Source organism: Martes martes, assembly GCF_963455335.1.
Source record: "Martes martes genome assembly, chromosome: 2".
NCBI lineage: Eukaryota > Metazoa > Chordata > Mammalia > Carnivora > Mustelidae > Martes > Martes martes.
In genome coordinates this window covers 136,322,654-136,383,601 of record NC_137889.1, presented here as the reverse complement: position 1 = coordinate 136,383,601, position 60,948 = coordinate 136,322,654, and the positions used below count along the sequence as shown (strand labels likewise).

General features: G+C 37.8%; 1 protein-coding gene across 1 annotated transcript; it reads left to right on the top strand.

Moving 5' to 3' along the window:
• Positions 1–5,188: 5,188 nt before the first annotated feature.
• MGAT4D (MGAT4 family member D) lies at positions 5,189–51,881 on the top strand (the record flags this gene model as incomplete). The annotated part of the gene is made up of 11 exons (XM_080796343.1): positions 5,189–5,282; positions 21,120–21,278; positions 23,566–23,703; positions 26,833–26,966; positions 29,919–29,965; positions 36,410–36,523; positions 38,208–38,283; positions 39,593–39,707; positions 42,705–42,835; positions 47,858–47,965; positions 51,876–51,881. 11 exons carry the CDS (start codon positions 5,189–5,191, stop codon positions 51,879–51,881), a joined length of 1,122 nt encoding a protein of 373 aa, XP_080652469.1.
• Between the last annotated feature and the right edge of the window lie 9,067 nt (positions 51,882–60,948).

Below are 60,948 nucleotides of genomic sequence, written 5' to 3'. Positions count from 1 at the left end.
CTCCCTGAAAACTAGACTGAAGCAGATTCACATGTTTGGCCTGTAAACTCCACCAGGAGTTTCTGGAGAAAACTGTGATCCAGGACCCCTGAGTCCCTGCCCCAGTGGTAGAAGAGTGGTACTGTCATCTGGGTTGTGACGTATGAGCTGTGCTGGTTTTTCTGCTGCTTTTCTAGGTACCTGATGTGGTCATCTAGGTGATCTCCTCGTTTTTGTTAAGACCAGAACTATGCCTTGTCGAGGCTTCCGGAAGCCTACTTGATGCTTTTGTATGAATGAATACGAGATGCATTCTTGGCTCTAAACAGTCCTGCGCCAGAGTGCAGCTGGAGCACGCGCAGTTCTCTGCCCTCACCTAGGCAGGCCTCTTTGGTAGGACTACAGTCTTTCAATTCAGGGGACAATTCTAGACACTTGAAGCCTTTTTCCCCATAATCAGGCTTGTCTTGGTACATTCAGGGATATGAGACAAATTTAACATCTAGAATATAACGACCAGGGGACATCATGGAAACCACCCCTCCGGCCCCCACTGGTGGCAGAGAATGTAGTGTCTTTATTTCATAGGTATTTTGGAATGATTTGAGCAAAGAGAATAAGCTAGGTAATCTATACTTTTTTCCAAATCCAACCTATGATTCTATGAAGGGCTGCTGTGCAGTGATTCCCAAAGAGTCATCCCTTGGACCGTCAGTATCATCGGGGACTTGTTAGAAACTCCCCTTTTGGGGTCCCAGCCTTACCCCACTGAATCAAAACTGAAGGTGGGCCCAGAACTCTGTCTAACAAGGTTTCCAGGTGATTCCTTTTTTTTTTTTAAAGAGTTTATTTATTTGTCAGAGAGAGGGAGAGGGAGCACCCACACACACAAGCAAGGGGAACAGCAGGCAGGAGAGGGAGAGGGAAAAGCAGGCTCCCCACTGAGCAGTGAGCCCTAAGCGGGACTCGATGGCAAGACCCTGGGATCCTGACCTGAGCCAAAAGCAGACGCTGCTTAACTGACTGAGCTGCCCAGGCATCCCTCCAGGTGATTGTTGTTTAAGAAGAATGGCTGTCATAGATGATCCTTCAAAGTTCCTTTCAGTGCTGTCATTTTCCTGAATTGTGCTGAACAGATGGCACTCGGGTGGGTACAGATGACTTATTTCTAAATAACGTGAAACAGACAACAGAGCCAGGACAACCGGCATTTTGTCAAGTTATTATCTTTCAGATTCTTTCCACCTTCAGGATTCTACATATATACAGAACTAGAAAAATCCGTCCCCACTAAGTTTATTTTTCTTTGCTCCTAACAGTCATGAGACCACCATTCAGACTGAAGTTAACTCAAGAAGCCCTGATGGCTTTAAGGCTGGTCATACCCCCAGAGAATACGCTTCCCAATCCCATTGTTATTCCCATAAATATTCCTATACATATTGAGCATTATTTGCCCTGGCAATTCTCCACTTCCCATGGTCTGAATGTGCCACTAATTTTAAAAAACAAATCGCAAAAGGTCCTTGAAAATGCTACTGCATTCTTTATCCACTGGATTTTCTAGAGTGATGTTTATTGTTGGCGTGAACGGTAAGGAGCTAGCAACTGTGGGTAGTTTGTTGAGAAGATCGCTCAGTTGTACTACAAGTTTGTGTTTCAGTCACTACTTTTGATCTGTAAGACACCCTGGAATCCACAGGGGGGAGTAGGATATGGAAATATGTGAGGCACAATATGGAGTAGGATAAGGAAATATGTAAGGCACAATCTTTGTCTTGCAGGGACTCAAAGCGTGGTAAAAGAAATAAAATATATGCATAACAAGTAAATATGGTGCACGTCGAGTGTCCTGAGAGAGGACCTAAGTGCTACAAGTTTTCAGAGGATAGAGATTTCTGTACACACGGATGATCAATGAAGTCTTCAGGTAATGTCGTTTCAGCTGAGTCTTGAACACTTTTGGAAGGTAGGGACGTGAGCGTGTGCAGTGCATCCATGTTTGAGCATGAAGAAGGCAGAGCCCAGAACCAGCAGGTGACCATTCGTATCTCCAGTAACTAGTTCAGTGACTGGCACAGAGGAGATGTTGAGTGACTATCATGTGTTCTGACTCATAGACAAACCATTGACTGATTATCATGGTTTTTTTTTTTAACTTTATTATTTTTTTAATTTCTTTTCAGCGTAACAGAATTCATTGTTTTTGCACCACACCCAGTGCTCCATGCAATACGTGCCCTCCCTAATACCCACCGCCTGGTTCCCCCAACCTCCCACCCCCTGCCCCTTCAAAACCCTCAGGTTGTTTTTCACAGTCCATAGTCTCTCATGGTTCACCTCCCCTTCCAATTTCCCTCAACTCCCTTCTCCTCACCATCTCCCCATGTCCTCCATGTTATTTGTTATGCTCCGCAAATAAGTGAAAACATATGATAATTGACACTCTCTGCTTGACTTATTTCACTCAGCATAATCTCTTCCAGTTATCATGAGGTTTTTCTTTTAAAAAAGATTTTATTTTATTTATTTGACAGACAGAGATCACAAGTAGGCAGAGAGGCAGGCAGAGAAGGGGGGGAAGCAGGCACCCTGCTGAGCAGAGATTCTGATGTGGGGCTCGATCCCAGGACTCTGAGATCATGACCTGAGCTGAAGGCAGAAGCTTAACCCACTGAGCCACCCAGGCGCCCCATATCATGGGGTTTTTTAAAGATTTTATTTATTTATTTATTTGAGCTAGAGAGAGCAGGAGGGAAAGGGCAGAGGGAGAATCAGACTTCCCGCTGAGGGGACGCAGGACTCTATCCCAGGACCCCAGTATCATGACCTGAGCCAAAGGCAGATGCTTAACTGACTGAGTCACCCAGGAACCCCTGATTATCAAGATCTTGGTTTTTCCTTTCTTTGGAAAAAAGACAAAAGAAAAAAAATAATTATACAAAATGGAAAAATTAGAAGACACATGCTGATTTCAAAAACATTAAGATGTGAGAGCAAAGTGCTTTTCTGAATCTTGAAAACATGGTATTTGGTGAGTTTGAGTGGAGTAGACCTTTTGAGTACTACATTAGAGGCAAGTACATAGCTGGAATAAGGAGGATAGCTGGAAAGGTAGATGGAATCAGACTGTGTAAGGGTCTGGACTCCACGCCAACACTTTTCACTTTTAACAGAGTTGCTGGAGGATTTTTGAGCAGGCGGTCTGCTCAAAATAATAATAGAGAAAAAATAATTAATGGTAGTCAAATGCCATAAACTATGGGACAGTTCTCCCCTGCTTTGTGGGGGAAAAAATAATTAGAATTAGTGAGAAAATTAATACTGTTTCTGACGAGCAACAGCAGAGAACCAAAATGTATTGAGTGTTACATAATGACAAGGAATATGCGAATTGGCTTTGAACGTTATTTAACTCAGCAACCTAGAACAGGTATTATTCATGTCATCTTTTTGTTGAGGACCCCTACTTTAAAAAGGATTAAAAACTTTCCCAGTATACTGCCAGTGGGTTCTGATATTTTTCAACACAAAGCTAAAAGTGTGAAACTGGAGACCAAGTAAAAGGACTGTGAGATATTGAATTTGGAGATTCCTGTGCTGAAGAGCTTCTTCCCCAGGGTTAGTCTTTCTCCCCCAGCTCCACGCCCCCCTACCCCCCCAGGCAGGTCCGAAGGTCTAGTACACTACACAGAACTTCCTGGCCCTGTGGCTTCCAGAGGAGCTTAGCCAATGGGATGAGGGAGAATAGAGTTGAAGATTGGCTCCCAATCCTGGGATCCGGCTGGGTGACTGCTCAACGGAAGGTCACAACTCCTGCCATCAGCACAGGAGAAAATACAGCTTATAAAGGCATCCTCAGGTTGGCATGTGTTCAAATCTTTTTTCTCTTTCAAGGAGCCAGAAACTAGCTCAGCCAGTGGTGTAGTGCTGGTTTGAAGAACACTTTTTACCAGACCTGGCCAGTAAGAAGATTGATCAGCGGGGAGAACCTAAATAGCAAAACACAGTTCAAGGACCCCAAAGAGAGTCTCAACCTACTGATTTTCTTTTCTTTTCTTTTCTTTCTTTCTTTCTTTCTTTCTTTCTTTCTTTCTTTCTTTTTTTTTTTTTTAAGATTTTATTTGACAGAGAGATATCGCAAGTAGGCAGAAAGGCAGGCAGAGAAAGGGGGAAGCAGGCTCCCTGCTGAGCAGAGAGCCAGATGCACAGGACTCTGAGATCATGACCTGAGCCAAAGGCAGAGGATTAACCCACTGAGCCACCCAGGCACCCCCTGATTTTCTCCTAGTATTTCCCAGGCTTGGTTTTTAAGGGGCTGAGAAACGGATACCTTGAACTTGGCATAGCTTAGCAAGTCTTTTTTGCACTACTCATCTTATATATAATTTCTTTCCTTCACAAACGTTGATTCCCCGCTCCTTTCCTGGGGGAGGATGTACCAAAGTATAAAAGATAAAGGGATTAAGCTGAATGTTTGATATTGGTCATTTCCCACACAAAAATCTAAGCCCCCTAAGTTATTTGGGCATTTAATGGTTTTCATTTAAAGCTAAAGATACATATTTTATTTTATTTAGGACCGTCTTATCATATTTTATTTATAAACTTATATTATTTATAAAATAATCATATTTTATTTTATTATTTGACATAAACTTCTCTATGTACACGATTTGTGGAGGAACCACGTCCAGCTGTGTGTCCTGTAACAAACTGCTCCATTTCACAATAGCTCCTATTTTTTCAAGATAAAATGAAGAGAACAATAGCATATTAGAACTATTGTTTTCTTGCCTTTAAAAAATTGGGATGTCGGATTTACCGAGATAGTATGTACAAACTGCTTAGCCTAGGGTCTGGCACGGAAGTCACAGCTACAGGAAAATAAAGCAAGCTCCTGGGCATCCACCAACCACAGGTTATGCAGTGGAGAGCTTTCCCAAAGTTCATGGCATTGAAGTCCAGCGGTCCTAGCAAGAGGTTTGAGATGCTAAGTGCTGAACCACGGAAGGGGGCTCTAAAAAGGCGGCCCGTGCCAGGACCCCCAGGGATAGGGGCGGGATGCGGGCAGGGGGCAGGGGGCGCGGGGCGCGCGGGCGCGCGTCCAGAGGCGCAGGCGCGGTGCGCGCGGCTCCTCCGTCGCGGGGGCGCTGCTCGTCGCCTCCCACTCGCCGGGCTGCGAGCCGCTGGCAGTCAGGCCAGCTCCATGAGGACCAAGCACGTGAACGTGCTGATCGCGCTGGCCGCCGTCATGCTCTTCAGCTTCTCCTGCTTCTGCATCTCCAGGATGACTCAAACCAGTAAGCTGCGGGTGGCCTCTCCACCCCCGTTCTCGCCCGCAAACTCTGGCTTCGGGCCTGCGGGGTTGCCAGGGCGCTCGGGGCGGGGGGTTGGAGAATGGGGGGCGAGGTGAGGGCCTGGCGCTGCCGCCCGCTCTCGTAGGAGGTGTTTGGCAGATGCAGCCCCTGCGCCAACTGTCCGATCGGCGGTTAGACTGTAACGCGCGCCCTTAGTTCACCCCGGTGGCCGCGACCCCCGCTGGTCGCGCGCGTTAACGGATCGGTCCCCCCGGGGCTGGGGGGGCTCCCGGCGCTGTCCCGCCTCCGCGCGTCCTTTCCCCCACGAAGGTCGGAGGGTTCGGTTTGCGCCCAGCTTCCCGCCGTCCGCGTCTTGTTCTTCCCCATCCTTTCCAGAAACGTGCCTGTCTGAATTAAGGGCTCTTCTTGCAAAGCCAACACCTTCCCAACTTCGGGTTTCGAGTTCTGTTACTGAGCCACATTTCCAGGCTCCCGAGAGTATTTTTTGCGAGGCCAGAAAGGGGTGCGATGATGGAGACCCATTTAGAGCACGGGTGTGGCTCCTGAACTTTCTCAGATGAGCCATGCGGCTTGTGTTACTACTTCGCAACACAACTTCGCAACACACCGACGTTTTAATTCATCTTGTTTTAGGGCTCCCAGTGTAGCATACAAACGTAGAGATTGCCCAGGGAAATTTGAACTTTGGATAAACAGTGAGTAACCGTTTAGTGTAAAAATTGCACAGGCTGTATTTGTACCAAAAGACTTACTGTTGATCTGAGTTTCAAATTTAACTAGATTTCCTGCATTTTGTCTTTTCAGCTCTACTTGTCCAAGGTCCAGTGTAACATTTTAGCGTCCATGTAGTTGGATTTTGAATTTAAGCTAATTTTAAGTTAATATATTTTAAGCCACACTTCCAAGATTGTCCTTAGGTTGTTTTAGGTTAAATTTTCATTTTTATTAAACACATTTATGACCGAGGGTTCACACAAAGTGCCCTTGGTTCTAGTGTCAAGGATCGAGTTTGGAAGTGGCTTTAGTCCTCTAATTAATATGAAATTTTGTCATGTATACACAATATCAACATTCTACGAAGTGGCTTTAGTCCTCTAATTAATACGAAATTTTGTCATGTATACACAATATCAACATTCTACTCCATTTGTTTCAAAGGATTAGAAATATATAATAATTTACCTGATTTATACTACTGTTCTTTAATCATTTTATACACTTTCCTCTTTCTGATTTTCTGTAAGATCATTATCCAAATGTGTTTTTATGTATTTTAGGACAACAAACTATTACTATTTTTATAACAAAAAATAAATCGTTACTCATAATTAGAAAGTAAAATGTAAACTCCCCCCCCCTTTTTTGGTGCAGAACGGTGGTTTACTAAAGCTCGGGAACAGGACCCATGGGTAGAAAGAGCTGCTGCTGTAAACTCCCTTTTAAAGTAATTTTGGAAGGCAGTTTGGATTGGTTATGTCAGAAGGCGTTTTAATAAAACTAATATTATTAGATTATTTATTATAAACTGTGGACTTCATGCTATGACCAGAAAGGAGAAGTTTGGTCCCTTGAAGCATTTATATTCCCATGATTCATATGTTCTAATTCAGAATATGAGATATTGTTCTTGAAAATGCACCACTCTTGGAATAACTGATAAAACAGTGTTTTGTGTTTATGTTTCTGTGTAAGCCAGCTCTAAAATAGTTAAAAAATCAATCCTGAGATGTTCTTATGTCAACAAAAGACTTCATTTAGTTTTGGAAGCAACGATTTTTATAAGACACCAAAGATAGTCCCAATGGTTTTTAAAATTTGATCCATAGCTGTAATTCTTACCAACGAAAACTTGGTTATATTTATTAGAAAGATGGCCAGAGGGTGCCTGGGTGGCTCAGTTGATTAAGTGCCCAGCTGTTAATCTCAGCTCAGATTTTGATCTCAGCCTAGTGAGTTCAAGCCCCACTCTGGGCTCCATGCTGGGCAAGGAGCCTACTTATTAAAAACAAAAAACAAAACCAAAACCTTGGCCACAACCTAGTGGGCATCTTTCCCCTTTTAAATTTGTGTGTGCATGTAACCTTTTGCTGTTTCTATAAGCTCATAGCACTAACAGTTCATTAATTGGCTCTATTCATATGTAAGCTCCATGCAGAGAATTTTTTTCTTTCTGTTTTTGCCTGCTTGGTTCACTGCTGTGTCCTAGCATCTGGAAAAATGCCTGATTTAATAGGTATGTTAAATATTTGTTGCATGGTTGGATGAATGAGTGAATTAATGATTTCGATAAATACTTCTTCATGTTGTTTTAGGAACTAGGCAACAAAAAATTTTTAAAGCCTTACTTTCAGGGAGCTTACATTCTGATTAAGGGAAATAAACAACAAACAGGAATGATATTACTCTATGATGTCAGGTGTTGACAGGGGAGAGAAAGTGCTATTTTAGATAGGGTGGTTAAGGAAAGTCATATTAATGCCTATTCCTGAATGAAGTAAGGAGACTATTGTATGGCTATCTGGGGGAAGAGTTTTCTAGGCAATGAGAAAAGCAGGTGCAAAAGCCCTGTGGTGCAGTCAGCTTGATATGTTTGAGAAACAGCTAGGAGGCTAATGTGAACAAGGAAGAGTTGTAGAGGGATAAGATCATGGAGACCATAGTAAGAACTATGACTTTTATTCTGAAGAAGATAGGAAGCCATTTACATGAAAAGATGGTCAACATTACTAATCATCAAGGAAACATAAATCAAAACCACAGTGAGATACTGCCTCACACCTGTTAGGTTGGCTATTTTTAAAAAGATAAGAAATAATAAGTGTTGGTGAAGGTGTGGAGAAAAAGAGAAATTTTATGCTTTGTTGGTGGGAATGTAAATTGGTGCAGCCACTGGAAAACAGCATAGAGGTTCCTCAAAAAATTAAAGATGGAACTACTCATATGACTCAGTGATTCCACTTCTGGGTATTTATATGAAGGAAGTGAAAACACTAACTTGAAAAAGCATCTGTACTCCCATGTTTATTGCAGCATTATTTATAATAGCCAAACTGTGGAAGCAACCTATGTGTCCCTCAATGGATGAATGGATAAAGAAGTTATATATATTCTATTATAATGAAATATTATTCTTTTAGCCCCAGGCGTAGCTCTAAGTCAGCAGCGTCCAGGGTGCATGTGTGGGCCATTCAAGACAATAATGGAAATGTCTGGTGGAATTTAAAGTATATCTAGAACAACAATGCATGACAACTATTACAAGATAAGATAAGAGAGGGGTAAATGGAGTTAATTGGTATTAAACTTGTAGCACTGTTGAAAAATGAGAATGTGAGAATTTGTATTAGACTGTAATAAGTCAAGGATTCACATTGAAATCTCTGGTCTAACTATTAAAATGATACTAAAATAATGTATAACAATATCACTCACTATAGTTAATACTCCAAAAAGGAAATTACAGTTTTTTCTGATTGGATATAAAAACAAAACCAAACGTGATGATATTTACAAGAGATACATTTAAATTTTAAAGATAGAGAAACGTTGGAAGAGGGATGGAAAAGTGTATACCAACAACCTAATCCAAAAGAAAGTTGGTGTAGCTATATTAATATCAGCAAAATAGATTCTAAGGCCAAGTGCAACATAAATGTTAGCTTCATTAGCAATCAAAGAAATGCAAATTAAAACATTTCTTTTATAACATTTCATACCATTCAGATTTTTAAATTTAGGAGATAAGACATTTGGTGAGGATGTGGAAGTGCAGAAATTTGCACACACTCCCTAGGGAGTGGGATTATGCATACATTTAGTAACTTTAGTTGTGTGACTTGCACTTCCTGTGTCCTAGCAGTTCTGCCAGTCAGGACTGAAATTGGTGTGCAGTGTCACCCAATGGTTTATGGCCAACTCTTCTTGTCACTGATCAGTACCCACATCATACAGGTTGTTCAATATTTAAGATAACATCCCTACCACCAGATATATACAAGGGAAACTCTTGAATATATTGACCTGGTATATTCTTGGTAGCATTTTTTTATAATTTTATAATCAACAGTAGAAGAGCTAAATGTGTTACTGTATATTCAAAACAGTGGAACATTTAACAGTAGTGGAAATAATTGGACTAGAGCTTCACTTATCAGTATGGATGGATTGCAAAAACATACATTAAGAAAAAGAAGCAAGTACAAAAGAATACATATAAGTATTACTTATTAATATCTAAAAACAAATATCAATCAGTTTGCACAAGTGGTAAAACTTGAAAGAAAAGCAATGGAAGGTTAATACAAAATTCAGAATTCTGCTTATCTGGGAGTAAGGAGGAAAGGGAACATAATCTTGGAAGGAAACAGATGGAATATTTAAGGCTAAGGTAGTAGTGGATTCATGGATGTTAATTTTTATTATTGTCTTTCAAACTATTTTATATATGTTTTGCAAAGTCTAAAATATTTCATCATAAGACCTAACGCATAGAGGGATCACTCAAAGGGAATTCAAAGGGCGTTGTTCATAATGTGATTTGACTATTGCAAAACATACGTGGAGTGGAATAACCCAAAATATATTCTATCTTTTTACCTTCATCTCCTACCAGCTGCCTCAGATAGTCTTTCTTTGGAGCCACACTGGGTACAAATAAGTGAATAATAGATTTGAAGTGGTCTTCCCATTCTTCAACTTCATGCCACTCATTTCCTTCCTTTTGACCCCCCCAGTGAATTACTTGCTTTCCCCTCCATATGCTGTACCATTTCATACTTACGCACTTTCGTTGTCATTTTCTTAGTTTGGAATGCCCTTCCCTGCCCTCTGCTGTAGGGCAACATTCTGTACATTCTTCAAGTTCTCAAATATTCCCTCTTCTCTGAAACCTTTTCCCTCGTCCCTCCCCCACTGCTCAGTCTTCCTTACTAGGTAAGCATTTCTGCCTCTCTCTGCCTGTAGCACTTGAGGATAACTCCATTTTCACAATTATATTAATTGGTTGTTTAAATACATGCTCCTTCCTCCATCTCTTGTCAGGTAATTTAGAGCAGGAACTTGACTGTCCATGTTTAGCTGTCATATAGTTCAGTGAATAACACATGGTGAGTATTAAATGGCAGAAAGAATGCATACCCTGTGATGCTTCTCATTGCTGGAGGGGTTCAGTGAATGAAATAGTGTGGAAGAGTCAGGTCATGGCCCTATGGATGAGACCTTGTATGTTAAGGCACGTAGTTTGGACTTAATTCAGTAAGCATTCAGGAAACCATTTAAAGTCTTTGAGCAGCGTTTCCAGAAGATTAATTGTAGATTGGAGGTGAGAGACTAATTAAGAGACAATTATAATAGTGCAGCTAGAGGCAGTAATGACCTGAACTATGGTAAAGTCAATGATGAGAAAGATAAAACAATTAAAGAGATCTGTAACAGTGCTTCTCAAATTTTAACATGTATACCAATCTCCTGTGAATCTTACAAAAGCCCAGATTGTTACTCAGTGGATCTGGGGAGCGCACTTGTGTGAGCGAGTGGGGAAGAGCAGAGGGAGAGGGAGAGAAAGACTCTCAAGCAGGCTCCATGCTCGGCTTGGAGCCCAATGCAGGGCTTGATTTCACAACCTGAGCCAAAATCAAGAGTCCACACTTAACTGACTGAGCCACACAGGTGCCCCAAGAGATACTGCATTTCTAATAAGTTCACAGTTGGTGCCAAGAGCCTGCTGTCCAATATGGTGGCCTCTATCTAGGTGACTGCCAAGCACTTAAAATATGGTCAATGCAACTGAGACAATGAATTTTAACTTTAAATTTTGTTTTAACTAATTTAAATTTAAATTTAAATATAAAGATGGAAGCAGTGCAAAATATTTCTCCAGTAAGAAAATTTTATTCTTTGGTAAGAATGCATGTCACTGTTATTATTAAAATTTTGCATGTGAATTAAGATGTACTGTAAGTATAAAATATACACCAGATTTAGCATACATAGTACAAAAAAGAATGTAAGCTATTCCATTAGTTATTTTTTATGTTGATTACATGTTGAAAAATATTTCAGATGTATTGAATTAAATATTAAATATTAAATATATTCACAATTACTTGATCTTTTTTACTTTTTTAAAATGTGGTTACTAGAAAATTAAAAATTACAAACGTGTTTTAGATTTTATTTCTACTGGATAGCAGTGCCTTGGACTCTTGCTATGAGAAACAAAGGTCAGTAGTAATTAGGATCTTACCTGACCTCTTGCCTATGGGCGGAATTCATATTGGCCCATTGCACACAAGGACTGGTGTTTGTTTTCACAATTCCACCACACTTGGCTCAAAACATTAAATTATTGTTTATTTCAAGCCTTTGCAAATAGTTTTATAACATTTCACCCTCACAAAATACCTGATTAACTATGAAAGTAATGTAAATATTTTAAATAGAATATTGTTGAATAGCATAATCAAGTAAAAATGGGTAAGAAGCAGATCTAAGACTAGGGAATACATGCTTTAACTTTTTTGCATGGTTGTTTCTGCAAATACAGCTTCCTCTAGAGAAAACTCTTTCTTTTCGTGTTTACCAAATTGCTCCCTGAGGGACTGACTTAACACTGTGGGAGCTTAGCCATATTGCATCACCCATGATGTATCAACATCATGATTCAGTTTGCTGAGAGAACCTGAGGAACCTCAATAACATAGGGTTATACTGGTTAAACTATGTCTACTTCTAAAGTTTGTCGACACCTTCAAACAGTATCCACTTTATGAATATTCAAGATTTATCTGGGATAGTGGCAGTTATTTGATTAAAGCACAGTTCAGTTTAAAACTCACTTGGGGTGTCTGGGTGACTCAGTGGGTTAAGCGTCTGATTCTTGGTTTCCATTCAGGTCATGATCTCAGGGTTGTGAGATTGAGCCCTGCGTAGGGCTCTGTGCTGGGTGTGGAGCCTGCTTGGGATTCTCTCTCTCTCCCTCTTCCCCTGCCCCCACCCCACTCTCACTCTCAAAAAAAGAGTTGTCCCCCTACCCTGTCTCTAAGCCCTGTGGTCCTGCTTTCTCCTGAACCCACTCCAACTGGGCTTTCACTTCCCTGACCCCCAGAACTTCTGTCATCAAGGCCCCTGGGGGCTGCACACTGCTGTCTCACGGCCTGCACCCTGTCCTCGTCCTCCTTGCCCTGTCCGACAGCACCTGACAGTTGATGCCTTTTATCTCCTTCGCACGTTTTTCTCACGTGGTTTCCAAGGACTTGACACACACCCCGGTGTCCTCCTGCCTTACCAGCTAATCCGTCTTAGCTTCATTACTGACTTCTTCAACTTATAACTTGGGGGGCCCCGGGATTTAGTCCTTGGGCCTCAACTCTTCTGTGCTCACCCTCATTCTCTTAGTGATCTCCAGCATCTTACCGCAGGTCTCTCTAAATGTCTCTGTCCAGGCCAGGCCAGTTCTCCCCTGAGGCCCACGCATGGAGCTGCCTACTGAGATGTGTGATAAACATCTCAAATCTAACATGTCTCAAACCCGACTCCTAATATTCACACCAGAACTTGCTCCCTTCCTCTTCTCCATCTTAGTAAACGGTACTTCTTTCTTCTAGTTGCTCAGAATATCATTGCCTCCTTTTTTTTTTTTTCATATCCCACATTTGATGTCCGCAAATCCTTTCTTCTTTATCTTCAAAATATATCCAGAATTAAACCATTCCTTAGCCACTATCCCACCCACAATCTTTTCTAAGCCACAGACATCTCTTTCCTGACCCCCTTTCTTCAGTCTTAGTTTCCCCAACTCTGTTTTTCACATAGGAGATAGAAGGATCCTGTTCTGGTAAGTCAGATTCTGTGATACTGCGCTTACAGACTTACATTGGTTTCCCATTTTGCTTAAAGTAAAAGCTACAGTACTTATACAAAGGTGGCCTTGTAATTTCATCACCTTCTGTTCTCCCTGTCATTCATTTTGCTTCAGCCACACTTGTCTCCATGCTGTTTCTGGAGATAATGGACACCCTCCTGCCTCAGGACTTTTGCACATGCTCTTCTCTCTGTACCAGAGTTACCTGCAGTTCTTCATTTGCTTTGTTCTTGTCTGTGCTCACATGTTATCTCCTTAGAAAAGCTCTCTTGGATCACCCTGTTCACAATTAAAACCTCCCCCAACCATCAACACTCTATCTTTTTCCCCCACTTTGTAATTTTTGGGTACTTACCATCTTCAAATATATTTCCCTTATTAGTGAGTATGTAATTCACTTATTTCTTCTTTTCTTCCAGTCAGTAGGATGTAAGTTCCAAGGGGATCAGGAGTTCTGACTGTTTTGTGCATTGTCGTATCCCCCGGACATGTAGCAATATTTAGTTTAATAAGTCTTTGTTGAATGAGGGAATGAATTGTGTGGCCAGGCAACTGTTCTGGCTGGTGAGATGTAGAAGTCCCTGAGAAGAGCATCCCTTCCCAAAGAAAAACTCAGGCTCTGTTTGGAATTGTTAATGAATTCTGAATACTCTGTCACAGTGTTTCAGGAAGTAACAGAAAATTGCTTTTATTCTTGACCAAATGGTGATCTCTCTGCTATAGCCAGGTCTTTCCATCTGTAGAGAACCTGCAAAATTCTTAGTATTGCTCTGTGGGACAGCGATGACCAACACAAATTGCCAACCAGTACACATACAGGTTCTGGAAACCAAACTGTCACTGCTCCAGCTGGACCGATTCTGGGGCCCAGATTAGGAGGCCTTCAAGAGGCTGCTGAGAAAAAATGAGTTCAGAGCAGCAAGTCCTCCATCTTTTCTTACCGAGTGATTTATGTACAGATTAAATTGTGGCTTGGATCCAGCAGTGCCTTTTCACTCTTGTCATTCACTCTTGTCTGGCATTTTCCTGGAGGGGAATGAGGGAGGAAACCATAGATCTGGAGCCACCACCCACTCACTAGTGAAGACCAGAGATGTAGGGCCTTGAGTTCTGCTGGCTGTATCATAACAGGCTATAGGAACTTATACAGGGATGGGGCACAATGCTCACTGTGGAAGACTGCCAGCAGACTTCATAATGATAGGATTCTCTATAATGGTTAGCCAGCCAGTTGGGTCTTTCCCTAAACCTCCACTGCCCTGTTTCAGCAAGCCCAACTATGCATAAAGCCCGAATCTACTTGTTTGTGCGTGTACCCCATGGATGGGAGCCCCTATTGGCAGGATATTCCATATCATACGAAATTGTTGCATTTGAGAGATTCAGTGACACAGAGCTGGAGATGGAGAGGTGTTGTGACAGATCCTAGAGGTGGAGCAGGCCGCTGGGTGAGGACTGGAGAAGCGGGGTCCCCTCCAACCCAAGGGGGAGAGACAGAGCATCTTGTTAGAGAGCAGTGAAACAGTAGGTTTACTTTTTTTGGGGGTGTTGTATTTTGGGGTGGATGATCTATTGAGGTTTGGAAGAGAAATATCAGGATATTACAGTTTATTAGTTGCTTCTTATCTTCGTAAGGTAGCTCAGGCAAGACACACGTGTGTTCCAAGCTGGTCTGTCTGAGAGCTGAATGGAACCAGCAAGATGGATGTACAGTGCTGTTAAGAGGGGCCAAGTCTGCCCATGGCCAGGGATTCAAGACCTCTGGGAACCAGACACTTAGGCACCCTACTGGATTTCAAACTCTGAACCCTCTGCCCCAGGCAGTGTGAGCCACGGCAGGGAGGAAGGACACAGCAGGAGATGAGACTGGGACAGTTTTTATCACTACATTTTCTTGCTTCATTTTATAAGTGAATCTCACTCTTGCTCTCAAATCTGTAACACCAGCCCTAATCTCTCCCTTGAACTTCAAAGTCGCATAGCCAACTGTTTGCCACATACGTAGATGTCTCATAAGCATCATCACTGCTCATTTTCCTGTTTTCCCAACTCAGACTGCAGAAATCTGTACTCATGTTGGAAACCTAGCAGGGATTCTAATCTCCTCTCTCTAAGTCAGTTCAAAGTCTTTTCAATAAAAGCTCTTGGTATTTTTCATATTATCCCCGATTTCCTAATCCTTTCTGCCCTGGTTTATTCTTTTATCTTCTTTTGCATGAAATTACTATCACTTTAGGTTCCTGACAGGTGATTTCTCTGGGTTTAGTTTTGCCTTTCTGAAACAGTCTTCTGTATGGGCACCAGAATGATCTTCCTGAAACACATGTTGTACCTAATAGTCTTCAGCTACGTTTCTTGATTGAAATACCTGTTCCCATGATAGCCAGTAGTGCTGTTCCAAGATACATAAAGTCACCTGAAAAAACAGTTGGGAGGAGGGAGAACATGACTTCGTAATCTTTATATTAAAACAATTACCTCTTTTTTTGTGCCAGTACCATGCAGTCTTGGTGATCACAGCTTTGTAGTAAAGCTTGAAATCAGGCAATGTGATGTCCCCAGCTTTGTTTTTCTTTTTCAACATTTCCTTAGCAGTTAGGGGGCTCTTCTGGTTCCATACAAATTTTAGGATTGTTTGTTCCAGCTCTTTGAAAAAAGCCGGTGGAATTTTGATCTGGATGGCATTGAAAGTATACATTGCTCTGGGCAGTATAGACATTTTAACAATGTTTGTTCTTCCGATCCATGAGCATGGAATGGTTTTCTATCTTTCTGTGTCTTCTTCAGTTTCTTTCATGAGTGTTCCGTAGTTCCTCGGGTACAGATCCTTTACGTCTTCGGTCAGGTTTAGCCCAGGTATCTTATGGTTCTTGGTGCTACAGCAAATGGAATCGATTCTCTAATTTCCCTTTCTATATTTTCATTGTTAGTGTGTAAGAAAGCAACTGATTTCTCTGCATTGATTTTGTATCCTGCCACGTTACTGAATTGCTGTATGAGTTCTAGTAGTTTGTGCGTGGAGTCTTTTGGGTTTTCCATATAGAGTATCATGTCACCTGTGAAGAGAGAGAGTTTGACTTCTTCTTTGCCAATTTGAATACCTTTTATTTCTTTTTGTTGTCTGATTGCTGTTGCTAAGACTTCTAGTACTATGTTGAACAGCAGTGGCGAGAGTGGTCCTTGTCGTGTTCTTGATCTCAAAGGGAAGGCTGTCAGTTTTTCCCCCATTGAGGATGATATTCGCGTGGGTTTTTCATAGATAGATTTTATGAAGTTGAGGAATGTTCCCCTCTATCCCTATACTTTGAAGGGTTTTAATCAGGAACGGTTGCTGTATCTTGTCAAATGTTTTTTCTATATCAACTGAGAGGACCATTCTCTCTTCTCTTACTGATTTGTTCTCTCACATTGATTTGCAAATGTTGAGCCACCCTTGAATCCCAGGGATAAATCCCACCTGGTCATGGTGGATTATCTTTTTAATGTACTGTTGAATCCTATTAGCTAGCATCTTGTGGAGAATCTTGGCATCCATATTCATCAGGGATATTGGTCTGAAATTCTCCTTTTTGGTGGGGTCTTTGCCTGGTTTGGGGATCAGAGTAATGCTGGCTTCGTAGAAAGAGTCTGGAAGTTTACCTTCTGTTTCTATTTTTTGAAACAACTTCAGGAGAATAGGTATTATTTCTTCTTTGAATGTTTGGTAGAATTCTCCAGGGAATCCGTCAGGTCCTGGGCTCTTGTTTTCTTGGGAGGTTTTTGATCACTGCTTCAGTCTTGTTACTAGATATTGGTCTATTCAGGCTGTCAATTTCTTCCTGATTCAGTTTTGGAAGTTTATAGGTTTCCAGGAATGCATCCATTTCATCTAGGTTGCTTAACTTACTGGCATATAACTGTTGATAATTATTTCTGATGATTGTTTCTATTTCCTTGGTGTTAGTTGTGATCTCTCCCCTTTTCACTCTCTGGAACAGAGTAGAGAGCCCAGATATGGACCTGCAACTCTATGGTTAAATAATCTTCGACAAAGCAGGAAAAAATATACAGTGGAGAAAAGACAGTCTCTTCCATAAATGGTGCTGGGAAAATTGGACAGCTATGTGTAGAAGAATGAAACTCAAACATTCTCTTACACCATACACAAAGACAAACTTGAAATGGATAAAAGACCTCAGTGTGAGGCAGGAATCCATCAAAATCCTGGAGGAGAACATAGGCAGTAACCTCTTTGACATCGGCCAAGGCATTTCGTTCAAGACATGTCTCTAAAAGCAAAGGAAACAAAAGCGAAAATGAACTTTTGGGACTTCATCAAGATCAAAAGCTTCTGCACAGCAAAGGAAACAGTCAACAAAACAAAGAGGCAACCCACAAAATTGGAGAAGATGTTCGCAAATGACACTACAGACAAAGGGCTGATATCCAAGATCTATAAAGAACTCCTCAAACTCAACACCCAAAACACAGATAATCACATCAAAAAATGGGCAGAAGACATGAACAGACATTTCTCCAAAGAAGACATGCAAATGGCCAACAGACACATGAAAAAATGTTCATCATCATTAGCCCTCAGGGAGATTGAAATCAAAACCACATTGAGATACCACCTTAGCACCAGTTAGAATGGCCAAAATCAACAAGACAGTAAGCAACGTGTGTTGGAGAGGATGTGGAGAAAGGGGAACCCTCTTACACTGTTGGTGGGAATGCAAGTTGGTGCAGTCACTTTGGAAAACAGTGTGGAGATTCCTTAAGAAATTAAAAATAGAGTTACCCTATGACCCTGTCATTGCACTACTGGGTATTTACCCCAAAGATACTGATGTAGTGAAAAGAAGGGCCATCTGTACCCCAATGTTCATAGCAGCAATGGCCACAGTTGTCAAACTGTGGAAAGAACCATGATGCCCTTCAACAGATGAATGGATAAAGAAGATATGGTCCAGACACACAATGCCTCCATCAGAAAGGATGAATACCCAACTTTGGTATCAACATGGACGGGACTAGAAGAGATTATGCTGAGTGAAATAAGTCAAGTAGAGAGAGTTAAGTATCATATGGTTTCACTTACTTATGGAGCATAAGGAATAACACGGAGGACATTGGGAGATGGAGAGGAGAAGTGAGTTGGGGGAAATCAGAGGGGGAGATGAACCATGAGAGACTGTGGACTCTGAGAAAGAAACTGAGGGTTTTGGAGGGGAAGGGGGGTTGGGTGAGCCTCGTGGTGAGTATTAAGGAGGGCACGTATTGTATGGAGCACTGGGTGTGGTGAATAAACAATGAATCTTGGAACACTGAAAAAAAAATAAAATTAAATTAAAAAAAAACCCAACTACATCTTAACTAGCTTATTGTGGTGATTGTTTCATAACATATGCAAATATCAACTCATTGGCACACCAGAAACTAATATGTCAACCAAATGTCAATTAAAAAATAAGTAAATGAAACTCCACAAATGCAAAACCAAAACAACAACAACAAATATGTACTGTAGAGTGGGCTGCAAAATTTGCACATATTTTGAAGAAACATCAAATTTCATGACTGTGGGGGGGCTATTTCAGGTTCTGCCTCCACCCGCATCCCTTTTATTCAAATTTACCACAATTCGAGGTTTTTTTTAGAAAAAAGGTTTAAGAAACACTGGTGTGTAGGGGAGTGTTCAGGCTCTTTAACGAGCTTCTCGGAAAGATCAGCAGAACCAGATTCCTCTTTTAACTTCTGAATTTTCCCCTGTTGTCCCTGAAATAATGGAGAGCTTCTGGGTGTGTAGCACCATGTTTTTGAAAACCTCCTTGCCTTTCCCTCAGCAGTGCTCCAAACAACACCTGTCCTTGCTTCCCTTCACTTTTGAACTCACACTCCTCCCAACCCCCACTCCCACTGTTCTCCCCTCAGGCAGCACATCCTCCAAATTCCTCCTCTGACCTCCTGCTCTTCCCTCCCAAGCTATCTGGATCCCATCCTCTGGGCACACTATTCTCACTAGAAGTCAGGGCTTGTGGCCTTGTTTCATCGTGCCCATATTTCCCTCATGGGGACACCTTTCATTTCGTTCCCCTAGAAGGGCCATTTTCAACTGCCCACTTGGACTTTCTTTCAGAAGGGAAGAGAGTCATCTCAATGGTGAGATGGGTTCTCTGGGCCACACCGACAGGGAGGCAGGATGGCTTCCTTGAAAAGACAACTCGGGCCATCTCTGGGCTCTTTCGCTCATAAAAGTTCTTATGGACTCCCTCCAAGAAGGGCCAGCTCTCTCCACTTTTTTCCTCCAAAATAGTAAGCACACGTGGCAAGTCATCCCTTTTGTGGCTATGGCTTCACTGTGGTCCACTTGCTCTTTCAGTAATGGGCTGGGAGTGAGTTAACTTGGGCAGGGAAACAGGACATCCCACTGCGCTTGGCAATATAGCCATTGTCAGACAGCCCCAGATAAAACTGACAGCTTCTGTTTGGGGCTAGTGTTATCTATGTATTCCTAGTGAGTTAAAACCCAAGGAGAAGGAAATCTGTAACATCTGAAATATCACAGGGATTTAAATGACCAGTTAAGTTAGTTCTACCAATTAGTCTATAAACTTCCGGAAGGCAAGACTACTATATCTTTCTTTATTGTTGTACTTCCCTCAGCACAGAGTATTTGGCAGATAAAAGGTGCAGAATTCTTTTTTTTTTTTTAAGATTTTATTAATTTATTTAACAGACAGATCACAAGTAGGCAGAGAGGCAGGCAGAGAGAGAAGGGAGGAAGCAGGCTCCCCGCTGAGCAGAGAGCCTGATGCGGGGCTCGATCCCAGGACGCTGGGATCATGACCTGAGCCGAAGGCAGCGGCTTTAACCCACTGAGCCACCCAGGCGTCCCAAGGTGCAGAATTCTTTTATCTGTTAATTTTTTTCTGATTATAGAAGCAATGTAACATTCTAGAACAAAAGAATTCTGTAAAAATAGGAAATAAAAAGCGATCCAACAAACTAAAGATTATATATTAACAAAATATAAACTTGTATGCTTACTCTTTTTTACTATCTGTATATGTGTTGTTTTACAAAAAAGAAAAGATTTTATACATAGTTTTTTTTAAAACAATTTTTTGCAACATTAAATATTCTTCTCTAAGCTGATTTTCATAGCTGTATGGTATTACACTGGCAAATGAATAAAAAGTAGCCCTTTGATAAATATTTGTGAGACATTTGTCAAAGCGTTGTGTGTGTGTGTGTGTGTGTGTGTGTGTGTGTGCTTTGCCACATGGCTTATGTGCATTACTGTATCACTTCTTCCCAACTCTGGGACAGCGATTTTTATGTATCCATTTATACATGAAGGAGGCTAACAAACATAAAATAGCTTGTCCAAGGTCACACGAGTATTGAGTGGTGAAACTGGGATTCAGTTACACTTGATTTAAAACGAGAGCCTCTGTAACTTTTAAAAGGATATTCTGTAATTTATTTAGCATATATCCATTGTTAAGCATTTAGGTTGTTTCTGATTTTCTTATAGTGATTAGTAATGCTGCTGGCTATGTTAGACATCCTTAGAGCCAAATCTGGGTATATATTTTTGGTTTTGTTCTTCAAATAAATTCTTAAAAGTGAATTTTTGGTCTCAATTGATTTTTCTCTCTAATTACAAATCTAGTGTGTGCACAAAATGGAAAATTTGGAAAATATAAAAAAGCACAAAGTAATAAAGCAAAAACCATTTATAATAATATCACCTTCCAGACAGTACTGTTTTAACATCTCACTCTTTCTCTAGCTGCTTCTTATGTCTATCATATACACACATTTATATTAAGCTATGTACATGCATATGTACACACAAATATAGTGTTATAGTACACTGAAGTGTATATCTTACATTTTTGTTATATGTTATAGAAAATGGTATGATATCGTTGCTATGTATATAAATATATACACATATGTTTTCCTTGCAGGTAATCAATTAATTAATTGTAGAAACCATATTTTGGAGTTTAAGGAAAAAATGCTACGTTTAAAAAACAAAACTGAAAGAAATCGCCAAGAGCTGATCAAAGCCTTGAGTAAAATGAAGTATGAAATGACACAGAGAAAAAATATGTCCATAAACTTAGGTTTGTGTTGCTTTTGTTTTTACGTGTGGTGGTTTGTTTGTTGGTTTTGTGTTTTGTGTTTGGGAATTAAGATTTTGTGCTTTCTGATTTTAGGACACTTTTCCCCAACAAATATAGCTAAATTAGTACTTATTCTTTTATTGTGAGACATAAAAAAAATCAGGTAAGAGATATCACTGATATACTTCCTCTCCTCTGTAGCTCAGAAATGGTCTTCTGTGTTTTCCGTGTGACTTGCACCACCATCGTGACCCATGACTAGATGGGCCAGAACCCTGAGTGTCCCTTTGACTCCTGCCCCTCCCCCCCACCTCCTCTCGCATATGCCCATTTCAGTCAGTTCACAATCCTGAGTATCTCACAAGTCTGTCTACATTTTCCCATCACCATCTCTGCTAGTCAAGCCTCCTTCATGCCTCATCTGAATGACTGCTAACATACTTCTCTGTTTTTTCTCTTTCCCCAGAATTGTCCCCGCCTATTTCCACTGTAACCAAAGGGAAGGTTCACTGTCCTGTGTAACATCCTGCAGTGGCTCCCATTTCTCCAGGATAAAAAGTCCTGCCTCTGTTTCCCCTTTTGTAGTCAGGTAGTCCTCACTCTTAATCCCTTGCAACCACTAATCTAAGGGAAACTTAGATTAGAGTTTTCCCTTTCTCAGGATGCCATACGAGTGGAATCATACAGTATGCAATCCTTGGAGACTGACTTCTTTCACTTAGCAAAGAGTCATTGAAGTTGTTATGTGACCAAATTTTTATTGCCTTTATATTGCTGAGTAAACTATGATTACATGGATGTACAGTGGATACAGTTTGTTTATCCTTTTACCAACTGAAAGACAGTTAGGTGGTTTTCATTTTTTTGGCAATTACAAATACACGTTGCTGTAAACATTCATATACAGGTTTTTTGTGAAGAAAATTTTATTAAAAATTTTTTTTCTTAAAAAAATTTCCTTAAAAAATACATATATGTTATCCTGAATACATATCAAATGGATATGTGATTTGGAAATGTTTTCTCCCAATCTTGGCTAGTCTTTTCATTCTCCTCACAGTGCCCTTCAGAAAGCAAACATTTTTAATTGTGAAGTTCAATTTATCAATTTTTCTTTTTATAAAATTTTAAAAATAATATATTATAATATATGTATATATAATAATATATACATATTATATATGTATTTATATAATATATATAAATATATATTATATATTATAATATATATTTTTATAATATATATTTTTATATATAACGTTTTTATATAATGTTTTTATCTTTAAGAACACTTTACCTTCTTCAGGGTCATGGAGATTTTCTTTTATGTGTTTTTTAATTTTATACTTTCAGATTTTAAATTTAGGTCTATGAAACTTTTGAATTGATTTTTATAAATGGTGTGAAGTACTGGTCAAGATTCAGTCTTTTTCATATGAATGTCCAAGTATTCTAGCACCATTTGTCAAAAAGCCTGTCCTTTCTGCATTGAATTGCCTTTGCACCTTTTCCAGAAATCAATTGATGATATTTATGTAGATCTATTTCTGGATTTTCTATTCTGTTCCATCGGTCTATGTATCTTTTTTTTTTTTTAATTTTTATTTATTTTTTTAAAGATTTTATTTGTTTATTTGACAGACAGAGATCACAAGTAGGCAGAGAGAGAGAGCTGGGGAAACAGGCTCCCCACTGAGCAGAGAGCCCGATGTGGGGCTCAATCCCAGGACCCTGGGATCATGATCTGAGCTGAAGGCAGAGGCTTTAACCCACTGAGCTACCCAGGCGCCCCCTATCTTTTTTTAATGTAATATCACACTGTCTTGATTACCATATTATGTATTATGAATTAAATAGGGTGAGTCTTCTAATTTTGTTCTTCTTTTTCAAAATTTTAGAGGTATATTCAAATGAATGGTATAAGTAGAATCATTAAATGTTGAGCTATGAAACAATGTTTAGAGATACAAACTATAATGTGATATTAATCAAAATAGCAGATTAGATCAATTATAGCATGTTTTAGTTACACTTCATTCGGAACTGAGAGTTCTGTTAGTCTCTGGTTATGTAGCTCATAGTGCTAGACTTAAATATTACTTTTTAAATAAATGTGAATCAATAATATTTGAACTATCTTTTGTAGCCATATGATTTTAATAATTCACATTTAATTGTATGTCTCATATACTGAATATTAAATCTGTTTATCTCATTATGAAAAATTGTACCAGAGAAAAATCCCTATGGTCATGTACTTAGAAACCCTATTTTTTCTTTCTTTCAGTTGACAAGAAAATGAATACATTGGGTAAGAGTGAAACAGCATCTAATACATTTGAAATCCTAAAGTTCTTTTTTCCCCATCTAAGGAAAGCAGGCAGAATTTATCCTGATGTAATCATTGGCAAAGAGAAAACAGGTGGTAAGCAAACTTAGAATTAGAAAATCAAATACAGATATTTTGATCTTTGCAGACATGTTTTTAAGTTTTGTTGTTTGTTTTTTTATTTAATGTTTTAAAGATTTTATTATTTGTTTATTTATTTGAGAGAGAGAGAGAGCATGAGAGGGGGGAGGGCAGAGGGAGAAGCAGACCCCCTGCTGAGCAGGGAGACTGATGTGGAGTTCCAAGCTTGGAATTGAGCTTGGAGCTCAATCCCAGGACTCCAGGATCATGACCTAAGCTGAACGCAGTCGCTCAACCAGCTGAGCCATCCAGGCGTCCATGTTTATTTGATTTTTAAAATAAGCTCCATGCCCAATGTGGAGCTTGAACTAAGAATCCTGAGATCAACAGTTGAATGCTCTACCGACTGAGCCAGCCAGGTGCCCCTTAAGCTTTTTTTGAACGCTTCTCTAATTATTATTGTGCTTGCTTTTAAGTTTTAAAATGTAATCCGTTAATACAATGCTCTGATATATAGGCCACCAGCCTATGTGGCATTAATTTGGACTGCCAGCAATCAGTATTTTGTGCCAGCAACCTGGCACAAAAAAATAGTTCAACAGGTATTTAGACTTGAATTCAAATTCAGTTTGAATACAGATGTTTCGAATAGAGGTCATTGTAAGTCACATATACATTTGACTTATATTAAGCATCTGCTAAGTACAGGGCAACTCTCGTCTCCCTTGGTTTTGATCAGTTCATTCCTTTTTTTTTTTTTTTTTTTAAAGATTTTATTTATTTGACAGAGATCACAAGTAGGCAGAGAGAGAGAGGAAGGGAAGCAGGCTCCCTGCTGAGCAGAGAGCCCGATGCGGGGCTCGATCCCAGAACCCTGAGATCATGACCTGAGCCAAAGGCAGAGGCTTTAACCCACTGAGCCACCCAGGCGCCCCATGATCAGTTCATTCTTATCTGGTAATCTTCCTATTTCCCCATCTTTCTGGTGACCAAGGTCAGCAAAAACTTTACAGAAGAGGTGATGTTTGAGCCGATCCTTAAAGCATGAATTTAACTTCAACAGGTATAAAAGAAGAGACAAAGCATTTAAGTTAGAAGCAGGGATTTTAGTGCGAGTCCCACAGACCTTGTTTATTTTAATGAGCCAGTCACTCTAGGCCAGAGGCTGCAAATTGCAGCCCACCGGCCAAACCTGCCAGTTGACAGTAAGATCTGGTTGGAGCCTCGTCAGTGTTCATTCTTACTTGTCTGTGGCTGTTCTTGTGCTGCCGCGGCAGAATGGAGTAGTTGTGATAAAGACTGTATGGCCCGAGAGCCAAAGGTGTTTACTGTCTGGTGCTTTACCGAAGCAGCTTACTGACCTCTGATCTATGTGGTTCCTAGGGAATGAGTAGTGTTGTTCCATAGCACATGCCTCTGCCAAGCCTGCTGTGCTGAGATGGGGGTGCCCGCGTGTCCTTTAGCATCTGAATTCTCCCTGTGTTCCATAGACTGACTTACTGTGCTTGCTTTTTTTGTTTTCTCTCATTGTCTCATTTGACCCTCACAACCCACTACAGTAAGACCTATGATTATGTCTATTTTACACCTAAGAAAATTGAGGTTTAGAGATATTAAGGTCCTTCCTGGGATCACACTTGAGTCTTTAACTGTGTCAGATTCCGTCTTGGGAGTATTTTGAATGTGGCGTGTGTGTGTGCATAGACATGCATACATGTGTGTGAATATATGAGAAAGTGTGTGCTACCCCAATGCTATAGGTAACCGGAGGAGGAGAGGAAAGACATAGGGAAAAAACCCCAGTATACAGACACTATAAAATACAAGATACCAAGAACACAGTAAGATACGAGATACCAAGAATAAACGTAGCCCTAAATAAACATCAGCCAAGATAAGCAGAAGCTCATGCCAGAGTGAAAGGAAGGAGGGAGAGATGTTTGTAATCGGGAAGAACAGCAGAACTCGTTAAGGGGTTTGGGGATGTTGAGGTAACTCAGTTAGCAGAATTGTGTTAAATCCTGGATAATTTTCTAATTCCCATCTATTTCCTGATTTCCATCTATGCTGTATATATTGATCTTCCTTTTGAGGCCCCTTTGGTGGATTTTCATAGGTTCTTGGGAGGATCAGTTTGTCTATAAACCTTCATTACCAGAGGTAATTTAAAAGGAGATTTTTTTTTCCTGGTAACTAAAAGATCACAGCACATAAAACGTTTGTAAATGCACTGAAGCCTGTAGCAAGGCCTACAGTGGAATCTGTGACCAGTCCTATTTGTTCTATATTCTGAGTATATCTCAAGTAACTTCTGCTCTCTACCCGCTATAGCTGTTCTTTCTGAGCTTTCATTTCTTGCCCAGTGTATTGAAATAGACTTGTAAACTGACTAGAGTCAATACATTCTTCATACCCTCTTCAGAGCTATGTACTAAAATGCACAACGTCATGCTCAACTCTTGCTTAAAGTCCTTTAGTGGATCCTCAGGTCGTATAGAGTGAAGCTAGCTCCTTGCACAATAGATTGTATCTTTCAAATCAGTTTTTGCTACTTCCCCTCCTTTCCAGCAACCCCTACATACTTAGAGTCCCTATGAATAAGCCAAGTGATTAGCACAAGCTGATCGCTGCCTGCAGTGAACCCACCACCTCCTACGGACCACAACTAACTTGTCATGTAAGTCCCTTCCCCAGTACGACTTTTCAGCTTAACTGACAACTTCTTTGTGTAGTCCTCCCATGTCCTCAAGTAACCAGCTTCTACCAGGGGAATCGTGGCGGACAAGACATGGCCTTCATCCTCCTGCATACAATAAACCATCGAGAAGATATTCATATTCAGGAGAATATCTTTATGACCTGAAGATAAACAAAGATTTCTCAACAGGAATCAAAAAAGCACCAGCTTTATATAAAGGACAATCCACAGCTAATCCACAGCTAACAATCCACAGCTAATTGGCATTTGTTCAAGCAGAAAATGAACTTTATGATAAAAATTAATAGTAGTTTGGGTAGTTTTTATAACTTAGTTTTGGACACTACTTTGACCATACAACTAACCCAAATGCAGTAATAAGCATAGCTATTAATGATAAATTGTGTTTTTCTCTATGGTTTGATTCCACACTCCTCTGTCTGCAGTCTCTTTTGCACTAGGTATTTCCACTGTTAACAGAGGAAATCAGAGTTACCTGAAGCAAACACTGAATTCCATTGTCTCCAGGATGACTCCTTCAGAAGAGAAGGACTCCGTGGTGATCGTCTCTGTCGCAGATGTACGTATGAAAAATAAGTGGCTCTCCTCATGCCCAGCCTATGGTCTCCAAATACCCTTCCTCTCTGGTAATTACTGTATTGTTTTGGATTTTTTTTCCTGAAATTTAAAAAAGCTATGCATAGATGTCTTTGTTGGATAGCAGACGATGTATCTAAGACTTGTTTGACACCACTGAGAAGAAATTAAATATGTCAGTCTAAAAAGAAAATATAGTGGTTCCCTGTAGAGAAATAAGATTGCATTGTTAAATATGTCACTAGGAGTCCTGCATACTATATAGTACAAAATTATATTTACAAACAGAACATTAAAATTGAAGCTATAGTAATAAAACCTGCCGGCCCAATAAAAGGTAGGTATATGAATCAAGAGATAATTTATGTTAACTTAAGTAATAATAACACCATGACTATGGAGGGACTCTCTTCTATAACTGAGGGATTATAGACCATTTTAATAGACATTATTTGTAACCTGCATTACATCCTTGTAAAGTAGGTAGAGCTATCCTGATTTTACAGTTGAAGAAACCGGAGTTACTTAGAGAGTTACTTATAGAAAGTAAGTAACTTGTCCAGTAATTAATATAGCAGATTCAAATCTATGTCTGATGGTTCCCAAATTTTCTATCTCACCCTCTAATGCCATGTAAAATTTATATAAAGCACTGTATAAATACAACATAAAACTTTTTGGAGGAGGAGTTTGGGAACTTGTGTTAGATTTAGAATGTGTATATCCTTTGTATCAGAAATCTCAATTCTGGGAAGTTATCCTAAGGAGATAATCAGGCAAGAATTCCACAATAATAAAAATATGGCAGCAGGTACAGTAGTGGAGAACACATACTCTGAATCTAGATCACCAGGGTTCAAATGCCAGCTCCTCCATTTCCTGGCTTGTGAACTTGAACAAGTTCTTTCACCTTTCTATGCTTCACTCTCTTTCTCTGCAAAATAGTGATGATAATATTACTTGTGTCATAGGGTTGTTTTGTCCGTTACATTAGCTATTATATTTAAAGTATTCAGAATGATGCATGGCCCATGGTAAGTGTTCAATAAGTAATTATTTCAAGGATTTTCATTGCATGATTGCTTTATGGAAGCACAGTATTGGAAACTACCAGAAACGTCTCTCAAAAAGAGGCTGACTAAATCCTTGTGTCTACATTGCAATACCCACAATGCAATTGTAACCATGGAAAAAAGAACGAATATTTGTATTCACTGACATAAAATGATGTCCATATCATGTTGTTGAGTGGGAAAAAAATTGTAAAGCATCACACTTAACATGATATTATCTATGTAAAACGTGATAGATGGAAGAAAGGAGGTAAGAAAGATACAGACAGATGAAATGTATTAAAAAAAAAAAAGAGAGACTCTTGGAATAATGATCTCCAAAATATAGATAATGGTTATCTCTGGATGGTAAGAGTAAAAGAGGGATCTTTGTTATCCTTTCTATATATTCTTTTCTTTATTTGAATTTTCTATAATAAACATGTCTTTGAATGCAGAGAAAAACTCAAAAAACAAAACAAGCAATAGAAGGACTGAGAGGAAAATATAAATAAAAGATTAAACAGTCATTCTTGCCAAGTTTAATTTCTTAATATTGAAAGCATATACATAATTTCCAAAATGCTTTGTCACATTTCTGTACGTTACATATTATAATCTTTCTTTCTTTGCTGCTGACACAGTGTACATTGCCTAAAACTTTTAGACCAGTAATAAAATATTAGGGACAAATTTTAGAATGGAATGTAGAATGCTTAAGAACTTTAAGACCTTTAGTCTTTAGTTTAGTAACTAAAGTTACTTTAACTTTAGTACTGTGTTTAAAATATATAAAATAGGGGCGCCTGGGTGGCTCAGTGGGTTAAAGCCTCTGCTTTCAGCTCAGGTCATGATCTCAGGGTCCTGGGATCGAGCCCTGCATTGGACTCTCTGCTAGGCGGGGAGCCTGCTCCCCCCCTAGCTATGGCTATCTTAAGAACTTTAAGTACTGTCAGAGGTATCTGCATCATGATGGATATTTAAAATAAGCAGTCTGACTATATACAGTTCAGAGTACTCAGATATGACAACAGAAATGTCATTCAAAATTTTACAGAATTTTATATTAGGAATGCTTGGGGCCCTGAGGCAATATTGTGTAATGCTAATCACTTTTGTTAAAAAAAAAAAAAAAATCTGAGAATGTACTACCAAAAGCTATTTACAAATGAATCTTTCATCTAATCTAGCACAGAATTCGATAAAGAGTAGGCACACAAGGTTTGTTGATGAAGGAAAATTTGGGAATCAAGCTGAGTAATACCATCTGGAAAACTGTGGTATAATTATTTTTTATAGATTTTATTTATTTGACAGAGAGAGAGAGAGAGAGATAGATCACAAGTAGGCAGAGAGGCAGGCAGAGAGAGAAGGGGAAGCAGGCTCCCCACTGAGCAGAGAACCCGATATGGGGCTTGATCCCAGGACCCTGAGATCATGACCTGAGCCGAAGGCAAGAGGCTTAACCCACTGAGCCACCCACGTGCCCCAAACTGTGGTATAATTTTGAAGTACATTTATTATCCTATAATGCTCATAAAATTAAGACATTTTCAAAAAGAGCAGTTCTTAGAAATAAGCCATCCCATTTTTAGGACAAACTGTTTTAGATACATAGGTTTTTGCATACTAATTTTTAAGTGTAAATAATGTGTAGTGATATTTTGTACTGTGACAAAAGGAAGAATGAAATATTTTCAGTATTCAAGTTGGGTCTTTAAGACATGTGGGTATTTTAAATTCTTTTATAGACAGTGAAAAAACAAAAAATTCTTAGGAAGCAATGCCATTCCATGCCTAAACTAGACTAAGGTGTAGCAACCATATAGTACCAAAACTATGAGGCGTGCTTAATTTCAGTGAAATATTTTTCTCATTTTTAGAGAAATGAAGATTATTTAAAATCTGTTGTTGACATGATTACAAAAAGGTAAGTAGTGTTTGATAAATTTGAAAATAGCTGTTCTTTCATTTTTGTTTTATTTTTTCTGCCCAATTATATTATTGCATAAGTGATCATATTCATTCTGATGAGCGTAGCTGTATAGAAAGAACTACTTGGAACTACGGGTCGTTCTAAGCTGTGACAAAGTATAGTTATAACTCCCCAGTTTTGTAGGTTGTCTGCCTAATAAAATCCAGCTTGTGCGTGTTATCATCGTTGTATCTATTCTCCATGAAATCTACCTCCTCTGAGAGAAGGCTACTAGATTATTTTTTAAGCATTCTCCTGTCCTTACTGTATGAAGTCACATTCTCCACTTCTGCTTATAATCTTCTGCCGGATGTAGCCTGGGAGAGGCGAGCACATGATGATGAACCAACATGAAGCTGTTTATCAAGCAAGATGCTGTGGAATGGACGCAGCCTTTCAGATCTTTATGTTCAAGTGGGTGATAAAATTGGTAAAGAACAAATCACAGCCAGGAGGCTGGTGTTTTGTACCAGTATGGCAAGGGCAGCATGAGAACATGTAGAGGGGGAAGCCTTTCACTCTACCTGTAAGATACAAGGAAACTGTTAAAGCAGATAAAAGGAGAAAGTGAATGCCTGGCAAATAGAATTGCTTGAGAAGGCAGAAAGGCCAAAAAGGAGCACACTAGATTTGTGGAAATGGAAGTGTATCGTGGAGTGTGGGTATTTGGGATTAAGGAAGGAGTATCAGTGGGAGCTCAGGCGGGCTGTGATAAGATCGTGAAGAGCTTGGGTAACATGCTGAGCATTGTGCACTTCGTGCTACAGACCAGGGTGGCAAACGCTGCCTTCAAGCAGAATCTGGCCATCAGACAAGTTTGGCTTTGCCTGCAAGGTGTTTTGTTTTGTCTCCTTACTAGATAGCTCAAGGGGCGGAAGCAAAGCTGTTTTTGTCAAAAAAATTCTAGCTAATAACTGCAGAATGAATGGAATTAGAAAATCACCGTTTCGAAACAACTGGTTCAGGCATGTCCTTAAGGGACATGTGGACGGGGCCCTTTACCAGGAAGGTGTGCCAGCCTGCCTCCAAACTGGAAACCCTTGGTCATTCAGATAGAGGGAATTCAGCACAGAGAATTGGTCAAGAAAGTGTTGACAGGGGCTGAGAGAACAAAAGAGAAGAAAGGAAGTGGGAGAAGCATCAAGGGAGCTGGGGTTATACCCCCACCCCCCATCCCCCCATCCCCTCCCCCATCCCCCCATTCCCTCCCCCACCACCCCCAGCACACGCTGGGCCGCCCCTGCTGCTGTGCTGTGGAAAATGCCCGGATGGCAGCGCTGGCCTGCTGCCTGAGCTGGGCACTCTACCCACTCCACGACCTCCTGCTGCTCCATCCTGCTGCTGCTGCAGACTTCCCCAACCCCAGAGTAGGAAGCAGAACCTCCTCTTTTACTGCCTTCTAATCTCTTGATATTGCCTCCCATGGGCAGAACCTACCTGGAAGCTGGCGAGCAGGGGGGCTGGGGTTGTGGCCTGCAGAGCCCCCGACCCTGCCGTCCAGGCAGAGCGGAGTGTGAGAATGGGGCTGAGGCCAGATGCGCAGCCAGCAGGAAGGGCTCGGGTGCCCGCCCCCCCCCCCCCAACCTCTGACCAGTCTCAGCATCACTGCCGCTAAGGCAGCCAGACATGCTGTGGCTTCTGGTGTGTAACAAATGAAATCCACTGTGAAATGACTAGAGCAGATTATTGCCCACTGCCCTCCAAAATACAATGTAACACAACACACAAGACAGAACAGCCTTCTTTCCCCCCCCCCCCCCAGTTTCAGAGGTAGAATTTCGTGAACCATCAGTTGATTCTAACACCCAGTGCTCAATCCATCATGTGCCCTCCTTAATGCCCATCACCCAGTTACTCCATCCCCCTCCCCCCTCCATCAACCCTCTTTGTTTCCTCTGACTAGCATTACCGTTTGTCTCCCTCTCTGTTTTCCTCTTATTTTATTTTTCCTTACCTTTCTCTATATTCATCTTTGTTCTTAAATTCCACATTTAGTGAAATCATATATTTAAGACAGAACAACCTTTAGTGTAATTTGAAAGCCAGTGTAGAGTGTACACAGTGAACAGAGGAAGCAATCCGTGGTAACCACTAGGATGCAGGACATTCTATAGGACAGTTGACCCAGTTCTATGAAAAAAGATAGTTGAGGGAAAAAGAGAAGAGCTGAAATGACTGGCGTGGATTATAAGTTTAAAAAAGAAGGAAGAAATAACTGGTTATAATGAGAGGAACTTGATGCTCCCTGGAGCACCCCCTCCCCACGCCCTGTCTTCATCCATTAGTTACTTGGATACTGGGCTTATTTGAATATCAACTGAATATCACGTGATATTAAAATTCTTAGCCTTGTAAGGTGTGATAATGGCTTGTGGTTGTGTAAATAAATGTGCTTTTTTGATTTTGACACTGAAGATTTAAAGGGTGAGAACTGATTATCTAGGATTTGTTTTAAAATACTTCAACAAGAAAAAGGGGGCTGAATGGATGAAACAAGTGTGATTAAAAAAAAGTAATGGTTGTTGAAATCAAGAGATCAGGTATTCATTATAGTCCCCCTTTTGTGTCTCTGTGTGTTAATTTTCATAATAAAATTTAAAGATGTAAAGAATTGAATTAGGCTATTCTCAGCAAGCTCCACTGATAGGGAGAGATGTTGAAGCACAGCAGCCTAAAGGAAAACTTGTGTTTGGCGGGGTGGGTCTGGAGATGGGAGCACCAGGAGTGGCTTTATACCTGCACTCAATGCTCATGGATGGGAGGAAGCTGATGAATAAAGTCTATGGGGGTTGGGGGGGGGGCAGTTGGATGCAAGGTACACATGGCAGGAGGTTTAGGGGAAAAAGATGGGAACGGGTGAAGGAGTAGGAAAAAATAGTTTGAGAAAGGAGGGTGAAATGAAAGCATTCCCTCCTTAAAGGATTTTCTTTTCTCTGTGAAAGAAAGATAGTATGTTGAGAATGAGTGATTTATTGGCAGTGAACTTGACCTTGAGGATGGTAGTGAAGCCTTGAAGTAGATGATGTGTGTGGAGGGAGATAGAACTGGTAGAGATTAACTAAAACACCCTTGTATGTCTAATTTTACCCAAAAAAGATTCCCCAGGGGAAAAAAGTTGTCTCATTCTTGAATCCTTAAAATGTTCTCATATTCCAGGATAGCCTCTCTTGGTTGCTTTATTCTGCATAATAAACCACTGTTTGAAGAAGACACATTAGCCTGAAATGACTTAAATCTATGCTAGTTTGGTGTCCTTATAAGGGAGTCTTAACAGAATCTGTTACAAAGAAGGCAGAGGTTTACAAACAATTTCTAGGGATATGTTTTGAAATCCTTTGAAAATGACTAAAAAATTACAGTATGTGGTTACTTGTGGAGATCACAAATAAAAATACTACTTGGTGTATAAAAACACTTATGTTTTGCTAGAAAGTGTACAGTCAATGTCACTGACTAGAATTTTAGTTAGACTTAATGATCATGTGTACCAGAGAACGATGTCAGATGATTCAAAAAGAGATTCTCATGATGATGAGAATGTTAATGTCAATACAGGATAAAGAGTTGGAATAAAATTGTTTTATTTTTTGTGAGAATAGAATACAACTATAATTTAAAAATAGATCTTATAGAATATGCAATTTTAAATGAGATTGTATCTAAGTTAATGTAAACTCGTAACTTTTCATTTCTATACCTAAATTTTTATATATTTAATTTAGCCAAAACTCTTTGCTAGGTCTGCTCATAGGGGTTAATGAAAGATTGCTCTGTATTTTATTGGTCTTAAATTTGAGACTATAATTGTTAAAGGACCCAACTGAGGTTATATATAACCTTATGTGAAACTGTATATAACTATTACTTTATGTAAAACTATACATCTATAAATTTTCTACTTTTTTATAATCACAAGGTAGAATCATTCATTTATAATGGCAACAATGTATAGTTATACCATTTTCCCTAGTCACTGGCAGCTAGCAATTCTGGTATCATTATCTCAAGAACTTTTGATGCTATCCATAACCTAACAAGCTAGAAAAGATTCAAAGAATCCTAGAAAGGTGTCCCCACACAGGATTTCAAAGGTCTTGCTTAAGACAGACTGAGTAAAACTGAGCCTGGAATCTTTCTCTTTATTAGTAATGGGAAATTATACCATCAAGATAGAAATTACTTGTAACTTGACTTTTGTTGCCTTGATACTTCGCCTGAAATTTTCTGGAGGATAAAAACTACTTACAAGCATCTGTAATCCAAACTTTTTGTGATTGTATATACTGCAACTTAATGTTATTTTCACTTGCCTCTGCTATTCTAAATTGCTATAAAAAGTTATGCAATTTCACTTTTAAAAATGTAGATATTATGTTAGTAATTTTTACCCCAAACCAAATAGAAATCCTCATTCTTTTCTTCCATACCAATATTTTCTACTCCTCAAGGAACATACTAAAATGGATTTTTAAAAAACCTTTCTGGGACGCCTGGGTGGCTCAGTCGGTTAAGCAACTGCCTTCAGCTCGGGTCATGATCCCAGGGCCCTGGGATCTCCTGGGATCGAGTCCCGCATTGGGCTCCCTGCTCAGCGGGGGGTTCTGCTTCTCCTTCTGCCTACTACTTCCCCTGCTTGTGCACTCTCTCTCTCTCTCTCTCTCTCTGACAAATAAATGAATAAATAAAATCTTTTAAAAAATAAAAAACCTTTCCATAAAATCAGAAGAGCCAGTAAGCCTTTCATCCCCTGTACTCACCCATTTACACTCCCACCTAAAAATATAAATAAGTAAACAAACAATAACTCTTCCATTGATACATAGAGCCTGGGAAGAATCTATGTCTGTAGAATTCTTTCCTTGCCTGGGTATGTATTGCTATTCCAGTTTTACAGATGAAGAAACTGAAGGTCAGAAGAAGTAAATGACTTGCTCGAAGTGTGTTAAGTGAAGGATGCAAAATTGGTAGAGACCCTTTTCTGGGTCTCACATTCTCTCTAGCACTGCTAGAGGTCGCTGCTGCTATCCCATGCTCATGATACATACCTATGAGGAAACATCTGGAAACCATTTAAAATGCAAATGAAAGGAATACAATTGTCCACATTCCGATGGCACAAGAAAGCAACAAGACCACATGTTTTGCTGTCTGTAAGTGAACTGAACAGAGTAACAGTGATCAGGCACCCACAAATTCTGAAAGGAGCAGTGAGATGGTGAGGTGATGATAGGCGATTTATGTAGTGATTTGTGAACTGAAGAGTCAGAAGCAAGTTCGTACTTTATGGAATTATTCGTGGTTAATACAGTGTGAAGACTCAATTCAACCAGTGTTGTTGAGGGAGAGCTGTTATTTAACTGACACATGGTAACTGAGATTCATGCATAATAGAATTGTGCAAAGTGAGGACTACTTATTTTGCACATAATAGAGATTGTGCATATAAAAACCCCATCTTGCTTTTTCACCTATTAGCATAAAACAAACATTATCTTGAGACTTTAGCATTTCAATAAATAATGTAATGCCTAAATTTAAATCTCATTTAAAGTCATATTATCTATCTCTAAAGGAAAACCATTTAATGCTCTACCTGGTGTGTCCTATCCTTTACCTTGACGGTACAAGGTGTGTATTACAGGTTTTGTGAGCAATATTTCATGCATTTTAATGATATCCTAGTTGGTCTATAAATATTAACTTTAAAGATTCTGAAAAGCATACATAGTCATCCAATGAGTTGAGGACAAGTCATACTCATTCAGCAGCCATGAGGCTATTCAAAAGGACGTTTACTAAACTCAAAATTATGCACCTTAAAAAATCGTCTAATGGGGGCACCTGGGTGGCTCAGTGAGTTAAAGCCTCTGCTTTCTGCTCGGGTCATGATCCCAGGGTCTTGGGATCAAGCCCCGCATGGGGCTCTCTGCTCAGCAGGGAGCCTGCTTCCTCCTCTTTCCCTGCCTGCCTCTCTGTCTACCTATGATCTCTGTCTGTCAAATAAATAAATAAAATCTTTTTTAAAAAAATCGTCTAATGTTCTATGCTAACTCGTTAGTTCCATTATCTTGAATCTTTTAGAGTACATACCTGATTGTAAACTTGCAAAATTTTAAAGTGCCTATAATTTTTACAAAAGGAAATTAATTTTATATTGTATTTTTTAACTTTGTTAGGTTGCTTACTAATTTGTAAAAGAAATAGACTAAAAAGTATTAGTTTCAAAATGTGGATATCATGTATATGATATCATGGATATCATATTTCACATGGATATCATGTGAAATAATTCAAATACAAATGTTATGTGGATATGCAGAAAGACATTCTTTTTAAATATCTTGTTATTTTGGTAAATCAAATATTAAGTTACAAGCTTCCAATTACTTCTGTTTACAGATTCAAAAGACAACTAAGGTCTGGATCATTAGAAATCATCTCAATACCTGCCTTTTTTTATCCAAATATATTACACATCAAGCAGTCAACGGAGGACTCTGGAAGATCAGAGAGGTATGACGTACTACCTTAAATAACCCCATCAGATGTAATGTAGGAACCGGCATCCGATAGACCCCATCTCAAACACAGCCAGCTCCTGTTAGCTTGCAAGAGCTGACTGTGTGCAGCTCTTCCCAGTCTGCATCCAGCAGCGTCAAGTTGGTAGCATGAAATCAGCCGTGGTAGGAGCATTTATACCATGGAGATGGGCAAAATACAAACCATGGTTCACCCTCACGCTACTCCCCAAAGAATCAGTTGTTAAAATATTTACCACCAGCACACCACTGAGTATCTGTGTTCACGTTTTCAGCCAATAATTAGCAAGGGCATAAGGAAGGGGGGAAGCCTGGGGCTATAAATTATTACGGGTACATTCTAGTTCCAGTTTTTTTGTTTGCTGTAGGTCATCCTAGACAGGTAGTTTAGACTTTGTCTTCTTACCTTCCTCTGCTTTCCCTTGTGCATAATAAAATCTACAATATATATTTGGAAAAGTCATTGTAAGAGTAAAATATAGTATTTATGAAATAATTTTGAAAAAAGTCTATACATGTATAAAGGATCACTATTGTTTGATTATAAATATCATAGGTATTATAAGAAGTGTAATGATTTGGTTTCTTAAAATTACTAGAGTAAAAGAAATGTCAGAATTCAGAAAAAAGTTTGATCCCAGAAAACTTACTAGCTCTGTTTTGTTTTATGGTAATAAATGGTGTGTCAGAATCTGGAAATCTCTTAGGGATTTTCTTTTGCTTTGAATTAAGTAGACAGTTCTTAGAGTCATAGAGCTGGGAAACATTGTAGATCCTGTTTTTCCTTCTGCTCTTTGTGTCTCCATCATCATTTCTTATTTTTTTTTAAACAATCTCTCTCTGCGTTATTCCCCTTGTCTCCATTCCTCTGCCTGGGACTTACTTCAGGCTATCCAGGATCTATTTGTTTTCCCTAAGCCTAGCCTAGCCTGGTCTCTCTTCCAGTTCATTCTCCATGTGTAGCCAGAATACCTTTTTCATAAGAGATCAGGTCCAAAGTTTCCTTCCTGATCTCGTCTCTACCCATCTCCCCATCAGCAGCTTTTCCCTCCTCTGTCTGTACTCTGAATCTAAGGTGACACACCTTCTCGTGCATTTCATGTCTTGGCAATACTGGTCCTCCCACTGAATGCCCGGCCTCCAGATCCACCCGTCCCATCTTATTTTATGTCATCATTGCCAATGTCTCTGTAGGGCACTTGCCTAATTGTTCTGATTTGATTACTTTTCTGTCTTTTCATACTGGATTATGAAACTCAGAAGGGCAGAACTGCATTGTGTCTTGCTCTTTGTATGTTCAGGAAGTGGCCTAAACCTAGCTTAGTATTAAATTAGAATAGAGTTTCTTCTTATTTTTATTTGAACAAGACCTAAGACCACAGAGAATATTAACTTTACTACACAGGTCAGAATTTAACCAAAACATAAAATAGATAGATAATGCTTTTCCTAGTTTAGTGATGGCAGATAAGGTCCACTGAATAAAGATGGGAAACATTTTAATACAACCTTTCAGTGTAACATATTTAATTGCACTTACTGTAGATAGTACTCTATGTTAGCAAAGCGTAAAAAATTGTTTTAATTACTGAAGTGCGCTTATAAATCAAAATTATATAATAATGACAAATATTAACAGATTTTATTGCTGTCTTTAGATGGCGTATCAAACAAGTACTGGATTTTTGTTTTTTGATGCTGTATGCCCAACCCAAGGCCATGTATTATTTACAGGTAAGACTGTGGGGTGTGTGCATGTGTGTGTATAAAATTTAAAGTGGAAGTATTATGTTCTCCTTCCCTCTTTTGATTCCTTCCTTCCTCATTGTGTTCCTCCACCTTACTTTGTATTCAGAAAATACTTAATGTATTTAAGTTCCAAAAGGAAGTTTAAAGTTGATTTTATGTAAGTCTTCTTGCTGGATTTACTGTTAACAAAGGAAATTTTAGTTACCTGAAGCAAACTGTAAAGAAATTCTCAAATTAGGAAAAAAAAAGAAATTATGCTCCTTACATTTCTCTTCCCACAAATTTCTTACATTAGGCAGACGCATTTTGAGCACGTACAGTATGTCAGACAGTGCGTATGCTTACCGTTGGTACCCTACATAGGCTCGCACTGTATGTTCAACCCAGTGCTACAGTGCCTTTCTGTATTTCTGAAATAAAGCAATTATATATAGATTGAATTCCCTGAATTCTGGTGTATTGTTAAATAATAATGTTATGTTTCCCAGCAGTGAGTGTACGCCTTACTATATGTGACAATATGTAGTTGTAAGAAGAGTTTGCAAGATATCATTGGAGAAGAGAGAATGTTAGAAAAATACCTGAAGCACGGTCCTCTCTTTTACTAGAAGAAAAAAAAAATCTTTTGATTCCTAGTTAGTGGAATGGAGCAGAAACACGAGATCCAGCCAATGAATCCTTCCCAGTATATAACGCAGTTCTCTTTTGTGCTCTGGTCATATGCTTGAGGACTTTCTCATGTTTCTGACTCATTTAGGAGGCTTTTTTAGTGCATAGATTACACATAATATATATGAGATTAAAAAGAAAGGAAAATTCTAGTTTTCCTTTCCCCCTCTCTTAGGGAGAACTATTCTTAGGCTTATGTGCATCATCATTCCACCCAGCTGGTGGTGGATGAGAGTGCAGGTTCCCTTTTGTCGACTCTTGGCCAGCCACCCTCTCTGGCAATAGGACATGGCACCTGTCATCTCGAACATAAAACTAATTGGCCTTAAATTAGAAAAGGAAGTATTTGTAAGGATGAAAATGGATTCAGGTAAGCAATTTTTTTTCAGTGAGGATTTAGATTGAGTGTTCCATATTATTGTTTAGGAAAGAAACCTATCATCTCTGGTCTCAGAATCTGAAAGTGAAAACTAACAGTAAAAACCCTCAGCAACTTGAACTAAAAATAAAATAAAACATTTTCTTCAGTGTATGCTGCTGAAAGTATTTTCAATTCTCAAATGAATGCAACTTATTCAATGGAAGTATCAAAGTTACTAATGACTTTCTGTTTTTTTTTTTCCAGCTAGAAGATGATATCATAGCTAAAAAGACATACTTTACAAAAATCACAGATTTTGTGCATAATATCACTTCAAAAAATTGGTTTTATATTGAGTTTTCAATTCTTGGATTCATAGGTAAACAATATATCTATTTTTAAGCACACAATAATCTTAAAAGTTCTTAAGAACTTATCAATTTGGGATGCCTGGGTGGCTCAGTTGGCTAAGCGACTGCCTTCAGCTCAGGTCATGACCTTGGAGTCCTGGGACCAAGTTCCACGTTGGGCTCCCTGCTCAGTGAGGAGTCTGCTTCTCCCTCTGGCCCTCCCCCTTCCCGTGCTCTCTTTCTCTCATTCTTTCTCTCAAATAAATAAATAAAATCTTCAAAAACTTATCAGTTTGTTAATAAATGGAAAGGAATGGCATGATTTCTATAAAGATACTTTTTTTTTTAAAGATTTTATTTATTTATTTGACAGAGATCACAAGCAGGCAGGGAAGCAGGCAGAGAGAGAGGGAAGCAGGCTCCTCGCTGAGCAGAGAGCCCGATGCGGGGCTTGATCCCAGGACCCTGAGATCATGACTTGAGCCGAAGGCAGAGGCTTTAACCCACTGAGCCATCCAGGCGCCCCTATAAAGATACTTCTTAAGATAAGATCAAATTCAAGTATCTGAATTTCAGAAAATGTATTTTCAAACCAATTTTTTCCTAGATGGACAATATAAATTAGCAGGTTGACATATACATATATGTTATAAAAATGTAGGAAAGATACCACTTGCTAAGTGCTTGCTGAGAGTCTGCAAGTTCAGTGACTAAGGCGTACTTCTCGATTTTATGTAGAAAAATAGTTTCAGTTTACATAGAAACTCAAAGAATTAAAGTTCTAGAGAACGGAATTCTAACTTAGGACTCCTGTACTCTAAATTCCTTGTCACTTCCGGTATGCCAAAGCTGACCTACCTAGAAAAGTATAAAAATATATGAATCGGACCCACCACCGAGGAGTTCCTAAAATTGTGCCCATGCTGTGATTTTTAAAAAATTTTCTTCTATGAATTTTCTTTTGCTTCCTTCCATTCTCTCCACTCTTCCTTCTACACTTTTCTTTTTATTTGAACTTTGAGGTAGCAAGTCGAATGACCTTACTCATTTCATGGTGCACGTCATCGTTTCTTCATGCAGGAGCCTTCTCTTATTTTATTTTATTTTTTTTGTTTTATGCCCAGTCCCTACTCCCACTTCCTCCCACCCCCCAACAGGTTTGTGTTCTACTGTGTTCAAAGAATACATATAAATATGCATGTATCCTGCCAATACTTGGTGTTTATCACATTTGTACCTGCTTAAAGTTTACAAAAACAGGTGATGTGATAAGCTTATTCATGCCCCTTACATTTTTGTCCTTAAAACTAGATTTTAAAACTGCCAACATGTCGATTTATGCCCATTTAGTTTATTGTTCCTCCTGCTGTTGCATAAGCCCTACGTAATAATCCATTTGATATATCCAGCCTCAGAGTGGTTGACCTTGATTGCTTCTAACTCTCTCCTACCACAAAGAAATGAAGTGGCATATATGTCCCTGGGAGCAGAACCACGGAGGGTGAATGTAGCAGGGTCTCTACGTAGCCAGATTGCTTTGCAGATTGGCTGTACTGTTTATACCCCCCTAAACAGTGTGTAAGAAGGAGTTCCTGCTTCCCCATATGCTTGACAATATTTGATTCTTTCTGTTTTGTTTTTGTTTTTGTTTTTTTGCCACTTGGAGGAGTATAAAGCATTTCTCTGACTGCTCGTGAAATCTGTTATTCATATACTTACTTGATCACCTTCTTTCCCATACTTTTTTGTTAAGTGCTGTAGAATCCAATTTTAAGACCTTATTTTGCTCAGCTTTGATTTAAATAAGAAGAAGAATTATAGGTAGCAGTAATACCTGATGAGCTTGAAGAGGAAGTAAGCTTATTGATACATTACTTTGTGAACTATAAATTCCTTTTAATCTTTTTCACTGAAGTCAGGTATGAGAAGGATAGAAAATATTCACATTCTGATCACAAGAGCACATTGAACAGGAGCACTATATATGTAAAACTGTGAAGTCTTATTTAAGCTTAAGTTTATAAGGGCTTTGTTTTCTGTTATAATAATAATAATTTTCTTACTCAATATTACCAAAACTATGAGTTTGCTAAGCAGAATTTTATAGCATACTGACAGCAGATAAGGAAAACACAAATACTGAATCAACTATTTCTATCATTAAATCACTTGGTCACTGTATATACTGGTGCCAAAAAAATTAAAATACAACTATACATTTCACTAACTAATCCATACAGACTCAGCTCCTAGTGAAAAAAACCGAAGCATGCTTACTTCCTACCAGCATGTTTATTAAATGGTTGGATGTTTTTTATACTATTTACTTTAAAGTGAAAATTTACTTGAATTTTATACCTTCAACTTCATTTTAAAATTAAGTTAATTTTAAAATTAAAGATGTAGTATATTAGAAAAAAGCAAATAGACCTAATATCGTACTTTAAGATATAGCAAATCTTGAAGAATCACAAATGTGAAATAGAAATAAAATTCGTATTAATGATGCTCAAATACTGAAATAATACGGTATTCTAATCAAAATTAAGTGTTAAACATAAAAAAATCTGGTAGATTGATAGAGTTCTACAAAAGTCAGGTTGTAAATCAATTTCTGTAAAATTAAGTAAAAGATTAAAGCTCCTATAGTTTTCATGTTATTTATATATCTTTTATTATTATGTATGTATCTTTCATTTGATTTAGAAAATTGATCTCATTGGTTATCAAAATTACCTGAGAGTATTCACTGTACTAAACCTGCTTCACACGTCTTGCCCAGAAATGGTAATCATTAATACTTAAGCAGATGTATTATTTTGTTTTATTATCCTTCAACTTCACTAATACTTCAAGCTTTATTTATTTTGAAGGAACATGATATATTTAATCTTTAATGATTTGGGGGGTCTTTTCTCATGTTAATAGAATGAACAAATGTATATAAGTGTTATTTTATGATATATTGTTAATTGGATTTGTAAACACTCAAGAGTTATTTGGATTTGTTTACTTTTTCTCCATAGGAAAGCTGTTTAAATCTGAGGACTTAACTGACTTTGTACGTTTTTTTTTAATGTTCTACAAAGATAAACCCATAGACTTGCTCTTGGGGGACATTTTTCAGGTAAAGATGTGTAACCCAGGAGAAACTCCTGTGAGTATTTCTTTACTTTGTAAATGCAAAATATTTTAGGAAAATACTATCTGTCTAATGTAATTCCCTAAAATTTGTTCACCAAATTAAACCTAATGAATGCATTAATTTTTTGACTTCCGGTATCCAGAACTTTTACTGACACTTATACGTACTAAATGAAGTAATGAGAGGCCACAAATGTAGTGAAAAGTAGAAAAAAGTAGAAAAAAGGAGACAAAAAAAACCCAAAAAAGTAATAAAATGATGGATGTAAATCCAAATATGTTGATATTTACATTAAATATAAATGACTAAAATATTACCAATTAAGAGGGAGTTCATCAGAATGGATTAAAAAACAGCAATTACTTGCTGTCCATATTCAGTTCAAATATAATGATATACATAGGTTAATAGTAAAAGGTATAAAAAAGAAATACCTGCAGACACTAATCAAAGAAAATCTGTAGTAGCTATATTAATATCAAAGTATACTTTGGTGCAAAAAAAACCCAAAAAATTTGACCAGGGATCAAGAAAGATACTACATACTGGTAAAAGGGTCAAATCACCAAGAAGATATGACAATCATAGAAGTATGTATACATTTAACAACAGAAACTCAAAATACGTTAAGCAAAAGATGACAGAACTAAAGGAGAAAATAGATTAGTCTGCAGTTATAGTTGGAGACTTCAACACTCCTATTTCAGTAAGCAGCAGAGTTGGTAGGTAGAAAACCAGCAAAGAGATAAAAGAATTGAACATCATCTACCATCTGGATTTAATTGCTATTTTATTTTAAAGATTTTCTTTATTTATTTGACAAAGAGAAAGAGAAAGCACATGTACATAAGCAAGGGGAGTGGCAAGCAGAGGGAGAGGGAGTAACAGGGCTCAGGCTCAGTCCTGCACCTTGGGATCATGAACTGAGCTGAAGGCTGATGCTTAACCTGCCGAGCCCCTCAATTGATATTTTAAAAACACTATGTCCAACAGCAGTAGAAATCATACTCTTTTAAAGTATGTATAGAACATTCACCAAAATAGACATGTCTTGTATCATAAAACAAAGCTGACAAATTTAAGATGAAATCACAAAAAAAATGAAACTAAAATTTGACTACAGTGGAATAAAATTAGAAATTAATAACAGAAAGATAACTGAAAAATCCACAAGCATGTGGAATTTAAACAATACACTCCTGAATAAACCAGAGTGAAAGAGAAAGTCTCTAAAGGAAAATTAGAAAATACTTTGAATTGAATGAAAAGAAAATACAACCTATCAAAATTTGTGAGATGCAGTTAAAGCATTACTTACAGAGAAATTTATCTTAGAAGAAACCATTATCTTAGAAGAGAAGAAAGATCTCACATTAGTAATTTCAGCTTCCACCTTAAGTCACTAGAAAAAGAAGAGTGAAATAAACCCAAATCAAGCAGAAGAAAGAGAATAATAGCTACGAGGGCAGAAAGAAATGAAACTGAAAACATAAAGGCAGTAGAGAAAATTAATAAAACCAAAATCTGGTTCTTTGAAAAGAGTAAGAAAACGGATAAATTTCTAATAAAACTGACAAAACCCCAAAACATAAATTATCAATATTAAAATGAAAGAGAATATCATGGTATATATGTAGATGTGTGTGTATCTAAATCTAACAAAATATGTAGGTTTATCTATATGCTGGAAACTTTAAAATGCTGATGAAAGGAAGAGACATACCATGATCATGGATTGGAAAGCTCAGTATAGTAAATATGAAAATGTTTCCTAAATTGATTTATGGACTTATAATTCCAGTCAAAATCCCAGCAGGATTTTCTATGGTAGTTGTAGACAAGCTAATTCTAAAATTTTTAAGAAAAGGGAAAGGAACTAGTTTAGCTAAAATGATTTTGAAAAAGAAGAATAAAGTTGGAGGCATTACGGCACTCAAATTCAAATCTTATGATAAAGCTACAGTAAGCAAGACAAACATTTATAGAAAAGAGGTAAACAAATAGACCCATGGAACTAAACAGATAATTAAAAAATAGGTCCACAAAATATGGCCAGTTGATATTTGACAAAGGAGCATATGCAATTCAAGGGAGAAAGAATAGTTTTCTCAAAAAATGTATATTGGATTAATTGAAGGTGTGTTTGTGTGTATGTGTGTGTGTATGTGTATATGATCTCAACCCAAACATCACACTTGATACAAACATTATTTCAAAATACATCACCTATATAAATATGAAACATAAACTATGAAACTTTTAGAAGAAAGTGTAGAAAAATATCTTCAGGCTCCAGGAGAAGGAGAAGAGTTCTTTGACATGACACTAAAACTATGATCCTTTTTTTTTTCTATTGCTAGATTGAATTTCATCCAAATTAAATCTTTTGTTCTATAGATTTTACTGTTTGAGGATAAGACACCATAGATAAGACACCAAAGAAATATTTGTAAATTCCATATACAACAAAGATTTGTATTCAGAATATATATAAAATTCTTAAAACTTAGCAACAGTGAAACAACCCAATTAAAAAATGGGCACAAGACTTGAACAGACACTAGAAAGACAGTTTCTCCCTTACAGCAATAAGCAATGAACTCAGTTTTTCTTTATCAACAGGTTATTTGGGGGGTAATTTGGGAAGCCAGCATTTGATAATACCATCTCATTGGTACTTCTATTAATAACTTAACAAATGTTAGAATTTCTATTTCCTAAAGTGCAACTCCTCAACTAATTTTATCTGACTATAGTTTCAAATTAAATTAACCTAGGATTATTTAATTAGTTTACAGTTTCAAAAACAATTATTTAATGTAATATTTTCCTACATGTTAGTACTAAGTAGAAATGCATTTAAGTAAGTCTTCTTTTTTTTTTTTTAAAGTAAGTCTTCTGTTTAAAAAATAAAACAAAAAAAAGCAACCTACTGAATGGGAGAAGATATTTACAAATCTGATAAGGGGTTACATATATCTGATAAGAGGTTCATATCCTAAATATATAAGGAACTTATACAACTCAAACACACACACACACACGCAAATCTAATTTGAAAAAATGGGCAGATAACCTGAATAGACCTTTTTCCAAGGAAGCCATACAGATAGGGGTGACTGGGTGGCTCAGCCAGTTAAATGCCTGCCTTTGGTTCAGGTCATGATCTCAGGGCCCTACAATCAAGGCTCATATCAGGCTCTGCTCAGCAGGGAGTCTGCTTCTCCCTCTCCCTCTGTGTGCGCACTCTCTCAATCTCTCTCTCTCTTAAATAAATAAGTAGCCATACAGATGGCCAACAGATACATGAAAAGATGTTCAACATGACTCATCACCAGGGAAATGAAAATCAGAACCATAATGAAATAGCACTTCACACTGGTCAGAATGGCCAAAATAAAAAACATAAGAAATAACAAGTGGTGGCAAGGATGTAAAGAGAGAAAAACAACAACAACAACAAAAAACACCCTGTGTGCTGCTGGTGGGAATATAAATTGGTCCATCCACTATGGAAAACATGAAGGTTCCTCAAAAAATTAAAAATAGAATTGCCATATGATCCAATAATTCCACACTAGATATTTACCCAGAGAAAACCAATACTTATTGGAAAAGATACATGCACCCCTATGTTTTTGCAGCATTTTTTACACTAGCCAAATTGTGGAAGCAGCCCGAGAGTCCATCAATAGAGGAATGGATAAGGAAGATGTGATATATATACTCAATGGAATATTATTCAGCCACACAAAGAAATCTTAACATTTGCAACAACATAGATGGAACTAGAGAGTATAATGTTAAGTGAAAAAAAATCAGAGAGAAAAGGGAAAAGGAGAGACAGAATCTTAAGCAGGCTCCATGCCCAGTGTGCAGACTTGACTTCACGACCCTGAGATCGTGACCTGAGCTGAAATCAAGAGTCAGACACTTCACTGACTGAGCCACCCAGATGCCCCAAGAAATAGATTAAACTATATAGGACAAACTGGAGGTTACCAAAGGGAGGTAGATGGGATGAGTGAAATAGGTGAGGGAAAGTAAGAGTGCAATTACCATGATGAGCACCGAGTAATGTATAGAATTGTTGAATCACTACATTGTACCCCTGAAACTAATATGACTCTGTATGTTAACTATACTGGAATAAAAATTGTGTTAATTTTACTGGAAAATGGCTTCTGGGTAGTTCAGTCAGTTAAGCATCTGACTATTGATTTGGCCTTGGGTCGTGATTGCAGGTTCATGAGATCCAGCCCTGTTTCTGGCTCTGTGCTCAGTGGGGAGCCTGCTTGAGATTTTGTCTCTCCCTCTCTCTGTGCCCCTCCCCACTGGGTGTTTACTCTCCCTAGCGTGCATACACATTCACTCTTTCTCTCTCAAATAAATAAATCTTTTTTAAAAATTGAGTATATAAATTTGAGATGTATTTTTATGAATTTTCTGTGTATACAGTATATAAAATAATTATCAAAAATCATAATAATTTCAGATGTTTTCTTCTAATAGGAATGGTGTCACAGGTCGTCTTTCTTATTTTTATTTTAATGAGATTAACCAAATCTTTTTTCATAAAATATAATATTGGTTCTTCGTTTTAATCATGTGTTTTTATACTTAAGAAGAAATTAAAGAAGATACAGCTCAGTTTAGGAATTAATGACTATGGAAAGAGAAAGAATAATGTAGTCCAAGAGAAATAGAAAAATATGAAAAAATTTCATCTATGTTATTGAAATAAAAAGAAGGGAGCAGAAGATTACAGTTGGTACAACAGTAGCCTGGTTTTCTAAGGCAGAGTTCAGGAAAATACACGCTTTAACTAAAACCTTTTTATATCTCAACTTGTGTTTTATTATCCTTATGAAGAAAAAGCTAAGAAATAGGTTTAATGTAATTTTTAAATATCAAAATAAAAACCTAATATAATACAAAAACTAATATAATACAAAATTCTGCCATCCATAAATGCAATCAAAAGGAGTATTTGGGTTGTTACAGAAGATTGTTGTTTCTCTTATTTTTCCCTAGGAAAAATGTGCAGAACGAAATAAGCAAATTCGTATTCAATATAAGCCTTCTCTTTTCCAGCATGTGGGTATAGAGTCATCACTCCCTGGTGAAGAACAATATTCCAAAGTAAGATTTTGAAATGTATCTTCAGTAATATACAATGTCTCATGAACTTATAAAATATTGTTTAGGAAAGGAGAAATGAAAACTTGAGAATAAAATATGGTTGTTTAAACATAATTCATCTTACGATAACTGTGTGTTGGGCAGAGCAATTTTCTTTTCAAGACCCAAGTTATCTGTCATGGTAAGAAAAATCTAGCCTATGTAAACTTCTTTGTTTTACTGTTACCAGCTGTGCAATGCAAGTAATTGACAAACATGTTTTAAAAATCATAATAAAATTCACCATCTTAGTCTAATATTTAAAGTTATAGAAGAATATTTCTAAGTAAAATGCTCCTATTATTGAACTTAAATGTATCAACATTCTTCTTTAAGATCACTGAGATCAACAAAATATCAACAAAAACTCAGTATTGTTTGATTTTTAATCATTCTTTAATTTGCCATCTTTTTTTGGAAGCAATGTTATTTGTAATTGACTTAACATCTTGGTAGGGCAGAAGAAGCAGAGACTTCAGAGTCAAAACAACTAAGTTTTAGTAATGGTGGCTTATGTACATGATATTGGGCAAGCCCTAACCCTCTGTGCTTTTTTCATCTGTAAGAGAAGTTTAAATTAGATGATCCTTAAGATGTTTCCTACCTTTGTAATCTCTCCCTTCTTAGTTTCTTCACACGACAAAGCAAGTGATTGCTTTAACCCTTTGTCAATTAAAATGAGAGAAATGCACATACACATACTCCCATCATTTCATTCATTTTTTATGACCCGCCCTCTTTCCATCTTTTCTACTCCTTATCTCTATGTGTTCATTGCACTGCACTCTTTGGAACACTGTCTGAAACATAATGTGGATTCAGTAAATGTTAGCTGTTAGCAGTCAGGCAAAGTGAACTTCTAGATTAAAAGTGTTCATTAAGCAAAACAAACAAGCGCCAGGAATAATGAAAATTTAACTGTTATGAGTGTTCATACAACAAATAACACCATGAAAATAAATAAAACATAGCCGCAGGTGATGCAGAAAGAAACTATCTATGCCATTCTGTTTGTTGGTGCTATTATAATGGGACTCTTTTCTTCTATTATATTTTTTGCTGGATAAGCTATTTTAACCTTACCTTTTGTAAATTCACAACAGACTAGAATATTTATCTAATCATTCATAGTTTAGTATTATAATCTAGCTTTTTTCCTTTTTTATACTTCACCCCATGTGAAATAGAAATAAATAACAGTTTAATGATATGTCTAATGTGATCGTGTATTTCCAAAATCTATATTATTTTAATTGTCAAAATTATTTAATTATATATATTAATTATTTAATTATATTATTTTAAAATTTTCTAACAGGATATTTATTATTAGGAGCTTCATAATTCAAATACCTTCTTTAAAAATGATGAACTTCATTCTTTGGAAAAAATGGCATAATAAGGATTAATCTTAGCTCTCAACTTACTTCATAGTGCATAAGAGACTATATCATATAAAAAAATTTAAGCCTTTGATAATATAGGAAGTATAAAATAGTAAGTATAAAAATTGATATATAGAAAATTATCAGATTTTTGTTTTAGTAAGTATGAAACTGATATATAGAAAATTATCAGATATTTGTTAGCCTTAATTTATAATCGTGTTTTGTGTATTTTAAAATCGTATGCAGATAACTTTCTGATATACTAATATTTTGTTTTAGAAGAATGAATAAGTATTTTCTTTTCCTTTTTTATCATATACTGTAGACATATAATGAATATGGACGCAATAGATTTGAGTTTGAAGCCTCATTTTTTTTAAAGATTTTTATTTATTTGAGAGAGAGCGCGTGCACATGCAAGCAAGGGGTGAAGGAGAGGGAGGGGCAGAGGGAGAGGCAGACTCCCTGCTGAGCAAGGAGCCCAACGCTGGGCTCATCCCAGCACCCTGGGATCATAACCTGAACTGAAGACAGACACTTAACCAACTGAGCCACCAGGCACCCCTGAAGGCTCATTCTTATCAATAGTTGTAACAATATGGATGAATCTCTACGGTTGCATTATGCTAAATGAAAAAAGCCAGATGCAAAAGACTGTATACTACATGATTCAATTGTATGGAATGCTAGAAACGGCAGATCCTGATATCTCATTATGATTTTAATTTGCATTTCTTTAATGATCAATGATGTTGAGCATCATTGCTAGTTGCTTGTGTGAATACATATATAAAATACATACATTTTTACAAAATGTAAATTTTAATGAAATGTATGTATATGTTTTGTGAAGTGTTTTCTTGAGTATTTGACCATTTAAAAAATGGGTTGTTCACCTGTTTGTTTTTGAATTGTTATAATTCCATATATAGTCGGACCACAAGTCTCATCTTATGGCTTTCTCTTTCATTTGTTTAATTTCATTTTCTTTCAATGAATGAAAGATTTTAACTTTGATAGAGTTCACTCCACCCAAACTCCACTCTGTCCATATAGTTATGTCAGTGTTTAGCTCAGTATTCAGTGATTTTATGGGAGTATAAATGCTATTTACACTTAAACTACATAATATCCTCTATTTTTCCTTTATTATACAGTTTTTTTTGGAGTTTTTTTTTTTAAGATTTTATTTATTTATTTGAGAGAGAATGAGAGAGAGAGAGAGAGCATGAGAAGAGGGAGAAGCAGACACCTTGCCAAGCAGGGAGCTTGATGCGGTACTCGATTCTGGGACTCCAGGATCATGACCTGAGCCGACAGTTGCCCAACCAACGGAGCCACCCAGGCGCCCCTTCTTTTGGAGTTTTAAATTGATTTTATTTCAATGACTTATCACTAATTTACCCTTAGATTCCCTGTGAATTATCTAAATCTGTTCTTGGTATATTCAAACATTTTAAAAATCATGGATAAATGTTGAATATCGTCAAGTGCTTTCTGCATTTCTACTCCTTCTTAATCTTGAAAAATACCTCTCCTTCAGCCCTCTGACCAGTTCTAGAAGATATCTTAAGAACTGGGGGGGTTGATTTTCCTGTTTTCAATATCCCAAATCTGTATCGTACTTGATCTACTTGTTTGTTTGGTAAAGCACACCCTCCAGTAATTTCTTGAGAAAGATTGTGTAGGAAGTGAATTCTTGGAGAAGTAAAACATCTTGAAATGACTACAGTCTGTCAAACTTAATTGTTAGGTTGGCTAGGCAAAGAAATCTGAATTCTGATTTTTGAAGGTATTCAAGAGTGTAACCAAGGAAAAGTAATTAAAACCATTTTAATTCCTGTTTCTTGGTATAAGAATGACTTTCCCATCTGTAAACCTTTAATATTTGTCTTGTATTTAAGGTTCTATAATTTCATGATGATGGGTCTATTTTTATTGATTGTGATTCATCTTTGGTAGGGCTTTTTTTTTTTTTTTTTTTTTTTTTTTTTAAAGATTTTATTTATTTATTTGTCAGAGAGAGTGAACGCAGGCAGACAGAGAGGCAGGCAGAGGCAGAGGGAGAAGCAGGCTCCCTGCTGAGCAAGGAGCCCGATGTGGGACTCGATCCCAGGACGCTGGGATCATGACCTGAGCCGAAGGCAGCCGCTTAACCAACTGAGCCACCCAGGCGTCCCTGGTAGGGCTTTTTAATGTGAAAACTCATGTCTGGATTCTGGAAAATATTCACAAATTATTTTATTGATAAATTTTCTCCTCTATTTTCTATGTTCTTTTTAAGGAGCCCTATTTTGACTGTTGGATTCCTTGGGTTGATGTTCTCTCTCTCTCTTCCCTACTTTCTCCTTCCTGTTTTCTTTCTATTTGCTTCACTTTCTGAAAGTTTTTGTAAATTTCATCTTAAATCCTTTTTATTAATGCTTTTTTGGGGGGCAGGGCAGTTTTCATTAATTGATTGATTATTGTTTTTGTTATTATAGCTTTAATGCCTAAGAACCCCTTTTGTGCTCCTAATGCCATTGTCCCTTCTTTCAACATTCAGTTCTTATTTTATGATTGAAATACTTCCACTTAACCCTCTGAGGATTTTAATAGTTTTTTTTTTTTAAAGATTTGTTAAAAATTTCTTCTTCCTGCATAGTTTCTATTTCCTCCAAGTTGTTTTTTGTTGGTGGTGGTCTCTGTTCTTCAAGTTGCTGAAGGTTTTCCTCATGTATGTAGTGATACAGATTGTATGTTCAAATGGAGAAAGCTGGTTGGAGGCTCTGAGCACATGGCAGAACCTGTCAGTTTCACTGTCGGGGTCGGAGTGGCTAGGCTCTTTCCCAGAGAATCACCTGTGTTAGTGCCTCCCAGTCTTGCTGCATGGGCTAGTCAATTTGTTAGAATCGGGGAGCCAAGTGGGCAAAGATAGCTGGGCTTTTGGTGTTCGCTTTGTCAATATTTACTTATTTGTTCTGCTTTCTTCTCCTCCTCCTTCTTTTTTTTTTTTTTTTAAGATTTATTTATTTATTTATGGGCAGGGAGGGACAGAGGGAGAGTGGGAGAGAGAATTTCAAGCAGACTCCCTGGCAAGCGTGGAGTCCGATGGGCTAGATCTCACAACCCTGAAAACACGACCCTGAGATCGTGACCTGAGCCAAAATCAAGACTCGGACACTTAATGGACTGAGCCACTCAGGTGCCCCTATTTGTCCTGTTTATCATTATTATCCTTACCCTGGCTTGAGTCTAGATACATACCCTATGTTTGCCTTTTCAGAGAATTATCCTCCGAGAGTGAAGAAAAGATAATCACCTGGCTCCAAGGATATTTAGAGCTTTACCCACCACTGCGACTTGCAAGCCATCCTCCTAGTTCTACCTCATCTTCACCTATTTCTAGCAGTAGTAGAGGGTTCTGCCCTTGGGATTGTGCTTCTCTGCTCCCCACTGGCAGCTTGAGACCAGCTCTCTCACACCTCCTTTTGGTTGCCATTGTCTGCTTTCCCATTCTGTTTGTAAGATTATGCATCTTCAGCTGGCCCTTACGGTTAAGTGTGATTTCTAGAAAGAGTGAAAGTAAATACTTACGTCTGATTCACCATCTTTATGGGGCATCCTGCTGGTTCATTCTTGAACTTTTCACTTTTTGGCTCATTTGTTTTTTAACTTCCAAAAATAAAATCTTAATTTCCAGGATTTCCAGTTGATTCTTTTTATATACACAATATCCTTCTTATCATTCAGAGAAAATTAATTTACACTTAAACAGTAATATACTAGTATATGTGTAATTCATTATTTTAACTGCTTCTTATACTTATTGTCTGTTGTTAATTCTGCATCATTGCTGTCCTCCTCCTCTCCACTCTCTGCTTCTCAGGGTAAAATTGGGGGAGTACACCTCACAGAATGTCTTTCCCTCACAGAGTGCTGTGTTAGGTTGTCAGTGAGAGGTACTCTCAGTAGACCTGGAAGACAGTGGCCAAGAGGGCAAGAGATGCCTGCTGTAGACAGGAATTTGAGTTCACACTTGCTGCCTGGCCAGCTGAGATCACTGGTGGCTTCTCCTGGCTTCCAGGGTTCTCATAATGGCCCAATATTCTGCTGAGGATTTCCAGTTTCCAGAAGTGGCTTCTTGACATTTGCTCCCCTAACCCTTCCAAGAGTTGAGTTCACCTCTAGTTCACTCTAGCTGCATAAAGTCGATTTCTTTCTTCCAAATACCTCAAGTGGCATCTTTTCCTTGACTGAACTCAGATTCTTGGGATCTGCTGCTTCTTGTGTTTCACATACCCTCAAACTTAAATTTTGTTTCTTACTTATTGAAACTCTCTGTTGTTTTGCTGTGAATGTTGAGTCTGTTTTCTGTAGACTTTCTCCAGTATTTATGGGAGGAATGGGCAGTCCAGGGCTCACTCTGCGCCGAAGCTTTTCTTCTGAGTAGGGAAGACCCATTCTTTTTGGGTCCGGTTTTCTTCTTCACAAACACCTGTACTCTGTGCCCTGCTGGGCAATGGTCATTTGATGTCTGCTGCTCAGCATAAGCATGTATGTTCCAACTGTGACTCTGCAACTAATTCCAGTGCCCCTGCCTGTTCCCTTGTAACCACCAGCTCTGAGCTTGGGTCGTCCTTAGAGCCACGCCCACCTTTCTACTAGCTGGCTCCCGTGTGTTTTGGAATTTGAATTCCTCCCCTTCTAACCCAGCCTCATCTGCTTCCCATTTAACATTCCGTCTGCATGGTTTGTATGGATGGGAGTGTGTTCATGTTGAATTACCTTTTGACACTTCAATAGTAAAGGGGGCATATAATATATAATCAAAAGTATGCATTATTTATGCAACATACCACTTCAAGGAAATGTGGCTGAATTTCCATGAAGATAACCCTGCAGTCTATGTGTTTCAATTAGACCTGCATCATGTTAAAAGGTGTTTTTCTTTTTTTAATGGGACTGAGATGGGCAAAAGCTTGAAGAAGGTAGCTCAACTGGTAAATTTCCCGGGAGCCTTTATCTGTTGTGCTCTCCGTCACCTGTCTTTCTCTTTTACTCGCTCCTTTCAGAATGTCTCCCTTTGTTCCTTCAAGAACAAGAAGACCACCACCACCTCACAATTTCCCTTCCACATTAGGAATTTGAAATGCCTTCAGCCTCCTCCATTGCAACCACATTTCCCGATCTAAAACAGTTTCAGGGAAATAATGAGCTATTTGCTAAGAATTCTAGATACTTAAAATTAGATGTTTCCAAACTGAGGAAAGAGTTGGAGAATAGATTACCCCTTTTATTTTCCAAGGCTGTATTTCAAAATGGAATAAAATTTAATCATATAAAATTTTTAGCGTTGTTTATATTTTTCAAGCAATATGCCCATATCTGGCTAAAAGTGAATAAAAAGGAGCTTATAATAAGAGGCAACAACCCCCTGTACTTCCCCAGCCTTATCTCATTCACCAGAGGCAATGACATTTCATCATTTCTGGTTTAAATGCCTCTGATAGTTTTCTTTATATTACTAAATAATACGCTTATGCTGCTAGTTTTTATTTATCCACATTATTTTTTCCTGCAGTACAGATGAATATTTAGCTCAGATACTTGTTCATTTTTATTATGTCTTAGTCAGTTTCGGCTGCTATGACAGAAATACCACAGACTGGGTGGCTTACACAACCGAAATTTATTTCTCACAGTTCTAGGGATTTGAAATCCCAAGATCAGGGTGCTGCCAACATGGGGGGTTTTGATGAGAGCCCACCTCCTGGTTTGTAGACAGTTGTCTTCTGACTATATCCTCACATGGCCAAGAGTAGAGAAAACTCTAGTCTCTTTATCCCCTTATAAAGGCACTAAACTCACTCATGAACCCTCTGGAACTAATTATCTCTCAAAGCCCTGATTTCCAAATACACTGAAGAATTAGGCTTCAGCATATGAATTTGAGGAAGGGAATGCAAAATTCAGTTGATAACATGTTAATAACTTTAATTATTTTGCCCCTTTTCTAAGTTCTCTTTTCTGAAAGAATAATCAAATATTAAACTTACTGAATCGATCTCCTATGTGTCATAGCTTTTATTCACTATTTTAAAAAAGACTTTATTTTTTTGAGAGAAAGAAAGCACACGAGAGAGAGCTAGAGAGAGCATGAACAAGGGAAGGAGCAGAGGGAGAAGCATATTCCCCATGGAGCAGGAAGCCAGAGGTGGGGCTCCGGGCTCTATCCCCGCACTCTGGGATCACAACCCGGCTGAGCCACACAGGCGCCCCTTTCTACTATTTCTGTCACTTGTTTTTTCTAGGTACTAGATGGGTTCCTTGACTGATTTTTCTTGTGAATGTTTTATTTTTATTTTGTTCCTTTTCTTCCTACCATCTATTTGTTTTGTGGATACAGTTTCCCTCAAATCTCAGAGTATTAGATCTTTTCATGAAAGATTCTCAAAGTTCTCTTCTGTATTCTGAATGAGCTGGGTTTTTTTGTTTGTTTGTTTGTTTGTTTTTGTCAGATCAGTCTCCTTGTCTGTTTTGATCTGTCTCTGTTAGGTTGCACCCTTTCCTCAAATATTTAGTGATTCTTGATGGTCTGGTGGTAATAGGAGTAATTTGTTTCCTCTTCCTCCTCTCCCCTCCCCTGACACTGCATTCATCTTCGTATTCCTTTAAAAAATTGAAAGGAATGAGATTTCCTGAAAGTTTTTGGTACCTGGGTAGAATTGTTCAGCTTATAAACTATTTTACAGTATATGCATGGCTCGGTTGTGATTGTCTTGTGTTGGAGTTTTTGTGTTTTTTTTTTTTTCCCTGTTTTGTTTGAGAGAAGGGGCAACAACATGCCAAAATATAGAGAGCTTTGGACTGCCTGAGCTAGTACATCCAGGCGGCACATTCAGCTTTCCTCAGAGAAGACTGTGAGTTGCCTGGGGCCTGAAGTCCTTGCTGCTCTTGGGGACTGTGGGTGCTCCTCTCACAGACCCACTTGCTTCTCCAGGGCTAGCCCTGGTTTGGCTCCCATCTTTCATCGAATTTGCTGTCTCCATTCTAGCCCCGTTCCTGGTGCCGAGGTCACAGATGTCTTGGCTCCGCCCATCAGTCCCCACTCTTCCATCAGATTTATGTCTCGTTTATTTAATTAAATGTCTCTTCAGCTGAGAGCCCCTTTCATTCTTTACATTGTTTGGAGTTACATCTTTTCAGCTCACTTACTATCATTTCAGTGGGGTCTAGCTGTCCACCACCTAGAAACAAGAGTTTGGGTATTACATTTCAAGTTTCTTCCATTTTTAATTTTATTAAGTAAAATAAAATTTACATTCATGACCCCAGTGAAATAAATGTCACCCTCTTTTCTTTTTAAGATTTTAATTATTTATTTTACAGAGAGAGACACAGCGAGAGAGGGAACACAAGCAGTGGGAGAGGGAGAAGCCGGCTTCCTGCTGAGCAGAGAGTCAATGCGCGGCTTGATTCCAGGACCCTGAGTTCATGACCAAGGCGAAGGCAGATGCAGATGCTTAACCCACCGAACCACCCAGGCACCCCTCTCCTCCTTTCTTTAACTATGTCCAACATATCAACAAGTGTTGCTATGCTTTCCTTAATATTCATTTCATTGCCTCTTTAAAAAATTTTTATGTAAAATTTGTTCCTTAACCAGTTAAATTATATATTACACTTCTCATAAAACTTTAAAATGTAAGGTAAATTTTCTATAGCTCATTAAGGAGAAAAATAGTTTGGTTTATTTCTATTCATCCAGCTTGTAGCTCAAAAATAATAATTCAGGGGCACCTGGGTGGCTCAGTGGGTTAAAGCTTCTGCCTTCGGCTCAGGTCGTGATCTCAGGGTCCTAGGATCGAGCCCCGCATCGGGCTCTCTGCTCAGCAGCGAGCCTGCTTCCCCCCTCTCACTCTGCCTGCCTCTCTGCCTACTTGGGATCTCTCTCTGTCAAATAAATAAATAAAATATTTAAAAATAATAATAATAATTCAATAAACAAAAAATTTTTCTTAGTGATAAATTTCCTAGGGTTTTAGTTTTTTAAAAATTTGCCTATGTCATTCGTTTAAATGTTCTTTATCATTTCATGTTCTTAATTTATAATAAATATAAAAGAAATTTATTTTAGAAACAACTGAAATATTTCTGTATGAATAATTTCTGAAAACTCAGATAAGACACTTAAAGTTTTGGGACACGTGAAGGTCATAGGCAGTTAAGCATCTGACTCTTGGTTCCAGCTCAGGTCATCATCTCAGGGTCCTGGGATGGAGCACCCCCAATTCTCTCTTTCTCCCTCTTTAATATAAGTAAATCCTAAAAAAGATACTTGAAGTTTTTCTGTTGATAAGCAACAAAATAGTGTGTTTCTATAATTTGCTAGTGCTTCATCCTATATTAAAAGTTATTTTTGTTTTACTGGAGTGTACTGATTAAGGCGCAAAGTGTTTGAGGTGTTGGAAGTAGGATTACCAGATAAAATACAGGATACCCCACTTAACCTTGAATTTAGCTGAACAATGGCTTTTTTTTTTTTTTTTTTTGTATCTATGTATGACCCGTTCATTTTTTTTGCTGTTGCTACATTCGGTATGCCTAGTTGCAGGTGATGGAAAGAAAGGAAGTAGATAGATATTTCCCATCAAAATGCTCTAACTGAATTGAGTTTATGGTTTTGACTTTTATTAAAGAATGATGTATGGCATATTTGCATTTTCTTCAAAACAGTTATTTCAAGTTTTATGTTTCTTTTCTATGTAAAATACATGTGATGACGTTCTCTTAGAATTTGGAGCTAGAGAGGCAACTGGGTGGCTCTGTCGATTTAAGCATCTGCCTTTGTCTCAGGTCATGATCCCAGGGTCCTGAGATCAAACCCTATGTCAGGCTCTCTGCTCAGCGGGGAATCTGCTTCTCCCTCCCTCTCTGCCCCTGCTTGTGCTCTCTTTCTCTATCAAATAAATTTTACAAAAAAATTTTAAAAAGAATTTGGAGCTTTAAAAAAGATATTCTTTCCCAAAGAATTGTCATGATTCCTTTTGCCCGTTGTGGGTATTTTGTTCCTTTGGACTAGTAAGAAGTTCAAAACTAATTTCATGTGAAATGTAGTACTCATATTCACAGCAAAATTTCTTCAGTTCTAATTTTATATTTAGGATTTTCTTTCATATATTAGTGTTAAAAGATTATTATGTCTTTACATTGTTATCCTAAATCTTTTCAGTATTTATATTTTAAATTATAAACATTAAAATAAAGTGAATGTTTAAAAATATCTGTATCTTATTTATAACAGTTTGTTGGCTTTAATGATAATCCAACAATATGGATTTCCCAGGTATCCCAGTGATAGAAGTCTACTTTCAGTAATTTTAACACCAGGACAATATTAATAATACATCTTAAGAATCATGTATTTTCCAATGTAAAACTATCTTCTCTATTTATATAGGGAAAGTTTGTTAAAAGGACAGAATAATGAAAGAACATTATTCTCAAAAATTTTCATGAAAATAATTCCATCTTTGTGAATGTTATTTCTACATATTACAGGTTTTTTGTTTTTATTTCAGAAAATATGAAGACAATAAGCATAACAAGAAAAAACCCTGTAATACTTTGGAACCTCAGATAACCTTGCTTTCTCATGGCCTCTTTCAGAAATTATAATAATGAAAATGCATAATTGTATAGAAGAGGAGAAAACAATAAACTACTAGAATTGAAAGTACTAAACTACCTCTTATGTCAAGAAAAATTAAAATATTTATGATGCTTGTACTATTACTACTATAATTTAATTTAAAAATAGTAAAAGCAGGGAAGTTTTTGAAATTAAGAAATGTATTTTGTTAACTTAGTGATGTTGTCACATAATCTCAATAAATATCTACAAGTTTAGAAAATTGCCATTGCCACAGACAAGTTCTGTGTATATTGGAGTATGTTCTTATCCATTTTGTTAGGACATCTAAAGAAATAGAAAGCACCATTTAAGCAACCCTGGCTCTAAATATTTAAAGATATCTTCTTTTAAATAAATTCATTTAAAACTATAAGCTTACCCTGAAGTGCCATTTGAATTACCAACCTATTGATATTTAGGTATTCTGATAGTCATTCAGTTCTAAAGATTTATAATTTCTTTTATTATTACCTTTTTAGCTCTGGGGTTAGTTGGTAGTTTTTTTTTTTTTTTTCTTTCAGATGTATTGGTTTTTGCCATCTTTTACTGTTGATTTCTTATTTAATTACACTGATGTTAGTGGATTTTATCTGTATGATGATTTGAGAATTGTTATGAACTGTACACCCCTTTTCAAATATGTTGCATTCATTTGTTTTTTATAAATGTTAGTTTTGTGCTTTAAAAATGTCTTTTTAAAATATTCCTATTTATTGGGTACAGGACTCTCTTATATGAGGCTTTTTAATTTACATTTTCAAGTTCTTTTAATTCTACTGAATTTTTGTCTGCCTGAATGATCTATCAGTTTCTTAGAGAAGTCTACTAAAATCCCCTATTCTTCTTGTTATTCTACTGGGTTTTATTTTATTTGTTTTGAGAAATAATAAGAGACGTTTCTTCTTTCTCCTGGTTCTTCAATAAAATACGAAAATCATACTTTAGACTGCTAATGTATTAACTGTCCTTGACTGCCAAAACTTTACATATTTACCTCAGTCTAAACTGTGTCACATACCAACATATAAGGAGTATATGAAAGCTGAACCGTTCACATGTGTCGATTTCATTCTCCCCTTTTAGAAGAGAAGCAGCCATAGGTCAAGTATATTTCAGTAAAGCTGAGGGGGTAGCAATAGCAAATATGACTGCACTCTTGGGTAAATAGGAGTTAACCCTCTACAAGCATAAGTGGGTAACAATATCTTGGGGTTTGTTGTATACTTCTATGGACCTTCCATTCTGTGGCAGAGTTGCAGCAATTATGAACAAATAATGGGAGCTAAATCCGGGCAGGCATTTTCCCATGAAAACTAATTATGTTTTTCCCCTTAATTACCTTTTTCCTCCTGATTACATTTTAGATGCTATGTTATTAATACTATTATTATTATATTAGTATTACATTATTAATAATATTAATATTATTACTCATATTAATAGCCAGTCATAGGCAATGAATTAGGAGGAAGTTTCTATGAACTGATAGGTTTGTGTTTTGCCAGTATTAGTTTTCTTTCTAGAAGCCCAGATAAAATGAAGATTTTAAAGGAGGATTTGGTTTACTGAAATTGTTATGAATAGAGACAGAAAGCATAAACCAATGAATTTTGATGAAGAAATAGAGAAAGTTATTGAGAAATAACAAGCACAAAGAGACATTAAGCCTAGACGATTACACAAGGGAATTTAGCTAAAAACTTTGCAAAACCAGATAGTCCCAGTGTTTTAAAATTGTTTGAGTATAGCAAATAATGGAAAAGTTACCAACTCTTTTAGTGGTGGAAGTATAACATGAAAACCTGGTCCTGATAATGATAGCACAAAAAAAAAAAAAAAAAGAAAGAAAAAAGAAGAAAACCACAGACCTATATGATGCA